This window comes from Apium graveolens, chromosome 2 (assembly GCF_009905375.1).
Source record: "Apium graveolens cultivar Ventura chromosome 2, ASM990537v1, whole genome shotgun sequence".
Taxonomy (NCBI): Eukaryota; Viridiplantae; Streptophyta; class Magnoliopsida; order Apiales; family Apiaceae; genus Apium; species Apium graveolens.
Window position 1 is genome coordinate 114802879 of NC_133648.1, and position 72089 is coordinate 114874967.

Genomic DNA, 72089 nt, shown 5'->3' on the forward strand with positions numbered 1-72089 from the left:
GGTTTGTCACCTTTTATATGATGAAGTGTCTGATTATGCTTCATTACATGTTGTTAGATATTGAGTACAACACGCGGGGGGGGGGGGGGGGGTGAGAATGTGCTTTCTTGATTTTTAGGCTTTTTCAAACTATTTGGATATGATAAACAAAACAATCTAACTTGTAGAAATATCATGTTTAACAGAATTAATAAAGCATGAACAATAAACACAATATTTTCAAAACTCACTTAACTTTGAATTAAAATTAAGTATGTCTTGCTACAAATTTCTGGGTTCTTTGTAAGTAAAGAACTCATCTTCTATCTTCAGAGAGTACAAGAAAATCTAGATCTGTTTGTTACTTTTTAAAACAAAGGACCAGTGTGTACTTTATAGATTAGTAAACACAGGTTTACACATCATGCAATAAGATGTACTAAATCCTACTTTCAGTTATCTCTAAAGCTTTTCATTTCTGGCTTAGTGAATCTTTGCAAATCCTGTAGATATGTGATCTTCCTTTATCAATTAATCTTGGCCCTTGATCTTTCACTCTTCAAGCTGCTTTTGTAGACTTTTCAATCAAAGTGATTTGATCGTTTGTTGATTGATAATCTTGAATCTTTAACTTGTCTGCATTCTGTACTTGAAGTTCATATCGAGATCTTCAGTTTGTTGTATAGAGAACTGACATATCGATAAGTATAATGGCTTCTCGAGATCTCTGAGTTCTTTATAAGTGTTTTTGACTTGTCGAGATCTCCGAGTTCTCTATAAGTGAACTTGACTTGTCAAGGTCTCCAAAACTCTGCATATAGAAATGACTTGTCGATATCTCCAATCTTCATATCTTCATTTTAACTTGTCGATATCTCTGATTTCTCTATACGCATAAATGACTTGTCGATATCTCTGAGATCTCTATATGCATTTTGACTTGTCGATATCTCTAAGATCTCTAATGAGAAATTGACTTATCGATATCTCCAATCTTCATATCTTCATTTGACTTGTCGATATCTCTGGGACTTCTCTATAAGCCATATTGGACTTCTCGATAAGTCATTCTGGAGTTCTCGAATGACTTCTCTATATAACTTGATTTGTGACTTGTAGATATCTTGACTTAGAACATTTTTCCTACAACAGATTTATTCAACTCCAAGCTTCTTCACCTTTTCTCTGAGGCATGATCTTGTTGATCTTCTTCCAGAGTTTATTCTTAGGCTTGAGGCTATTCACAAAAAAATACTCTAGTTTAATCTTTAATATTTTTAGAGACTCAAGTAATATAATACAAAATATAGATTTAGACTATCATACAAATAAATCTTAGAATTGTTAATGTGACTTAGTCTTGTTATAGTACAGGCATGTCTTGCACAACGATCTCCCCCAATTTTTTGAGAAGATTTCTTATCACAAATTCATGCCTGGTAACAAGACTAACCCCAAGTTACAAAAATATGAATATATACACATAAATTGACAGATTAATAAATACAGCTTTTATACACTGAGTGATTAAATGAGTTCAATAATTTATCACACAAACTTCTCGTAGCTTGATTCTTTTCTAATGGAGTCCTTTAGATTTACAAGAACTTAAAGTTCTTCTATAATTTTTGTCCCCCTTAGAGCTTCCACAAGCTTGAGCCAATCATCCAATGAATAACTGTTCAAGTAATTTACTCTGAATTTAGAGAATCTGCCAGCTTGTATGTTTAGAAAATGTCCATCCTTAGATATCTTGCTCAACCCCTTTGCCTTGAGTTCATTAGATCTTTGCTCAAATATTTCTATCTCTTCAGCATATTTCCTTTTCCTTTCCTCTCTTTCAGCTTTGTCTTTTGCTCTTCTTTCTTCTCTTACTATTAACCACACACACATCACACCCCTCCATGCCTTTGCACTTGTATCTTTATCCTTCATTAAGCTAATCACCCTCTTGGTCTCTGTGGTTGAAAATGTGTCCATTAATCCCCTGTTAAGTAGAGTGAAGGAGCCATCTTGATAGTAGATTCTGACTTTTCTCAATGATACAACTCAAACTTTGACTAATTCTTCAGCTAATTGTTGAAAGTAGTCATCATCTGTGATGCACCAATTTAATGGTAGAAAATCAGTCTGATCAAAGCAATTCCGGATAGCACTCTCTTCAACTTGCAGCTTCTTTGTCTTTCTCCCAACAGTTTTGAAAAGAGTTTTGATAGGTGGCTTAAATGAAGGTAGGTTTAAGATTTTCTTTAGGGTGGTTTGGCTAGAGGTGATTGGTATTTTCAGTAGAGTGTTTGCAGTTTTTTTGAACAAAATTTTTGGCTTCGGAGTTAAAGGTAGTTGAGTGTTTGAGTTTGTAGGCTTAGAGGTTTGAGCTTGTTGGATTTGGATTGGTAGTACATTTTTTTTGTGCCTTCACCATCCTCCTTCTTTCATCTCCCCTTTTCTTATCATCGCTCTTCTTCTCATCATGTTTCTTATCTTCTGCTTTACTGCCAGTTGCTTTAGAAGAGTGACGTGGATTTGAGCCAGAAGGTTTTTGATCATCTTTCTTCTGCTCATCATCATCCTTGTCATCTTTTGTTTTGAACTTTGTAGTTGGAAAAATGGTCTCTGCATATGGCATGCTCGTTTAAATCATGTTTATCAATCTCATTTACATTTCTTTGTTTCAACTGAAGCCTTGGGAGAACTAAAAACTCATGATACTTCTGACTGTAACAGTTGTAAATTAGCGAAATTTGTTGCTTTACCTTTTCATAAGAGTGTTACGTATTCTCTTGCTCCGTTTGATATTGTGAATTCTGATGTGTGGGGATCTGCTCCTATGCCCACAAAAGGAGGATCTACATATTATGTTTCATTTATTGATGATTTCAGTGGTTATATGTGGATTTATCTTATGTGGTGTAGGTCTGATTTTTTGGATATTTTTAAAATTTTTAGAGCTCATATAAAAACTCGACATAAAGCTTTCATTAAATATTTTCTTTGTGATTTGGGAGGTGAATACTGCTCTAACGCTTTTTATCTCTTACTTGCTTCTGATGAGACTATACGTCAAACCTCATGTACTGACATTCCTCAACAAAACGATGTTGCTGAAAGAAAACATCGTCATCTTGTTGAAACAACTCGCTCATTTTTGTTGTCGGCTGATGTTCCAAGTGTTTTTTGGGGTGAACCACTTCTTACTTGTGTTTATGTGATTAACTGAATTCCAACTGCTTAAAATTCTGGTTTGTCACTTTTTGAGAAATTATATGATGAAGTGCCTGATTATGCTTCATTACGTGTTGTTAGATATTGAGTACAACACGGGGGGGGGGGGTGAATGTGTTTTCTTGATTTTTAGGCTTTTTCAAACTATTTGGACATGATAAACAAAGCAATCTAACTTGTAGAAATATCGTGTTTAACAGAATTAATAAAGCATGAACAACAAACACAGTATTTTCAAAACTCACTTAACTTTGAATTAAAATTAAGTATGTCTTGTTACAAATTTATGGGTTCCTTGTAATTAAAGAACTTGTTAGGTCACACAACACTATAGAAGGGGGTTGAATATAGTGTTTATAAAATCAAATCGATTTAGAACACAAGTATGTAACAATAATCAAGTTTATTCAATATAATAAGCTCTGTTACAAAGTAGTTTAAACTACTCTCTCAGTGATGAACAATATCACTAAGAGCTGCTAGGTTACAATGAATAATGTTCTCATTTGATAACACATATAGTGTAAACCCTAAGCTGTGTTTATATAGTACACAGTTACAAGATATCTTCTAATTGATATGGAATATATGTCTGTCTCCTAAAATATATCAATCAGATATTATCTTCTACAAGTCTTCTTGCTGTCCAACTCTTCATGCAAATCTTCTATTATTTTAGTCCAGATCCTCTCCTATAAATCAGCCGCATTCCTTATCTGAAGTACCCGCACTTAAGTCCTGATATAAATCCTGACGGCCTTAAGTTCTGATATAAGTTCTGACTTTAGTAAGTTCTGATTTCCAGTAAGTCCTGATAAGTCCTGATATTAAGTTCTGAAACTAAACAAATCAGATAAGACATGACATCACAAATATATCTAACAATCTCCCCCAACTTGTAAATTATGAAAAAAAATACAAGTTAATAGATTTGATGATGTCAAAAACATTTAAGTACAAATGCAATGAAAGTTTATTTAGACAACTAACTAAAACTTACAGTCCTTGCAGCTTTTACCAATCTTACTGAGTCAATCTGAATCCAAAGTGATTCTTGACAAAGTTTGTGTAACACCCCAAATCCGGGGTCAAGATTTGGTGTCACTAAACAATCTTTACATAAAATAAAAGAATAATCAATTAATCCCTTGAATCCGGATCGTTTACAGGTTATGGTATGAAACAAGAATCTAACCCTTTACAACTTACAATAACTAAAATACAAGTATAGATACCTTTGAACTAATGCTCTTGTAACATTCTTCTAACACCTTCAACCTCTCGCAGCGGAAATTTCTCTAACTTCTGTTGTCTATCAAAGCTATTCATTTTTTTTATCCTTATCTATTTCTGGCAGAAATAAGAATTTACAAAGCAAGAGTGAGCCAAAAATGCCCAGCAAGTATATATTTTGAGTTTCAACATTAATATCAAAGAAAAACTTCCAGACAAAATCTCTGAAATATTTTGAAGGTAGAAACGCGAAATCATTTAAAGGATATACTTTAACAACTTAAAATCAATTTGATTTGCATTGCTATAAATCACATAGGGAATAACGACATTTTTATAAGAGCTTCAGAGATCGCGTATTTTCAAATTAGCTTCTGGTAACACTTCATACTTGAGCAACGAATATAATAACTAATTATAAACAACGTTCAAGAAATTCCTAACTATTCAGTATCCATCATTATCGACTAAGTTTTCATAAACTTAGCCTGCTAAACCAGCCTGATAAGGACGGGTTGAATAATTAAGAAGATCTCAATTCATTCAAGATTCTAATTATCACTGCGCAACTAATGCTGCAACAACAATCTGAACCTCGAATTTATTTAAAAACACCGTAATTTTCCGAAACTGAGTACTAAGAAAGAATAATTTAATCCATAATCACATTTTTTTCGAGAAGGAATGCCCTTAATGTCGATCAACAATAAATTAGACTGGACACTAGTTCACACTTATACCCTGCTGATCAGTCAGGATACAGTGCAGATCTATACCTACCTATATAGATCCAGTCGGGTCCCCAGGCACTACGCCCCATCTCAAGGCACCAATTATGTTTCGGTCCTTAGGATTAAGTAAAACTTAATCCCCAAAGTATCACTATCCAGCCCGTAGAGTGTTTTGATGTCAAACCATTTTGAAGTCAAAACTTCCCAATTCAGGGTTCGCAAATAACCCGAAAGTATGGGTATTTGCTCACGAGAGCAATCGAATTACAGGAACAAGAATTAACGAACATGCATAATCAGAGTAATTGCAGCGAAATATAAAACAGTTAACTATTCTGAACTTAGAATAGGATCGAAGAAATAATTGCATAAAATCAGGAATACTTGCAGTATTTTAAAAGAAAGTTCGGGAATACTTGCCTCAATAAACTTCAATCGCTATTACTAGTTGACTTCGATTCGACGTGATCGTTTGGCTTTATCGTCAAACTACTATTCCATTTTGGTTTCGATCCCGACATTCAGACCCTTTGGTTAAAACTTCGTTGATCTCGAAGTCTAATCACTAGATCGTTCCTAGTCCGATGTCACGTCTCGGGTCTTCTGTCTAAACCTACAGGGTTAAAATACCCTAATTCAGATAACCGCTTAAGCTTAACATCAATTCGTCACCCCATTCTACCCATACGATTTCATAACCAAATTCATATTTATATGTATTATCGAAATACACATAGCAATTATGGTTCACATCTTCGAAACTCGGTTCGGTATTTATTTTCAGAAAATACGTATATTTGTTTCCTCGAAATTAGGGTAATCGATTATTTATAAATTATTTTATGTCACTCGCAATTAAGTTTATACAATATAATCGTATATGGTTATTCGACGTCTCCGATAATTATAGGTTACGTTCCTGTATTTTCAGAATTATTTTCCCGAAAATCGGGCAGGGTCTCCTTTATTTATCGGCCTACCCGTCGAATCAGTTCGACGTCAATCACAATCAACAACAACAGCCAATCCAATCCACAATCCGATTTTCAATCCCAATTACCGATATAAATTCAATTATTATTTATTGTTATTCGTATCTTATTTTTCATTTTATTTCGAAATTAATTTCATGAACTAATTTTATTTCATTTATAAATGTAGGACTCAGATAAAAATCACCATCGCCCACCGTCGGCTTGCCAAGGCTCATCGCCGACGGCGGTAAAATTCGTGGGTACCTAATAAACGCAGGTGTCCGACACAAATTCTACCGATATATCGTAACAATTTCCGCACAAAATATATTTTATTTTCAAGAACCAATTAATTAATTTCCTGCAGAATTTAGGTAAATAATTAAAAGAACCCAAACCAAACACGCGCATACAACAAGCAAAAGTCGGAAAACATCACGTCGCCAAGCCTCGCCGGATTCCGGGAGGCGGCAACGACTACAACAACCCAGATAAACGAAACCCACACAAATATATATACATATCGTACATATATATAATTATACAGAGCGAACTGATGCAACAGTGGTGGCCGGAGAAAGAAAACGGCGAACAGACTTACCAAATCACAGGGGAAAAGGCCGACAAAAGAGGAACGGAGAAAGGAATGAACAGAAGAAAGAAATAAGAGAAAGAAATCAAAAGGGAGAAAGAAAACAGGGAGAGATCGAGAAAAGACGAGAGAGAGAGGATCGGGAGAGACAAGAGAGATTTGAGGAGAGAATTAGAGAGAGAGACCTGGGCCGAAGAGATAAAAGAAAACGGGTTGAACCCGATTTAACCCTGTGCCCCTTTTTCCCTCGTTTTATTTTAGTATTTTATTACGATAGTTCTGATTTCAGACACCGAAATTTCAAAATTTAATGAGCATTTAACAGGTAAAATCACTTAAAGATTCTCGGAAATAATTTTTAAAATCTCGGAATAATTAGAGGTTATCAAAAAAAAGTTTTCAGAATTTCTAGATCATTTTTGAAACGGAAATCAGACCCGCGTTTATCATTTAACGAATGCACTTGCAGTTAAATAAAAGCCAAAAAATTTCCGAAATAATTTTAAAATTCTCGAAATATTCAAAAGTTAATAAAATAAAATTTTCATGATTTTTGAAATATTTTGGAATTAAATACTGATTTTACGATTTAATAAAATCAGAAAATCATTTAAAGATAAATAATTATGAAATATTGATTTTTAAATTTTATAAACTCCTAAAACTAATAAATAAAATTATAAAATGACAAAAATAATTTTAGGAGCAATTTTAGCATTTATGAGCATCAATATTTAATTAAAATCATTTTAAACAAATTAAATTCATACAGTTCAATAATTAATTATAAAATTAATCTTCGCGTCCAACCAATCACAAACAATTTATATCACAATGACACATAGCTGACAGAACCATCACCTATTTTATTGGTTTAATAATTCAATAATTTCATTTACAGATCGGATCCGAAAATAGGTTACTTAGCCGCTAAGTAACTAAAAAGACGATACGATTTTAATATCAGAATTGGATAATTATCAAAAGAAAGCTCCCTATAAAATACTTTATACGAAATTAAGGTGATAATGTCTCGCCTTTTGAGAATATGGATTCTTATCGATATATAAAATGATTTGCGTATTAAAAATTTCACACCGGGACTCGTATAGGCCAAACCGTACCCCGGATCGAGAAAGTCAAAACACGAAAAGTGTTCAGAATTATCAGATTAGGTTAGGAAGGAGTTTTCGGAAGAGTTTCGGGTTATAAAAACGCAAAAACGATTGTCGTGGCATGATTTCTGATTCTAAAAAGTAATTTTACAATTACGTAAAAATAATCATTAACAATTCTATAAATTCTTATAAAATTATATAATAATCCAAAAATTACCAGAAAAATACCAAAATTATCTATGTTTAATTCTAGATAATTAAGAATTAAAATATCTTATTTTTATCAGAAATAACATCCAAATATTAATATCAATTATCAAACCATTCACCAAAATTCACATAAAACCACATAATAATTAATTATTGATAAAAATAAGTACATAATATTTCCCAGGCGTTACATTCTTCCCCCCTTAAAAGGATTCTGTCCTCAGAATCATGCTAAGGAACAGACCATGATGCTTATCAGTCCTCATCACATTAATCATAACTCAACGGCCTTTTACCGTCATCAACTCTATCAGTTGCTCATGCAACCCCTATCTCAATCTCTACTTCATACATTTGAAGCTAAATGAATTTTTGTAGTCATACACACATGAATATCTTATAGATTCATTATACCGGTGACAACAAGACCAACTCATTCACAATCGTTCTATCTATCTCATTGTCTCAAAGGATTAACTTAATTCACACTAATTTTTTTTTTCCAATTCTAATAGATCATGTTTATGAAATGTCTATTTTCACTGACCGTTCTACTTTACGTTTCAGGCCTCTTGCTCTTCGATTAGCCTGACCCGTGATCGTTTTCAATCGTATTCGAGAATCCTTAATCGGTCTTTTGCATTTTCTATTCGTCTGCGCCCGGTATCTTGAGTTCATGACGTCTGATGCTTCGAAATGTTCTACATTTATTCAAAAGCTAAAAAGAAAAATCTCGGCAATTGCATCTACTTACCATTTGGTAGCATACTTCTATTTCTTTTCAATCACTATCAAGTGGCTTCATCAAGCGAGAATCCCTTACTATCTGAAAGAAAGTACATTAATTGGGAATGGAATGAATTAGAACTTTATTCAAAATCCGGTCTCTTGGTACTAATACTCATTTTGTTGTCCTATCAAATTAGATATCAATACGAACTTTGATGCTCACAACGTTTCCTACTGAAGTCAACATCAATCATCTGCAGTAATACCACCTTTGATATTCAACGACAAAGTAAGTATCAGCCTAACCCAGAAGACGGATTAAAACTTATTCTTGAATTTCTAACTTTTCCAATTCTTTTAACCATTTCTCAACAATCTTAATGGTATTTACTCTTTTATTTCTATTTGAAACATTTATTCTTAAATGGACCTTTCCTGTTTGGAGTTAACCATACACTGGAGCTCATAATTCATTATACCCAGAATTCATATCTTTGAAGCTAAGAATGCAGCTACTATTTTCCAGCTGTTCGCAAGCATATCTTCAGTCGTTCGACTTAGTCTTCCTTAGTCATTGACTTGGCGAAGATGTTATCAATAAATACGATCATTCTATCTCAATAATCCTGGTACATTGTGTTCACTTAACCTTCAAACTTACAATTTCTGATAATCGACGCGTATTCTCATATATCTATTTTCTTTTCTATAACTACTTTTGTGCTTAGCGAAAAATACTTTTTATTTCTTTATTCTTACATTTCACATTTCTGAGGTTTTCCTTCACTTATTATTTCATCCCTATTGAGTTAGACGAAATGGGGCCTTTGTCACCAGCTTGACTCTGTACAGTAACCGGCGAAAAATCCTCACCTCATTCCTTGAGGTAATCTTGATAAAACATTCATTCGAACCTCCGGAACTTCACTTTAGTTCTAAAGAATTCCATTTTGAGATTCATTGCAACGCGCTTCTCCAATCGTTTACCATTAATACCTTTGTTTAATCAATCCTGTTTACACGTATTCCTTGAATGAAATTCCTATCTTCAATTATCGACATTTGACCTCATTCTTTTAATAATTCTGGCACAACCGACGTTCCCAACTTGCATATTTTCTGGATTATTTTATAAAATTTCTTTATCATCCTTTTGATTCCCCTTCTTGTCTTGATTAGTTCTTCATTCTCATTATTCATTATCTTCTTCATACATAACGAATTTCTTTTTCTTAGTATTATTACTCAGTTTATTATTGGATAGGTCATTTCTGAAGTTCACACTGGAATGAAGGCTTTTATTTGTACTATTTAAATTCTTACTAATAGAATTATCGAATTTCCTCGGTAGCTAGTTTCTTAGCCTTGCTTGGCGTATTACAAATTGCGCATTTGGCTTCTCTTCATTAACTATCATTTCTTTTCCTGAGTTCACATGCGAACTTCATCAATCTCCGACTTTCATTGGATGCTTGAATTTGCGAGTTTTCCATTATTCTACAACAACTTCTATTCAACCGCCGTTCAAAAGAAGTGTACATTCAAAAATTTTATTAATTCGTCATTCGATATGGGTACACACCCAAGTTCTTCCTGGAACGCTGTTAGGTCACACACAAACACACTATAGAGGGGGTGAATACAGTGTATAGTACAATCAAATCAAACTTTAATAACTCAAGTAACAGAAAACAAACTTTATTGAAATAATAAACTCTGTTACAGTATGGAACTGTTCTCTCTCAGTGATGAACAAATATCACGAGAGCTGCTAGAGTTACAATAATTAATCTTCTCGATTGTGATAACACTTATAGTGTAAACCCTATGTCTGTGTTTATATACTACACAGTTACAAGATAATCTCTAATTGATATGGAATATAATTCTGCTTCCTAAAATATATCAATCAGATATCTTTTCTTCCAAGTATTCTATTCTTCATAGAATTCCTTCTTCATGCATATCTCTTCTTATGTTTGTCTCGATCTTCTTTCCTTTAACCAGCTGACTTCCTTATCTGAACGTCCTTCAGTACTTAAGTTCTGATATCCATCTTCTGATGATTATCTCCTGATAATATAAGTACTGATATCCTTAAGTCCTGACTTCCAGTAAGTACTGATTTATCCTATTTAAGTAAGATATGAAAACTAAACATAAATCACATTAGCCATGACATTATCAAATATATATAACAATCTCCCCCAACTCTTAAATTAGCATAATATACAAGTTTAACAGATATTTGATGATGTCAAAAACATTAAGTACAAATGCATGAGAATTTGACTAGATAACTACAACTTACAGTCCTTAAAGCTTTACCAATCTTTAACTTCTGATAACAACTTTAGTCTGTATTCATATCAGAATTTAAGCAGTTATAGATCTTGACTTGGCTTCATCTTCTGATCTCTCTGATGTCAGGAGTTGTTCTGAGATAGTTCTTCAACAAACATCTCTCAGCATATCTGAGTTCATCAATCATCCTCCTTTTAGCATCTTTAAGTTCTGCAGAATCTTCACCAGTTTGAAAGATTGCAGCCCTGAGATCATTAATTTTAGCTTTCCTTATGTCCTGATCCAGTCTGATCAAATATGCCTTATCAGACTCAAGATTGAATTTCACAGCCCTGTAACCCAGAAAGGTAGTTATAATCTTGGCAGTGTTGGGCTTCATCTCAACTATATCACCCTTGTGATCTCTGTATTTTGGAAGATATGTGCTATCAGACTTAACAGAATAAAGCATTTTCTGTCTCTGAATCTGATTCTTCAAATAGTTTGCAGCACTTTCTGTTATTCTGTCATTCACTTGAAGTAAGAATAATACATACTCCAGTTCTTCAAAATACTTCAGTGAAATGGCATTTTCCCTTATATGATAAACCCTACCATCTATCATGAAGTACAACAAAATGTGTTCTTTCAAGTAGGTATGGTAAACCATTTGTACAGATTCCAGTTGATTCAATCTCTCAGGAGTTGCTCCAATACCTGGTTCACTTAAGGAAGTTGGATCATTGGTAGTGTTTTGTATTCTTCTTTCATCAGCACTTCCCAATCCAGTTTTATCTCTTGCTTCCTTTCCAGTAACCACTCTTGCTTCAAAACCACTTGCAGCAGTCTTCAAAGACTGAGTCTGTTTGGCTTTAGTGAATCCTGGTAGGAGTGTCTTTGATTTATCAGAACTAACTATCTCTTGACTCTGAACAACTTGAGCCATGTCAGAGGTTGTCTTAAAAACTTTTCTTGAAGTCAGAGCAAGATCAGCATCTTCATCAGTAATTTCTTCATTCACAGGAGGCACATAAACCTTGATAGGTTCACCAACTTTCTCTTTGCCCTTGGACCTTGGATCTATCTGCAGTTGTGATTTAGCCATGATTGCTTCAGGATTTGTCTTTTCTTTTATCACAATGCCTTTGAGTTTTGGAAGTTTCTTTTTACCAGAAGCTTCAGATTTAGATTTAACCTTTTCTGATTTAAGTCTAGCTTCTTCTTCCATTAGACTCTCCAAGTCCATTCCTGGATTTTCCTTAAGAAATAACTGTCTTGACATTTCATCATCAAGATCTAAAAGTTCATCAGAATTTATTCTTTTACCAGTAGCAAAAGTAATTCTTTTTCCAGCATCAGAATTTGTTCTGTGACTTGTGATTTCAGCTTTTCTTGATGAGAAACCTCTACCTTGACTATGACCTCCACCCATTTCAGAGGTTCCTTGGTCATCTTTTTCATCATCCTTCCCCTTCAGTGTCTTATCAGTTTTGCATTTGGACTTAATTACTTTCTCCCCCTTTTTGGCATCATCAGGTTACATAAGAGAGACAAGCAATTCCACTGAGGATTGGATTTCATCAAGTTGAGATTGCCGAGAAGCTTGATTTTTCAAAATATCATCAATCTGAGATTGTTGTTTCTCTTGAGTCTTCTCAATATAAGTAACTCTGTCAAAGGTAGGTTGGACGAATTTTTTCTTGTCAATTTTCTGAACTTGTTCTTGCTTGAGTAATTCTTCCTGAATTTTATGTAATTCTGCATGAGTAGTTGAATGAAGACCTTGCAGATGTTTAGTACTCAATGCAGTGACTCGAAGCTCTGTTTTGAAATCATCAATAATTAACATCTCATCAGCTTTTGTCAAGTGCTCAACAAGATTCTTTGCAGATGGAACACAGGTAACTGAGTTCCATTCCCTAGTCTACTCCTGTCCTGCAGGAGTTTCACTCCAAGGCACTGGTGCTTCTCTTGTAACAAACTTCTTAACTAATTCAGATTTAGGAACAGTTTGTTGAGGTGCATGTCCTGAAGGACTTGCTTCATCAGCATCTGCATTTGGAGCAACATCACCAGTATTATCAGCATTTGCAGCATCAGAACTTACAGAATCATCATCTTCTGATAAAACAACAGTATGAGAAGCAATTGAGGCTTCAGCATCATCCTCTAAGTGCTGATCTGGTTCCAAGTTCTGATCAACAACCATATTCTGATACTCACCTAGAATCTGATCATCATCATCTAGATGCAGAGAAGGTGTAGTAGATAATTCTGGAGTTTGAGTAGCATTAGAGACAGGTATTGTTGATGGATGAATTGCTGTTGGAGCTTCTAAGTAAAGTACCTCAGGCACAACCAGGTTCTGAATATCAATTTTAGCACTTGTGCCTGGATCAACAGGAGATACAGTCTTTTGAACAGGAGACACAGATGGTGTGTTTGCCATTTCAGTAGCAGCTTTCTGAGGTGGAGTTAATGGAGAAGCAGTGGCTTCAGCAGATTCTGGTTCTTATGAGATCAGAGATTCCTGATCCCCTTCCTTAGCTGCTGCTTCCTCATCATCTGAAACTGGCCTTTTAGCTCTCTATTTCTTGTATCTCTTAGAAGGTGGGGATTCCTTGGGAGTTTCAGCAAAAGTCATTCTTCTAAGCCGTTTGAGAAGTTTAGATCCCCCAATTCCAGAATTCTTCTGAGAAGGAACTTTCTCAGCTTCTTTGACAACAGGTTCTAATGTAGAAACCTGTTCCTCACTATCAGACGCATCTCTCAAAACAATCATCCTTCTCTTCTGAGGTGTTTGAGGAATAGTCTTTGTCCTCTTTGGCTTGGAAGATGAAGGCTTCATAGTAGGTGTTGAGGATGAAGGTTGAGCTGTCTGTGAAGTTGAGAGATATGATTTGAGATATGTTCTGAGGGATGGTTGAGGTATAGATGGATGAGTGGTGAGTTCTGATGGTTGCTGTGGTGTTTGGGAGGTGGTGGTAGGTTGGACATCAGGATAAACAGATCTATAGGTTTGAGGATCAAAATTTACTAAGATCTGTTTTACAGACTGAGGAATCTGTAAAGGTCTAACCACCTTTTTCTTAAGGTCAACATTTACCAGGTCATTAAAGGCTCGTTTTGCAATTTTGAATGGTGGAATTAAGGTACTGGCTAGTTGAGGGGGATTATTACAGCAAAAGTTATATATAAGCTGACATAATCTAGCAAAATAAACTACATTTCTATCTTCTATCATCCTATCCCCTATGAAACCTATCACAACACTTGCAAAATCAAAATGAGTTTGGTTAATGATATCATACCCGATGTGCTGACTCATTATAGGAATGACATCAAAGTTGGAACACTTATTCCCAAAAGCTTTAGTGATGCATTCGAAAAAGAAGTTCCATTCCTTTCTGATATGAGCCCGTTTCAACTGCCCAAGCTTAGCCAAACTCTGCTCATACCCCAAACTGGCCATTAACTCCTGAAGAGCTGATTCCTCCGGGGTTGAAAAAGTACATCCTTCTGGTAAATGGAGGGCCTTGCGAATTGTAACAGGAGTTACCACATGTGTAGAATCATCCACTTCAAAAATAATACTGGGAGTACCATGTGTACCACCATTATCAAAGTGCCCAGTCCGCCAAAACGTCAGAACTTGTTGGCTTGAAAAGACTAAAGGCTGGGTCAATGCATACCCAATTTCACTGTGTGCAAGAAGATCTTGCATAAAATGCAACTCAGACGGAGCTTCAGCATGATCGAGAATTGCAGCATAGTTATTTGGAACAAACTTAGCTCCATCAATGATCAAATCCTTAGGTGCCATGAGAAAAATCAAAAATTAAGAGTTGCCTGTTAGGTGTTTGAGAAAATGTCTGTATGAAAAACCAACGTCAGGAGATGAAAGAGAGTAAAAGCAAAGAAAGAGAGATAAAGTGTAAAAGTAAATAAAAGATTGGAAAATCTTCTCTCTGTCTTACTTATACTTGAAAAAAAAAATATAACCGTTGGACACCTGTCAGACATGCAGAAATAATGAATAGTTAATGGGCACGAGAAAACAGTAATCATTACTTACCCACTTGCAGTTTTTCAAGGAAAAACTGTTCCACCTACCCAGTAATTCCATTAATCGAGGTAAATCAGTTTTAATTCAAAATTGAAAGTATTCCCACTTATTCAATTATTTTTCACTGCAACACCAATATTCTGAGAAGAAATTTAAGTAAGAGAATGACCAAAATTAAATCAAGTAAATAAGTACTGATATTGTAAGATCAGAACTTAATTTAAATTAAAATGAAATGGTCATCAGAATATGGATTTATCAGGATTTATCAGTGCATTTAAATTACAAACATCTCAGAGACAAAAACTTGCAAAAAGTAGAAATTCCATTAATATATTAAGAGAATACATTCATGAAATTTAAATTACATCAGAACTTTACAAGATTGTCCTAAGCTTCTAAACCTAACATCAACAGCCTTTGTCCTAGCTCAAGAAGCAGGGCAAGGCTAACGATGAAGAAAAACAGGAAGAAGAAAATAAATTATTTCTTCTTCCTACTCTCTACAAAAAGAATAGCGAGTCTGATGATTCGCTCTTGCTGGCGGAGAGCTTCCAGCCTTTCTTCCTCCAATCGCTCCAGATGGCGATGGTAGTCCATGTAAAAGAATAGGAGGTGGGTGAGAACCTCCTGGGGAACCGAGTCCTAAATCTCATCAGGAATGGCAGTGACGTGCCATTCCTGCTGTCAGGCTTCACAGCTCAGCTCCATGTTGAATGTTTCATAGTTCAAAAACATGTTGTAGTTGACCATGGTTTTGTTGGTATGAAGAAAATGAAGGTGAGTGTGTGAGAGAAGAATTGATGTGTAGGCTGTTACGTAGTGTTTGTTTATATAGGCAAGAGAATGCCAGGAGATGCAAGGAATTTTAATGCTGACAGGTAGAATTAATTCTACCTCGTCTCCCTAGACTTGGAAGACGAAAAACAGTCATTGGAAAGGTAAAACTAGGTTTAATGCGCACAAGAAACAAGTAAAAATTACTGTGCAAGTATGTGTACCACTATCCCTAAGTATATTGTCTGTTAATATTCTGCCCCAACATATTCTGATTTAAAATGAGACTATTTTTAGATTTTATCCACAAATAAGTCAAGTAAAGGATCAGAATTTAATATCAGAACTTAGACTGATATCAGAACTTAATAGTTATCAGAACATGATTTCTTGACTCGAAAAATGAATGCATATCTTTGTAATTCTTCACACAAATTTTGATATAGATTCTTCAGAATTTAATCAGCAGAACGTTCAACAGAAATTGTCCTCAGAGATTATGTAATGTGACACATAAACTGTTCATCTAAAATAACATAGATCACCACAGTAATTTTCATCATTCATATGGAGTGTTTAGTGTATGCATTAAGCTAAATATCAGACAAAGAGTAAAGTCTGATTCACTTCAGTACATCTTAGAAATAAGGCATAACTAAAACTTTACTAAAAATCTGTCATTATTCTGAAGCCTACTATTGAATGAGTTCATGCTTGAGTCCACCTCTACTGTTTTGTGCTAATTTTGTGCATCCTTTTAAATTCCATTTGACAGTGGCTTCTCAGTGTAAGTGAGTCATGACTGCTTATCAGAATTTATGCTATTATCAGAGTATTTCTCCAGTAATCATAGAGTGTGAAAAGTCACCAAGAAAATATGTATTTGCTTTTCTAATGCATATTACTTAATACCAGCAATGCACTTAGGTCTTCCCTTCCACATTTTTACTCTAGATCTCAAAGGAGTACCTGATTTGAATTCCTTGATTCTTTTTTTTTGATAAGTGAGGTCTATCAGCACTTAGTGCATTCACCAGATTTACTAGCATCAAAACTTAACTGATGAGAAGAATTATTCTAGTTTGTGACTTAGTAATAAGATAGACAAAGTAAACTCAACTAAGCTCAATATCAGAATTTGCTTGAGTCAGTAGATTTCCACATAAATAATTACTTAAAACATGGGATCTCTAGTTTATTGAAGACTACTAGGTCAGCATCTAACACATGTATCTTCATAGGATAGAATAGTTACTTAAACAAACATATCACTATCAGAGTTTAGAAAGTCACATCAGACACCAGTCAGTACCTAAGCAATTTTCAATTAATCACAGAATACACAAAGAGAGTAATTTCTGTAAATACTGATCATAAAGTCTGATGCATCAGAACAAAACTAAGCAGATTTAGAGAAAGAACCTGAAACCATTCCAAGTTCATTTACCAATCTTGTAAAAGTAGCTTTACACAGTGGTTTTGTGAAGATATCTGCTAGTTGTTGATCTGTTGGAACAAAGTGCAATTCCACTGTACCTTCATCCACATGTTCCCTTATGAAGTGGTACCTGATGCTGATGTGCTTTGTCATTGAGTGTTGAACTGGATTACCTGTCATAGCAATAGCACTTTGATTATCACAGTAAATAGGGATTTTGAAATATGTTAACCCATAATCCAGTAACTGATTCTTCATCCAAAGAATCTGTGCATAACAGCTTCCTGCAACAATATACTCTGCTTCTGCAGTTGATGTGGAAATTGACTTTTGTTTCTTGCTAAACCAAGAAACCAATCTGCCTCCAAGAAATTGGCAGCTTCCACTTGTGCTTTTCCTGTCAATTTTGCAACCTTCAAAATCTGTATCTGAGTAACCTATTAGTTTAAAATCTGATTCTCTGGGATACCATAATCCCAGATCAGCTGTTCCCTTGAGATACTTAAAAATTCTTTTCACAGCTGTTAAGTGAGGTTCTCTTGGATCTGCTTGAAATCTTGCACAAAGACAGGTAGCATACATGATATCAGGTCTACTAGCAGTTAGATAGAGTAGAGAACCAATCATACCTCTGTAATCAGTAATATCTACTGATTTATCAGTATCCTTGTCCAGTTTTGTTCCAGTGGCCATGGGAGTGGATGCACTTGAACAATCTTGCATTCCAAATTTCTTCAGCAAATTTCTGGTGTACTTAGTTTGACAAATAAAAGTGCCTTCTTCATTCTGCTTGACTTGAAGGCCCAGAAAATAGCTAAGTTCCCCCATCATACTCATTTGATACCTTGACTGCATCAGTTTAGCAAACTTCTTGCAAAGTCTGTCATTTGTAGAACCAAAGATAATATCATCAACATAAATCTGGACCAAAAGTAAGTCCTTTCCATGGTTGAGGTAGAACAGTGTTTTGTCTATAGTTCCTCTGTTAAATCCACTTTTCAGAAGAAACTGAGCTAAAGTCTCATACCATGCTCTTGGAGCTTGTTTAAGTCCATAAAGTGCTTTATCAAGCCTGTAGACATTATCTGAATATTTGGAATCTACAAAGCCTGGAGGTTGTTCAACATATACTTTTTCCTCCAATTCTTCATTGAAAAAAGCACTTTTCACATCCATTTGAAAGACAGTAAACTTTTTGTGAGCAGCATACGCCAAAAATATCCTTATGGCTTCCAATCAGGCAACCGGTGTAAATGTTTCATCATAATCGATTCCCTCCTATTGAGAATATACTTTTGCAACCAGCCTTGCCTTATTTCTATCAGTTTTGTTTCTGAATACCCATTTGTACCAACAACAAATCTGTTCTTTGGTCTTGGCACTAGGGTCCAGACTTTGTTTCTTTTAAATTTATTTAACTCTTCCTGCATTGCTTGCACCCAATCAGCATCTTGAAGAGCTTCTTCCACTTTCTTTGGCTCAGTCTGAGAAAGAAAAGAATTGTAGAGACATTCACTTGAAGTAGCTATTCTAGTTCTGACACCTGCATCAGGATTTCCAATTATCAAATCAGGTGTATGTGATTTAGTCCACTTCCTTGCAGATGGAAGATTTTCTCTAGAACTGGATGCTCCCCCATGATCCATGATGTCTTCATTAACATTTTCTGATGCTCCGCCTGAAACTATGCTCTCTGAGTTGGATTCTTCAGAATTTAGATTTTCAGAAATATCAGAACTTGGCGAATCAGAACTTGAAGAGCCAGATGTATATTCTGATGCTTCTTGAGATGTGGTAAGATCTTGAGTATGCTCCACCTGCATAGGTGCATCTTCCTTTGGCGTAGTCACCACAGTTTCAATAACATCAGAGTTTGCAGTATCAGGATTTAGATTGCCAGGATTTTCAGTATCAGAATTTAAGTCTTCATTTTCAAATCTCAGCTGCTCATGATCAATAAAATCTTCAAGTCCAGTAATCTTCTTATCATCAAAAGAGACATTGATAGATTCCATGACCACTCTTGTTCTCAAGTTATAGACTCTGAAGGCTTTTGTGGAAAGTGGATATCCAACAAAGATTCTTTCATCAGCTTTTAGATCAAATTTAGATAGCTGTTCAGGGTGAGTCTTAAGAACAAAACACTTACATCCAAATACATGAAAATACTTCAGATTTGGCTTCTTTTTCTTCACCATTTCATATGGTGTTTTTCCATGCTTGTTAATTAGTGTTGCATTCTGAGTAAAACAAGAAGTCTGCACAGCTTCAGCCCAGAAATAGGTTGGAAGCTTTGTTTCATCAAGCATTGTACGTGCAGCTTCAATGAGAGTTATATTCTTCCTTTCAACAACTCCATTTTGCTGTGAAGTTCCAGGAGCAGAAAATTCCTGCTTGATTCCATGGTTTTTGCAGAACTCTTCCATTATTAAATTCTTGAACTCAATACCATTATCACTCCTTATTATTTTCACTGAGTCCTTGACCAATTTATCCAGTTGCTTGACATGATCAATCAAGACAGATGCAGTTTCACTTTTTGTGTGCAAGAAATACACCCATGTGTATCTGGTGAACTCATCCACTATGACCATAGCATATTTCTTCTTTGAAATAAAAATGACATTTACTGGACCAAATAGATCAACATGTAGTAGGTGATAAGGCTCAAGAATTGATGACCAAGTCTTGCTCTTGAATGAAGATTTCCTTTGTTTGGCCTTCTGAAAAGAATCACAAAGACCATCAGGAGCAAATACTGACTTTGGCAGTCCTCTCACAAGATCTTTCTTGACCAACTCATTTATATTATTGAAATTTAAATGAGAGAGTTTCTTGTGCCAATTCCAGCTTTCTTCAATTGATGCTCTACTCATCAGACAGATTGCAGAACCATCAGTACTTGTTGAAAGCTTGGCTTCATAGATGTTACCACGCCTGTATCCTTTCAGAACAACTTTGCCTGTAGATTTACTTACAACTTCACAGTGTTCTTCAAAGAAATCCACATGATAACCTCTGTCACAGATTTGACTAACACTCAGCAGATTGTGTTTAAGTCCTGAGACCATAGCTACTTCTTTAATGATGACATTCCCAAGATTGATATTGCCATATCCCAATATTTTTCCAATGTTGCCATCTACATAAGAAACACTTGGGCCATCCTTCTCCATAAAGTCTGATAGCAGGGCTTTATTTCCATTCATATGTCCTGAACATCCACTATCCAGAACTAGGATGTTTTTCCTATTTCCCTGCAATCACAAAGACCACTAATGATTAGTTTTAAGGACCCAGACATGCTTGGATCCTTTGGCCTTATTAAGTCTGTTAACATTTGCAGTGGATTTAGCATCAGAGTTTATGTTAACATTTTTCTTATCAGAATTTACACTATCACACTTTGAATCAGAAATTACACTAGAAGGAACAATGGTAACTTTCTTTAAAGAAGGTTTTATTTGATAATAATCATAGTACAGACTATGATATTCCTTACAAGTATAAATGGAATGCCATAAACTACCACAATGAAAACAAGGATTTTGTGGCTTATATCTAATAGACTGACTCTTAACTCCTGACTTTGAAGGTAAGGAGTTTATGTTCTTATTCTTCCTGCAAAAAGAAGCCAGATGGTTAGAAATTCCACATTTATGACACATTTTCCTAGGAGCTTCAGGAACAGGCTTATAATCATTGCTTTTATTCACACCTTCCTTTCCATTCCTATTTTTCCTAGGTGATTTTACCTTGTTTGCATTCTTAACATCTTTCAGCTTATGCTTAAGCTGCTTCTTAGTCATTAAGCCTATGTTTACTTCAGTTATCTTTTCCTATTTTAGTTTGTCAGAAATTAATTCATTTTTTAACTTCTGATTTCTCATTATCAGACTTTACAGCTACAAACTTAACATGATTTAGCTTAGATTTTTGTTTAACAGCTATAGGCTTAACATCTACAGTTCCTTTATCATTCTTATCCTCTCCATAACCTAAGCCCTCTTTCCAGTTTTCACTACTTAACAAATTCTGAGTTGTTCTGCCAGAGTTAGTCCAAGTCCTGATAATCTCTCTTTCTTTTTCTAACTCAGCTTTTAGAGATTCATTCATTTTAAGCACTTCATCCCTAACAAAGAAAGCATCATCTCTATCTTTCTGAGTTTGATGGAACATAACTAACTCTTTTTCTAAATAATCATTCCTCTTTTTGTAAGCAAGATTTTCAGAAGTTAGTCTTTCACGTGTTAAAGTTTGATCTCTATAACTGATGAACATGGTTTTAAGATATCTTCTCAACTCATTAATATCATCAGTATGAAAATCATAAGTAGTTTGAGGTACCTTTAATTCAGCAGATTCAGAACTGCTTTCAGCACTTGCCTTATCAGCATTTGCCATCAAGGCATAATTCTCCTCACTTTCAGAATTTGAGGTGTCTGTCCAGCTTTTCTTCTTTGTGACAAGAGCCTTGCCTTTGTCACTCTTCACTTTCTTGCAATCAGGAGACATGTGGCCTTTCTCACCACAGTTGTAGCATTTGACATTTGTATAATCTCCTCTGTCAGACTTTCCTCCTCTTCCTTCAGATTTTCTGAAATTCTTCTTATCAGAACTTGTGCCTTTCCTGGAAAACTTCTTTCCCTTCCTGAACTTCCTGTATGCAATCTTTGTGATCCCTTTCACCATAAGAGCACACAGCTTCATCATCTCTTCATCAGCATCTGTCTCAGGCAAGCTTTCAGATTCTGAGTCATCATCACTTTCAGAACTTGATGACTCAGTATCAGACTTTGTGAAGAGAGCTTTACCCATGTCTTTCCTTGAGATAGCTGTCTTGAGGATTCTTCTTCAGCCTTAAGAGCAACTGTCCTTGACTTTCCTCCTTTCCTCTTGCTTCTTTGTTCCATCTCAAGTTCATGAGTCTTGAGCATTCCATAGATTTCATCAAGAGTTGTTTCATCAAGATTATAGTTGTCTCTTATTGTTGTTGCCTTCAAATCCCAGCATTCAGGAAGAGCTAACAGGAATTTAAGGTTTGAATCTTCAAGATCATACTCCTTATTAACCAGTGACAAATCATTCAAGAGTTTGACAAATCTATCATATAAGTCAGTCAATGACTCATTAGCCTTTGAGTCAAAGTGTTCATACTCTTGAGTGAGTATTGTCTTCCTGTTTTTCTTGATCGTATCCGTTCCTTGACATCTTGTTTCTAAAGCATCCCATATCTCCTTTGCAGTCTTGCAGTTTATTACCCTGTTTGACATTACATTATCAATAGCACTATGCAGTAAGTGTCGTACCTTAGCATCCTTAGCAATTGATGCGATATCTTCAGCAGTGTAATCACTCTTCTCCTTTGGTACAGACTTTGCTGCTTCACCTGCAACTGCAACAGCGAGCTTGGTTGGTTTGTGAGGCCCTTCCTTGATTCTATCAAGATATTTTGGATCTGTAGCTTCCAGAAACATGGTCATCCTCACCTTCCATATGGCATATTCAGATGGTCTCAATATGGGAACTCTAATAGTCTCATATCGACTTTGAATTTGTGTCTTTGGAGGTTCTTCAGTTTTGGTGGACTTAGTTCGAGTTTCTGTTTCAGATATGATTGTGTTTGGATCTTAAACTGTTTGTGCGTTAACAAATAGGCTCTGATACCACTTGTTAAGTCACACACACACTGTAGAGGGGGTGAATACAGTGTATAGTACAATCAAATCAAACTTTAATAACTCAAGTAACATAAAACAAACTTTATTGAAATAATAAACTCTGTTATAGTATGGAACTGTTCTCTCTCAGTGATGAACAAATATCACGAGAGCTGCTAGAGTTACAATAATTAATCTTCTCGATTGTGATAACACTTATAGTGTAAACCCTATGTCTGTGTTTATATACTACACAGTTACAAGATAATCGCTAATTGATATGAAATATAATTCTGCTTCCTAAAATATATCAATCAGATATCTTTTCTTCCAAGTGTTCTATTCTTCATAGAATTCCTTCTTCATGTATATCTCTTCTTATGTTTGTCTCGATCTTCTTTCCTTTAACCAGCTGACTTCCTTATCTGAACGTCCTACAGTACTTAAGTTATGATATCCATCTTCTGATGATTATCTCCTGATAATATAAGTACCGATATCCTTAAGCCCTGACTTTCAGTAAGTACTGATTTATCCTGTTTAAGTAAGATCTGAAAACTAAACATAAATCACATTAGCCAAGACATTATCAAATATATCTAACAAACGCTATTGCAGATGATATATTCTTTTGGCTTTATCTTATACCTTCAGGTCTTGAAATATTCTTCTTACTAGCATGAACCAATAACTTCCTATTCCTTTTATTCATCGAAAAGAGCATATTCTTCTGGATCACACCTTGCACCTGATTATAATATAATCACGCTAATTGAACTAGGCCTTTTAATTTATGTTAACGCCATAACTTTCTCCAAATTTCTTATCACTTTAATTTCGGATCTGGAAATCATGTTAGAGTTTGACTCAATCTAATTGGAATCGATTTCCATTTAACTAACCATTAGTTGGCAAAGTGGATCAATCAACTCCTTTAAATGATCACTTAAACCAAGTGCTGACTAGATAACTGGAATCAAAGGCCAATTACATAAAGTCAGTTTGGTCATAACAACTTTCTCAAGAACCGAGATTGTAATTATTTGGAGTACGGACGAGAACGATAATATATTTCTTTGTTCTTAACTATAGGGTAATTTCTGAAAATTTGGGCAGCATTTCCCCTTACACCATTGACTACCAGTCAGACTCAAGCCGACACCATCAATCAACCAAGTCATCCACAATCATATCCGTCCACTTCCATCAACCAAATCATCAATTCCCACAATTCACCTTTGATCAACATCTGACTAGCATAGCATATCTCTTTTTAATTGGATTGGGTCTGAAACCCACAATGATTAATATAACCATACATTTCTCAATTCTTTTTAGAATATTACAAATTGTCCTTAATGAATTTAAGGTTTGATTTCATGATTCTATTAATTGATTTCTGACCATTATTAATCGGTTTATCTTTTAATAACTGCGCATGATCTTCATTATTACCATCACAATCTGGTAGAAACTCAATCGTTAGATCATTATTTCTTGAAAAGTTTCACAATCGAGTCACCATTGCTTCTTCTCCACTTATGGCTTCGTATCGAACTCTCATCACTGAATCGGGTATGAGCATTGAATTCACAATCACTTATTTACGCAAGTTAGAGAACTTCATAATTTCTTGAATAACACGTTCGAAGTTCAATTACATTTAAGATTTCTTCCATCTTGAATTTTCACGATAAATATCTTTTCATGACGAAGGGATGCCTCGTGTATTAACCGCATGTCTGAGTCATTATTCAGAATTTCCTTGATCTTTGATCGTCATCCCGATACTCGTTTGCTCTGTTTGAGCACACAACATCACTTCCTTATTTCGTAATTAATGTACGATTCGCTAACCATTCGTTTCACTTCGAAATCCTCTGGTTTGAAGGGCATTACATTAACGCAATATGCCATGCTAATGAGATCCTCGCAACATAAACAACTGTCTGACTTAATATCTTCGCCATGTCCACATTTGTCGGTGCATCCATTTTTCCTCGCTCGTAGATGTCCACCATTTATCGATTTGCAGTCGTCTCTATGTTCGTTGTACGGTTCCACAGAGATATCAAGTCTCTATGTTGATGTGCCAAAAATAAACATTTTAATTACAAGCGCACAATTTTCGTTTTAATATTTGAGATTCGTTCCGCAGAGACTAAATATTTTTCGCAAAACCTTAATTTCTAATTTAGGCGAACTAGACCAATTAAATTATGAGAGAAGATTTAATTATTACTTAAAAGAAACCTATGCAATTAATTAACTAAAACACTAAAATCAAAGCAAGAAAAAGAAAAAAAATAGAACCTATTAGATCAGAGAAAAAAAAAACTAAATATTTGATAACTACTGTTGTTGGATGCTGTTAATAGAAACTATTAACAGAAACTAGAAACTAGTACGTGTTTTGTTATTTAAATGAATACTAAAAAGAACAAAGGGAGAAAGCATGCATTGGGCCACCAAGAGGAAATTAAGGAAAATGGGCCAGAAGAGGGAACATGGGCTAGAAGCTCTAATTCAAACCAACTACGTAATTAACTCTTGCAAGTGGATAATTTAATTAACATTAATTATCATTACTAACTACAAATTAATGAGAGCATAAGATGTGAATTAGAAACTAAAATATGTACGGGAGAACTAAAAGCATGCATTTAAAGATGTACTAATGATTAATGTAGTGATTGACTTAAAATGGAAGTAAAGACGATGTTAATTACTATTAACATAGCTATCTAAACAACAAGTTACGTAGCATAACTAGTTTGACCATTTGGGTTTAACATAGACATAACAAAAGGGCTAGTAATTCATGGGCCTGCTAAGGGATTTAAACAGAAAGCAATTATGGATCACAATTAAATAGGTAAGAAGATTCAACGAAAGTAGTAGAAGTATTATAGTACTACTAAATGTAAACACACAATTAAACCAAAATCAATTGATGCTACTATACTAACTACTATAGAGTATGGAGAAATAAAGGCAGGTTTGATTAACACTAATTAATAACTAATACTAATGAAGATAATAAAGGAAGCAAATGAGATGGGCCAAAATTTAAGACAAAAGAAAGTTGAGCTGAAGGATAATAATGAGCATGAATAAATGAACTGGTAAAATGAAACATGGAAAGATAAAAATTCAAAAAAAAGAGAAAAATAAATAAAAAAGAAAATGACTGGTAATAAGCTAAAACCGGTAAACTGAGTTGAGTAAACAAAGCAACAACCTCGGATCCAAAACTGGTTTGGACCGAAATTAACATAAAATAGAACTATAAAAATAACAGAAAGCACCACCCAACACAAACTGAGGTTGTATCAAGTATGTTAATCGCCAGAAAAATGTTAAGTGCCGGAAATGAAATAAAGAAACAAAAATAAAGTAGATCTAAAATTTAAGACAATTATTATTCAAAAGGGCTCCTTTCATCTCCCAAAGTATATACCTTGTGGGACTTTAAAAGATATCATAACCCAATTAACAACAAGACATGAAAGTAGAGGAGAAGATTTAGTAAAAAGACTTGAATGATATTAATTAAAGAGGGTGTGTTTACAAGAAATTGAAAGCTACTACAATGGAAATGAAAACTAGATCTAGAAATTGAAAAGAGAGACTACTACTAAATTTAGGGGTAAACTAAGATATAACTAAGGTTGAGGAATACAAGGGAGAAGGGGGGTATTTATAGCTAAAAAGTAGGGTTTAGGGTATAGTTGGGTGAATCTTGGCCATCCAAGTGAGAGGTGGGTTGTGTTGATCTTGACCATTGATTTCCACCAACTATCTCTTTTGGCTTTTTCTCCAAGTTGCTTGGTGACATTATATTTCTTCCATTTTTGCCCTTTTCTCCCTTTTACTTCAAATTTCTCATTTTTCCAAATATCTACAAAATGATGAGAATGCAACAAATTAATTTATTTAAAATATGAAAGCAAGCAATAAATAGGTATGAAATTATGCAAAAATATGTGATTATCAAATGCCCTCATACCTATCTTTTGCTCGTCCTCGAGTAAAATGAAACATAAAAAATGCTAACTAAGAGAGATCCTATTGCTCCTTTTCGTAGGCGTGACGGGAAATTTTAGGTTTACCAACCCGTTAAACCCACAGACGATCTCCATAGGAGGAGTGTTGTCTCCTAAGGGTTTACAGAAGATATACCCATAAAATCTTGTGAGACAATTTAACAAGCATCTATCTCAATTTTACTCTAATGTTCATTGGTGTTAACAAGAAGATTTTATAAATAAAATACATGCCTTAAAGACTCTTCTAATAATAGCCAAGATGTAGGTCCCTCAAATCTGCTTATGTTGACTTAGAATTTTTACAAAAGATCCCAAGGTGTGTAGTGAATTTAAGGCCTTTGATGGATTTAACTGTCTAAGAACATTTCCTCTTTTTCAACTAATATTGAACTGACCCATTCTCTATCAAAACAAGTATCTAGCCAAACTTCACAAAATTGTTCTTTTTTTTTAATTGACTTTATGATGTCTATTTTCTTAGGCTTTCTATGTTACCCATGTAGCGAGTTTTAGGTCAGTGACTCCCAAACCAGATGGTTTTAGGGCACTAGGTTTTGAAATCCCCCGACGAACTTAATAACTCGAGTAACAAAGACCACAAAACAAGACTAATCAATTCTACTTGTGCCCATTATCTAAAGATTTTTGTTTATAAGAACAATGGGTATTGAAGTAGTTTATTCATCTTTTCTTTTCTTTTCTTTTTTTGCTTTTTTTTTCTACCCTTTTTTTTCTTTTTCTTTTTTTTTTCTTTTCGCAAAGGCTTGATTCGACATTGTTTCAACATGTGGGTTCTCTCTCAAGTATCGAATAACATCCCTAAACAATCTCTCCAAAAAAAGGTCTTGTGCAAAAGTGCCGTCTTGGAATCTAGAGTGAAAATCAATCGACATAAGATTCAAAAAGACACCTTACTCAACTACGTTTAAATAATCTAAAAGACACTATATGTATAAGTTTTTGAAAACATGATAACACCAAATGCTACTAAAGTTCAAGAGAGAGTAAGACAACTTAGCTAAAAATGTTTCTATTTTTTTGAATTTTTTGATTTTTTTAATTTTTTTTTTTTTGGATTTTTTTTTGAATTACACTAAAACCCTCCCCCATACCTAAATCATGCATTGTCCTCAATGTATGCAAAAGAGAGAAATAAGCAAGGAAAATGATGAGAATATACCTGATAAGGGATGGAGAGAGTTAAAACTACCTACTGAAAGAGACTTACTTGATCATGGGTCAATGAGGTTGATGACCTCTTCCTCGGAATCGACTGGCAACTCTAAAAATGGTTTGAGACGTTGTCCATTAACTTTGAATATTTCACCATTTTTAAGATTTTCAATTTCAATAGCACCATGAGGAAAAACTACTTTAACAATGTAAGGTCCCTCCCATCTAGATCTCAATTTTCCGGGAAATAAATGAAGCCTAGAATTGTACAAAAGAACCTTTTGACCGGGAGAAAAGGATTTTCTCAAAATTGATTTATCATGAAAAACTTTGGTTCTTTCTTTATAGATTTTAGCATTTTCATAAGCATCATTTCTTATTTCCTCTAACTCAGATAACTGCAACTTCCTATGACTACCAGCAGTGGGTAAATCAAAATTCAACTCCCTAATGGCCCACAAGGCTCGATGTTCAAGTTCAACCGGCAAATGACAAGCTTTACCAAACACAAGCCGATAAGGGGACATACCCAAGATAGTCTTATACGCGGTCCTATAGGCCCATAAAGCATCTATCAACTTAGTTGACCAATCCTTCCTATTCGAGTTGACAGTCTTTTCTAAAATCTGTTTGATTTGCCTATTTGAGACTTCAACTTGACCACTAGTTTGAGGATGATAAGGGGTGGCCAATTTATGAGTGATCGAGTACTTCTTTAAGAGAGACTCAAATTGATGGTTCTTGAAATGTTTGCCTTGATCACTAATGATAGCTCTAGGCGTACCAAATCGAGAAAAGATATTCTCTTTTAAGAATTTAAGAACGACCTTATTGTCATTAGACTTAGTTGGAATGGCTTCGACCCACTTAGGTACATAATCGACCGCTAAGAGAATGTAGAGGTTGCCAAATGAACAAGGAAATGGGCCCATAAAATCTATCCCCCAAACATCAAAAATTTCGATAATTAGGATCGGATTCATTGGCATCATATTACGTCTTGTGATCTTTCCTAAATGTTGACACCTACTACAAGCGGCACAGAATTCCGCGGAATCTTTAAATAAACTAGGCCAATAAAAACCACTTTGGAGTATCTTAGCCGCCGTCTTTTTGGCACTAAAATGTCCTCCATAAGCTTGATCATGACAAAAAGAAAGGACACTTCTAAACTCGTGATTTGGGACACACCTTCTAATGATTTGATCCGGGCAATACTTGAAGAGATAAGGGTCATCCCAAAAGAAGTATTTGACTTGTGAAAAGAATTTGGATTTATCTTGCTTGGACCAATGAGTCGGAATGTTGCCGGTGACAAGGTAATTAACAATGTCGGCAAACCAAGGGAGGGTAGAGATAGAAAGAAGGTGTTCATCCGGAAAAAATTCATTCAAAGGCAAGTCAACGGTTGACTCTACTACCAATCGAGAAAGATGATCGGCAACGACATTTTCAGACCCCTTCTTATCCCTAATTTCTAGGTCAAATTCTTGGAGCAACAAGATCCACCTAATCAAACGAGCTTTTGAGTCCTTTTTCAAGAAAAGATATCGAAGGGCGGCATGATCAGTGTAAACAATGATTTTCGAACCAATAAGATAAGACCCGAACTTCTCGAGGGCAAATACTACGGCTAGAAGCTCTTTTTCGGTGGTTGAGTAATTAAGTTGGGCATCATTTAAGGTCTTGCTAGCGTAGTATATGACATGAGGTATCTTATTGATTCGTTGCCCTAAAACTGCCCCAACTGCATAGTCGGAGGCATCACACATCAACTCAAAAGGCTCATTCCAATCGGGAGATTTAATCATCGGGGATGAAATCAGTTCTTTCTTAAGGTGTTCAAAAGATTGTAAACAATCACTATTAAACTCAAATTTGACATCTTTTGAAAGAAGATTGGTCAAAGGTCTTACCTTTTTACTAAAATCCTTAATGAAACGCCTATAAAACCCCGCATGTCCTAAAAAAGAGCGAATTGCTTTCACCGATTTTGGTGGAGGGAGACTAGCAATGAGATCAATTTTAGCTTTATCAACTTCAATTCCCTTTTCCGAGATTTTATGACCAAGGACAATTCCTTCTTTAACCATGAAATGACATTTTTCCCAATTAAGAACGAGGTTCGTTTTTTTACACCTTTTTGAAACTAAGTCAAGATGGTTTAGACATTGATGAAAAGAAGAACCAAAGATGGAAAAGTCATCAATGAAAATTTCTAGGAATTCACCTACCATATCGGAAAAAATGCTCATCATGCATCGTTGAAATGTAGCAGGGGCCGTGGTCAAACCGAAAGCTAGACGACGATAAGCGAATGTTCCGAAAGGACATGTGAACGTGGTCTTTTCTTGATCTTCGGGAGCAATGGGGATTTGAAAATAGCCGGAAAAACCATCTAGGAAGCAATAGTAGGAATGACCCGCTAACCTTTCTAGCATTTGATCGATGAATGGTAAAGGAAAGTGATCTTTTCTAGTGACAAAATTGAGTTTCCTATAATCTATACACACTCTCCAACCAGATTGAACACGAGTGGGAACTTGCTCGTCATTCTCGTTGGTCACTACAGTAATACCCGATTTCTTAGGTACTACTTGAATCGGACTCACCCATGAGCTATCAGAAATGGGAAAGATGATCCCATTATCGAGGCACTTAAGAATTTCCTTCCTAACAACTTCCATCAAAGTTGGGTTCAACCTCCTTTGTGGCTCCCTAACTGGTTTAGCATCATCAACTAAGTGAATCCTATGTTGGACAATTGCCGGACTAATTCCTTTAATATCAGAAATACTCCAACCTATGGCTTCCTTATTCTCTTTAAGCACACTTAAAAGTTCCTCTTCTTGAGATGGGGTCAAATTAGAAGAAATTATAACGGGAAAAGATTTATTAGGACCAAGAAACTTGTACTTAAGAGTGTTAGGAAGAGGTTTGAGTTCTAATTCTGGTGGACTTGGCTCAACTGGTTGACTAGCTTGATAAAGGGACAAATGAAGTGGTTCAAGCTCTTGGTTAGTTGTAGGAATGGTGGACTCTAACATATCATTGACCTCATTAGTGTAATCGGAATCAACACAATTTTTACCAAAATGATTTAAGCAAAAGTCAAGAGCATCATCGACACTCATGGTTTCATGATCAAGCATTTTATCAATTAAATTAATTTCCATGTGTTGGTCAAAATAGTCATTGGGTTGGTTTCCGACATGAAAAATATTGAGATCAATGGTCATATTTCCAAATGTTAGTTTCATTAAACCGTTCCTACAATTAATCAAGGCATTGGATGTGGCTAGAAAAGGTCTTCCTAGAATGATCGGAATTTGATTTTTAGGATTTTTGACCGGTTCAGTTTCTAGGACCACAAAATCAACAGGAAAAACAAAATCACCAACCTTAATTAACACGTCTTCAATTATTCCCTTAGGAATTTTGATAGAACGGTCAGCTAATTGAAGTGTGACATTGGTCTTTTGAAGTTCACCTAGACCTAATTCTTGGTAGACAGAATACGGAAGAAGATTCACACTAGCACCTAAGTCAAGTAAAGCTTTGTCAACAAAAGTGTTGCCTATGACACAAGAAATAGTAGGACAACCGGGGTCCTTATATTTCACCAGAATTTCATTCGAGAGAATCGAACTAACTTGAGAGGTCAAAAAGGCTTTTTTAGGAACATGAGTGGTTCGTTTATGAGTTCACAACTCTTTTAGAAACTTAGCATACAAAGGAATTTGTTGAATGGCATCTAAAAGAGGAATGTTGACCTTAACTTGCTTGAAAACTTCTAAGATCTTGTCTACTTGATCCGATTGTTTGTTCGAAATAAATCGTTGAGGATACGGAGCTTTCGGCGTAAAGACTCTTTCAGTAGACAAATTGGGGCTAGGTTTTGAAGGTGGTGCAATCGAATGAGGTGTTTCGCTAGACTCGAAATTCTTGGGTTGCTTTGAGTGATCTAGACTCGGACTCAAAAGTGAGGGATTAGGTTCCAGACTCGAATTCTCTTCTTCGTTAGCATCAACACCAACTCGATTTCTCACTTTATTTCCCGACCGTAGAGAGATGATGGCGTTCACATCATGAGGTCTTTGATTAAGCGGAAATTTAGGATTCACCTCGGGCTGACTTGGAAACTTATTCTTCTCGTGCTCACAAATCGTGTTAGCTAATTGACTCATTTGAACCTCTAACTTAGATATGGCTTGGGCATTGGAATTCAATAATTGCCTATCTTGGGTCATGGTTTGCATGAAGGCTTGTTGAGATTGAGTCAAATTAGTTTGAGATTTTAGCAAAGCCTCAATACTCTTTTCTAAGGAATTAAGTCTCTTATCTGAATCATTAAACCCGGGAAGATTCAAGGGTGCTTGAATTGGGTTTGGATAAGGATTTTGACTAGAAGTGGGGTAAGAGTTTGGATTAGGATTTTGAAATGTGGGTTGAGAAGATTGGTAGTTTTGGCCTTGGGTCCATGAAAAATTTGGGTGGTTCTTCCACCCGGGATTGTATGTGGGTGCAAAAGGGTCATTCCTAGGTCTAGGTTGAAACATAGCATTCACTTGCTCAAACTCTTGAAAGTTTTGAGGTCCATGACTATGAGAGTTATAGTTCGTACACATAGATGCCTGGGAAGGGGCATTAGTGGTTTCTAAAGCTTCTAATCTTCTAGTGAGAGTAGCTAACTTCGCTTCGGTTGCTATAGAATTACCAACTAAATGCAAGCCTTTGTTAGCTAATGAACCGAGTGTTTCATTGTGCTTACTAGGCTCCCTATTCGGCTCCCTAGTAGACTCCCACAACATGGTCTTTTCTGCTAGTTCCTCGAAAAATTCCCAACCCTGATCCTCGTCTTTTTCCATGAATTTGCCTTGGCACATAGACTCTAACAACGCGGTTGTAGAACTATCTAAGGCCTCGTAAACAATTTTACAAAGTCTCCACTTTTCTATTCCGTGGTGGGGACATTGGGACAAAAGATTTTTAAATCTATCAAAATATTTCCAAAAAGACTCATTTTCCTTTTGATGAAATTGATTAATCTCATTTGTAAGTCTCGTAGTCTTATGATTTGGAAAATATTTGTTTAGAAAAATGAGTACGAATCCCTCCCAAGTTGAAATAGAATTAACCGGTAGGCTATATAACCATTTTTTAGCATTTTCTTTAAGAGCGAAATTGATTAGTCTAAGCCTAATGGAATCCTCGGTTAATTGTTGGAGTTTTTGTAAGGAACAAACCTCCTCGAATTCATGAATAAAAAGATACGGATCCTCACCTTCATTCCCGGTAAATTTAGGTAACATGCTAATGTGATGACCTTTAATTTCAAAATTATTACCATTAACCGGTGGGAGAGTAATACAAGAAGGTTGGGCCGAACGGGCGGGGTAACAACGATCCTTAAGAGAAACTGCCATGTTTACTACGGGTTCAAGAATTTCTACGGGTTCGGATTCCGATGAGGAAGTACGCTCAATTGGTCTCACTAACCTAGATGAATTATCTCTAATCCACGTAGTACGCATAAACAGGATAGGAATCAAGTAGCAAATAAGTGCATAAATTTAAAACACGCAAAAGAAGGGGTGAAAAATCGAAAGAAAAATTCTAAATCTATGGTTCCCTAAAAAAAAACTCTAGACTTGCTCCTAACAAAAAGATATTACTAAAATTCACAAAACTAAAAGTATTCTTTCTGATTTGGCCAGGTAGGTGCAAGCATTGCCAAGAGGCTAAACACCAGCCTAGTCACCAAATCTAAATGGCCAGGTAAGCTTTCGCTAGCCTAGACAGCAAAGAATGAATACTTAGAGATTTGATCGTTTCAGGTTTTCTTCCTAGTTGAGCGCGAAGTCTTAGGGGCTAATGTCTACTTAATTTTATTAAAAAGGCTATGGTATGCAAAATGATGGATTTAATGGTTGTGGGCCAAGGAAAGAGTGATGAAATCCCTCCCCTTATCTTGTGATATGGTTTTGCCCTTAAAGTTTATTTAAATGATGCAACACACAACGAGATATAAAAGCGATAAACAATTATGGATGCTTTAAACTACGTGTCTTAACTAAAGGAAAGAAGAAATTTAACGTACCTTGGGTCCTCCAGCAATCACCACAATTTATAAGGTACGAAAAATTAAAAATAAGAAAATAAAATCTAAGATGATGTGCTCCTAGGTGAACAAATGCATGATGCAACAATTATGTATTTAACTAACTAATTTTTTTTTTGAATTTTCATTTTTTTTGTGATTTTTTTAACTAGTGAAAAATACGAAAAGAGAGAGATACGGGTTAACCAAGCAAGCTTCCAAAAATTCCTTCGAGCCTCGGCAATTTTCGGAGTCCCAACGAGCTTTCCAAATCTTCAATTTTCTAAAAAAGAAAAAATTAAACAAAGAGAGCAAGTAAAACTAATTCAAAAAATTAAAAATTAAGGCGCGAAAAATAATTATAGTCCCCGGCAGCGGCGCCAAAAACTTGATGTGCCAAAAATAAACATTTTAATTGCAAGCGCACAATTTTCGTTTTAATATTTGAGATTCGTTCCGCAGAGACTAAATATTTTTCGCAAAACCTTAATTTCTAATTTAGGCGAACTAGACCAATTAAATTATGAGAGAAGATTTAATTATTACTTAAAAGAAACCTATGCAATTAATTAACTAAAACACTAAAATCAAAGCAAGAAAAAGAAAAAAAATAGAACCTATTAGATCAGAGAAAAAAAAAACTAAATATTTGATAACTACTGTTGTTGGATGCTGCTAATAGAAACTATTAACAGAAACTAGAAACTAGTACGTGTTTTGTTATTTAAATGAATACTAAAAAGAACAAAGGGAGAAAGCATGCATTGGGCCACCAAGAGGAAATTAAGGAAAATGGGCCAGAAGAGGGAACATGGGCTAGAAGCTCTAATTCAAACCAACTACGTAATTAACTCTTGCAAGTGGATAATTTAATTAACATTAATTATCATTACTAACTACAAATTAATGAGAGCATAAGATGTGAATTAGAAACTAAAATATGTACGGGAGAACTAAAAGCATGCATTTAAAGATGTACTAATGATTAATGTAGTGATTGACTTAAAATGGAAGTAAAGACGATGTTAATTACTATTAACATAGCTATCTAAACAACAAGTTACGTAGCATAACTAGTTTGACCATTTGGGTTTAACATAGACATAACAAAAGGGCTAGTAATTCATGGGCCTGCTAAGGGATTTAAACAGAAAGCAATTATGGATCACAATTAAATAGGTAAGAAGATTCAACGAAAGTAGTAGAAGTATTATAGTACTACTAAATGTAAACACACAATTAAACCAAAATCAATTGATGCTACTATACTAACTACTATAGAGTATGGAGAAATAAAGGCAAGTTTGATTAACACTAATTAATAACTAATACTAATGAAGATAATAAAGGAAGCAAATGAGATGGGCCAAAATTTAAGACAAAAGAAAGTTGAGCTGAAGGATAATAATGAGCATGAATAAATGAACTGGTAAAATGAAACATGGAAAGATAAAAATTCAAAAAAAAGAGAAAAATAAATAAAAAATAAAATGACTAGTAGAGGAGAAGATTTAGTAAAAAGACTTGAATGATATTAATTAAAGAGGGTGTGTTTACAAGAAATTGAAAGCTACTACAATGGAAATGAAAACTAGATCTAGAAATTGAAAAGAGAGACTACTACTAAATTTAGGGGTAAACTAAGATATAACTAAGGTTGAGGAATACAAGGGAGAAGGGGGTATTTATAGCTAAAAAGTAGGGTTTAGGGTATAGTTGGGTGAATCTTGGCCATCCAAGTGAGAGGTGGGTTGTGTTGATCTTGACCATTGATTTCCACCAACTATCTCTTTTGGCTTTTTCTCCAAGTTGCTTGGTGACATTATATTTCTTCCATTTTTGCCCTTTTCTCCCTTTTACTTCAAATTTCTCATTTTTCCAAATATCTACAAAATGATGAGAATGCAACAAATTAATTTATTTAAAATATGAAAGCAAGCAATAAATAGGTATGAAATTATGCAAAAATATGTGATTATCACATCCATTTTTCCTCGCTCGTAGATGTCCACCATTTATCGATTTGCAGTCGTCTCTATGTTCGTTGTACGGTTCCACGTATCACACTATTTCATTTCTTATGAAATCGTCAGAGAACAGACTTTACGCAAAAAGGAGAGTTTGGGAATATGATTTTGATTAAACCCGGAATAAGGAATAACCATGCAACATCCGATTGAAAGAATTTGTAAATCAGAAAATTGAAGGAAGAAAAATGAGTGAAGAATGAGACAACCATATTCGTACTCAAGATGGCCAGTCTTTCATACTATATGGCATACAACACATGATTAGGTGGCGTCCCACCCGACTTTTCGTCATTTCGACAAAACGTCATATCACAACACTGTTGTCTTAATCAGAAATCAATAGTTTGAGAAAGGAAACAATTCAGAAGGAATATATAAGAAATTTTCTTTCATTTCCGCCTCATATAATTTATCAACAAAAGAAGCTCCTATGTATTCAAAAATCAAGAAAAACATATACTGTCGTATTAGAAGAAAGAATATCAATGCCGATCACCTCCACGCTTCACTTACGTATGCCTTCAGGATTGTGCGGATACAGGTTCACGATTCAAGTCACATCATTGCTTCAGATCTCCTCTATGTCGCGTAGAATAGCTATCGATCATGCAACGCCTCAATTTCGTTGATAAGGACACGATTCTTTTCCAATTATCTGGAAGATTCTTTCTTTTTCTTTAATCATCTCCCGTTCATTCGAATCACGAATCTTGTTAAATTTTAATAATTTTATAAATTGAGTAAATAATATGTTGATTCAATTATTGATTTTATTAAACAACGTTTACTTTCATTTTTCACAGAAAACTTTAAACCTTCTCCCTGCTGGTGGTTCTACTTGGCTCTTCGAATAACAACACTGAGTCTAATTCCATTCTTCTTTTTAGATCATTTTCTGGTTATAATAACAAGAACATAAATAGTAATTTGGCAACCAATTTGTAAAACTCATTTCATGCAAAAAATCTGCCGAAAGTTGATTATGAAAAAAATCTTTTTCCACAATCTCATTTTAAAATTTTGAAAATCAATTATTTTGGTCGTCATTACTATATACATTACTTGCTATTTTTATAGTTTACCAATGAAATGTCTAATTAAAAGAATGTCCATATAAAGGTCCTTCTACTTCGGTACGCCTTCCATGCTTTTCCTTGGAATCTGTTCGCATTTCTAAGTCGATGAAACTTCATTTACCGTTGTATATCATTTTATTCGCAGCTCGAACCCAATGCTAACGCCTTCCATGGTCTTTCATATTCTTGTCGTCGTCCTTGACGTTATGCTTACAACCACGCACGCGATTCGATGTTCTGTGTATAGATAGGGTCGTACCTTCTTCCTAGTCTTACCTATATCTAGGAAGGTAGATATCATTCCTCGCGCAGCTTCCAATAAGTGATAGGAATCTTCTCGCAACGGTGGTGCCTTCAAAACGTGCAATGTTGGTTCTTCATCCGCTTCCATCAACTGGTTGCTCCCGACGTGGTACGCGTCCTAATACCTAATTCTAAGTTAAATCGTAACTTTTCTTACACAAATTCTCACAAGAATCGATCGCATATTCTTCAAAACCACATGAAAAATAGAGTAACATACCCCGTCTTCGTCGATTCGTCGATTCCTCATTATTGTATAATCTGAGAACTCAATATACCTAAAATGTTATGATATTCGCCTTACACTTTCTCAACGATCCTATCTTAGCAACTCTAGATCGGATCTGCTAACCCTAATTCGCACTCAACTCAACTTAACCTGAGTATGCCCAGGGTCTTTCCTATCCTGTACGACCTATCATTCCTATATTACTCTCACCTATTCTTATTTCAGTGACCGATAACCTGCATCTCTGATACCAAACTGTAACACCCCAAATCCGGGGTCAAGATTTGGTGTCACTAAATAATCTTTACATAAAATAAAAGAATAATCAATTAACCCCTTGAATCTGGATCGTTTACAGGTTATGGTATGAAACAAGAATCTAACCCTTTACAACTTACAATAACTAAAATACAAGTATAGATACCTTTGAACTAATGCTCTTGTCACATTCTTCTAACACCTTCAACCTCTCGCATCGGAAATTTCTCTAACTTCTGTTGTCTATCAAAGCTATTCATTTTTTTATCCTTATCTGTTTCTGGCAGAAATAAGAATTTTTTTTTATCCTTATACCCTGCTGATCAGTCAGGATACAGTGCAGATCTATACCTACCTGTATAGACCCAGTCGGGTCCCCAGGCACTACAGCCCATCTCAAGGCACCGATTATGTTTCGGTCCTTAGGATTAAGTAAAACTTAATCCCCAAAGTATCACTATCCAGCCCGTAGAGTGTTTTGATGTCAAACCATTTTGAAGTCAAAACTTCCCAATTCAGGGTTCACAAATAACCCGAAAGAATGGGTATTTGCTCACGAGAGCAATCGAATTACAGGAACAAGAATAAACGAACATGCATAATCAGAGTAATTGCAGCGAAATGTAAAACAGTTAACTATTCTGAACTTAGAATAGGATCGAAGAAATAATTGTATAAAATCAGGAATACTTGTAGTATTTTAAAAGAAAGTTCGGGAATACTTGCCTCAATAAACTTCGCTATTACTAATTGACTTCGATTCGACGTGATCGTTTGGCTTTATCGTCAAACTACTATTTCATTCTGGATCCAATCCCGACATTCTGACCCTTTGGTTGGAACTTCGTTGATCTTGACGTCTAATCACTAAATCGTTCCTAGTCCGATGTCACGTCTCGGGTCTTCTGTCTAAACCTACAGGGTTAAAATACCCTAATTCAGATAACCGCTTAAGCTTAACATCAATTCGTCACCCCATTCTACCCATACGATTTCATAACCAAATTCATATTTATATGTATTATCGAAATACACATAGCAATTACGGTTCACATCTTCGAAACTCGGTTCGGTATTTATTTTCAGAAAATACGTATATTTGTTTCCTCGAAATTAGGGTAATCGATTATTTATAAATTATTTTGTGTCACTCGCAATTAAGTTTATACAATATAATCGTATATGGTTATTCGACGTCTCCGATAATTATAGGTTACGTTTCTGTATTTTCGGAATTATTTTCCCGAAAATCGGGCAGCGTCTCCTTTATTTATCGGCTACCCGTCGAATTAGTTCGACGTCAATCACAATCAACAACAACAACCAATCCAATCCACAATCCGATTTTCAATCCCAATTACCGATATAAATTCAATTATTATTTACTATTATTCGTATCTTATTTTTCATTTTATTTCAAAATTAATTTTACGAACTAATTTTATTTCATTTATAGATGTAGGACTCAGATAAAAATCATCATCGCCCACCGTCGGCTCGCCAAGGCTCATCGCCGATGGCGGTAAAATTCGTGGGTACCTAATTAACTCAGGTGTCCGACATAAATTCTACCGATATATCGTAACAATTTTCGCACAAAATATATTTTATTTTCACGAACCAATCAATTAATTTCCTGCAGAATTTAGGTAAATAATTAAAAGAACCCAAACCAAACACGCACATACAACATGCAACAGTCGGAAAACATCACGCCGCCAAGCCTCGCCGGATTCCGGGAGGCGGCAACGACCACAACAACCCAGATAAACGAAGCCCACACAAATATATATACACATCGTACATATATATAATTATACAGAGCGGACTGATGCAACAGTGGTGGCCGGAGAAAGAAAACGGCGAACAGACTTACCAAATCACAGGGGAAAACGCCGACAAAAGAGGAACGAAGAAAGGAATGAACAAAAGAAAGAAATAAGAGAAAAAAATCAAAAGGGAGAAAGAAAACAGGGAGAGATCGAGAAAAGACGAGAGAGAGAGGATCGGGAGAGACAAGAGAGATTTAAGGAGAGAATTAGAGAGAGAGACCTGGGCCGAAGAGATAAAAGAAAACAGGTTGAACCCGATTTAAACCTGTGCCCCTTTTTCCCTCGTTTTATTTTAGTATTTTATTACGATAGTTCTGATTTCAGACACCGAAATTTCAAAATTTAATGAGCGTTTAACAGGTACAATCACTTAAAGATTCTCAGAAATAATTTTTAAAATCTCGGAATAATTAGAGGTTATCAAAATAAAGTTTTCAGAATTCCTAGATCATTTTTGAAACGCCAATCAGACCCGCATTTATCATTTAACGAATGCACTTGCAGTTAAATAAAAGCCAGAAAATTTCCGAAATAATTTTAAAATTCTCGAAATATTCAAAAGTTAATAAAATAAAATTTTCATGATTTTTGAAATATTTTAGAATTAAATACTGATTTTACGATTTAATAAAATCAGAAAATCATTTAAAGATAAATAATTAATGAAATATTGATTTCTAAATTTTATAAACTCCTAAAAATAATAAATAAAATTATAAAACGACAAAAATAATTTTAGGAGCAATTTTAGCATATATGAGCATCAATATTTAATTAAAATCATTTTAAACAAATTAAATTCATACATTTCAATAATTAATTATAAAATTAATCTTCGCATCCAACCAATCACAAACAATTTATATCACAATGACACATAGCTAACAGAACCATAACCTATTTTATTGGTTTAATAATTCAATAATTACATTTACAGATCAGATCCGAAAATAGGTTACTTAGCCGCTAAGTAACTAAAAAGACGATACAATTTTAATATCAGAATTGGATTATTATCAAAACAAAGCTCCCTATAAAATACTTTATACGAAATTAAGGTGATAATGTCTCGCCTTTTGAGAATATGGATTCTTATCGATATATAAAATGATTTGGTATTGAAAATTTCACCCCGGAACTCGTACAGGCCAAACCGTACCCCGGATCGAGAAAGTCAAAACACGAAAAGTGTTCAGAATTATTAGATTAGGTTAGGAAGGAGTTTTCGGAAGAGTTTCGGGTTATAAAAATGCAAAAACGATTGGAATGGCATCATTTCTGATTCTAAAAAGTAATTTTACAATTACGTAAATATAATCATTAACAATTCTATAAATTCTTATAAAATCATATAATAATCCAAAAATTACCAGAAAAATACCAAAATTATCTATGTTTAATTCTAGATAATTAAGAATTAAAATATCTTATTTTTATCAGAAATAACATCCAAATATTAATATCAATTATCAAACCATTCACCAAAATTCACATAAAACCACATAATAATTATTTATTAATAAAAATAAGTACATAATATTTCCCAGGCGTTACAGTTTGATATCAGCTTCTCTTCTGCATTTCTCAGGACTTGAGCTAATGTAGCCTTGACTTGCTTCATTTCTTCATCTTGACTTCCAATCTGGTAGATTGCAGTCATAAGTGCTGAAATGTGATTTCTTTCCAAACCATCTCCAAGTCTGATTACCCTTGGGTGAGATGAGTCTTCATTATAGCACAGACATTTCTCTTTCAGAATAACTTCAAGTTTAGCAGAATTCTTCTTCATTGGAATTTTACTTCCATCATCTTCAACTATCTTTGGAACAAATTCTGCAACCCTTGATCCAGAGATTCTGGCTTTATCCCTTATAGTCTTCATGATGAAATTTGACCATCTTTTAGTAATCTCAGACTTTATCTTCAAAAGAAAATGAAAGAATTGAAGTTCTTTCAGAGATTTGTTCAGCTCATCTGATTCTGACATTCTGTATGTTTTTCCATCTTCAAGAAACAGAATCAGCTTTTCTTTGACATTACTCTTATCATGAGCATCCAGTACCACTTGAACAGATATAACCTTGTCAAGGTGTTTCCATGTAACTTCCTTAAGTGGTTTGTCAGTTAATAAAAATGGATCTCTGGTAATTACTTCAACTCCTGTTTTGATCTTGGCTTCTTCAGAATCTAATCCAGCTCCGTCTCTTGCTTCTTTGGCTTTTAATCCAACATTCATGAAATCAGATAGAAGTTGAGTTTTCTTAGGATCTGATGGTTTAACATTTTTCCATAGGAGTTTCTTCTTAACAGTAACTATCATCTTGTTCAAATCAACTTGAGCTCTGTCAGAGGTTGATGTCTTGATGACTTGATCAGGATTTGCTGATTCTTCTGTAGCTTGCTTTTCTTCACTCTGAACAACTTAAGCTATGTCAGAGATTGTCTTAGATTCTTCTATTATCTTCTTTCTTTTCAGAGTTTCAACAGTTTCATCTTCTTCAACGTATCATCAAAAACCAGAACCATTTTGCACACAGGATTCACCAGGATTTGAGGAATCTTCATCTCCTGTTTCTTTGTTGGTTCATCAATATTTCCTTTCCCTTTTGCCTTGGGATCAATTTCAACTTGTGATCTTGTCTTGGGCTTTGAAGCCTCAGAAGTTGACCTTTCCTTGATCACAATGCCTTTTGCCTTAGGCCTTGGAGGTTTCTTTGCATTAGAAGCTTTAGATTTAAGATTTGTCTTCTCAACTGCAAATCTAGCTTCCTCCTCCTTTAGAGTCTTTAAATCCATTCCAGGATTATACTTGAGAAACGATCTTCTAGCAATCTCTTCATCAAGTGTCTGAATCTTGGGATCCTTATAGTAGATAGTAGTCTCCCTTCCCTTAAGCTTCAGAGTTTGTAAACACTTCTGAGAGTCTTGACTTCCTTCTTGAATGAGAATATCAGAACTTGATATCAGACTTTGATTATCAGAACTTGCTTTCAGAACTTGAGCATTCACAGCTTTAGAACTTGTATTCTTTTGTGTAGAAGATTTTCTAGAATCAGAATTTAGTTTCCGTGAAGAAACTTTGCTGCTTTTCCCTTGACCTTGACCTTGCTAGGGTTTCCCTGGTCATCTCATTTATCATCCTTCTTCTTCAGTACTTGACTAGTAGAGCATTTGGACTTAACTACCTTCTCCCCCTTTTTGACATCATCTGATAGGAGTAGAGAGAGAAGAAGTTCCACTGAAGATTGGATTTCATTCAGTTGAGTCTGTTGAGCAGCTTGATTTTGTAGGACCTCAGCCAGTTAGGCCTGCTGCTCTTCTTGAACTTCTCAATAGCTTCAACTTTCTCTTGAATAGGTCTGATAAATCTCTTCTTGTCTAGTTTGATTTCCATGTCTAGCTTATCAGCTTTTTCAAGAAGTTTATCAACATTTTCATGAGTCTGTGAGTGTAGACCTTGAAGACTTTTAGTACTGAGAGCTGTGACTTTAAGTTGAGCTTTGAAGTCAGAATTTGTCAAGAACTCATCAGCTTTTGCAATATGATCTGACAGAACTTTTGAGCTGGGAATGAAGTCAGATTCATTCCACTTCATGGTCCATTCAACTCCTCTATGAGTTTCCTCCCATGGAACAAGAGCATCTTCTTCAACAAACTTTTTAAGCAGTGCCTCCTTTCCAAGAATTTGAGCTGGAGCGTTTACTAGAGCTGACTCTCCAGAACTTGCTAGAAGCTCATCATCTTCTGATAACATAAGAGTGTGTGTGGCTGTAGGAGATTCTGGTACAACTTCATCTGTTTCCACATCCAGAATTGGAGTATTTGGTATTTCAGCATTTAAAGGAGAAACAGGTGGAGTTGTCACTTGTCCTTGTGGTGCTTCCAGAAACAAGATAGATGGAATGTTCAGCCTATGAATGTCAATTTCAGGACTTAATTCTGAATCTTCAACTGTAGCTGTATCTTGAACAGTTTTTTCAGCTTGAGGTGGAGGTGGCAAAGCTTCAATTACTATTGGTTCTGATGAGATCAGAGATTCCTTATCCACTTCCTCAGCTTCTTTAGCAGCCTCAGATTGAGGTTGTGCCATATGCCTACCTGCTCTCATCTTCCTTGATCTTCTAGATGGAGGAGTTGCTTGAGCAGCATCAGAACTTGAAGTTCTTTTCCTTTTTAAAATTCCAGAACCCTCAGCTTCAGTCTTTTTCTGAGGAGTTACCTCTTTCTGAAAAATTTCCTTTTCAGCTTCCTCCTTCTGAAAAATTACATTTTCAGCTTCTATTGTCACAGGTTCCGATGCATGAACCTGGACTTGCTCATCTTCATCTGATTCATCCCTCAGAATTATCCTTCTTCTCCTTGGTGGACATTTAGGAACAGATTTTTCTCTTGAAGATTCTACAACTGGCACCTTTTGGGAAGTACCAAAGGTTGGTTTGGTAGTAGGTGTTGATGGTTGTGGTTGAGAAGATTGTGCTGGTTGGAAATAGGTTCTAATGGTAGGCTGTGGTTAAGAGTTGGAAGGTTGTGTTGGTGGAGGGTGCAACTTCAGGAAATTTGGGTGTGTATGTGTTGGGGTCAGAGTTTACTAAGAACTATTTTACAGAATCAGGAATTTGAAGGGGTCTTAGTATCTCTTTCTTATTATCAGTACATAACAAGTCTGTGAAGGCCCTTTTAGTAAGTTTAAAAGGTTTAATTGACTCACTAAAGTTTTGGGGCTTATTAGGACAACAAAAACTGTAAATAAGTTGACAAAATCTAGCAAAGTAAACAGTATTTGGGTCCTCATTCATCCTATCCCCAATAAAACCCAAAATAGCAGTAGCATAATCGAAATGAGTTTGATTTAGAATTGTATACCGTATTTGCTGACTCAGAATGGGAATGGCATCAAAGTTGGAGCATTTGTTGGAAAAAGCTCTGGTGATGCAGTCAAAGAGAAAAACTCCACTCCCTTCTAATGTACGGCCTTTTCAGTTGTCCCAGCTTGGACAAATTTTTCTCATAGCCAAGATTGGCCATCATACTTTGTAGAAGTGGCTCCTCAATCTGAGCATTGAAAATGTAATTTTCTGGCAAGTGTAGAGCTTGTCGAACAGTTGACAAGTTAACTAGATGCTCATCTTCCCCTGTTGTGAAAATAATACCTGGGGACCCAGCTTCACCACCATCATCATAAACTGCAGCCCCCCAAAACTCCAGTATATGTGTTCTTGAGAGTGATTGTGGTTGGGTCAAAGCATACCCAATCTCACTGCGAGCAAGAAAGTCTTGGATGAAATGAAGATCTAATGGAGCATCATCCTTGCTGAGAATAGCCATGTAGTTATTGGGGACGAACTTGGCTCCATTAAAGATGATGTCATTGGGTGCCATTTCTGTAAGAAATTAAGTGAAAAGTTGTGTGTACGAAAGGTGTTTGATAAAATGCCTGTAAGAGATAGCTTCAGAGAATATTAGAGAGTGAGAGAGAATAAGAGATGTTAGAAAATAAGAATAGTAGGTAAAAGATTGTAAAATATTTTAACTCTCTTATTTATACACTCCATGTGACAACGGTTATTTTTGTGAAGCAGAACAGACTTTTTACACCTGGCAGCATGGAAACAGTCAAAACAGTAATGAGTGGACATGGTAAACGTGCAGTAATTATTTCTCACATGCTGTTACCAAAACAAACATGCAACTCATTAACCAAATGATTATCACTATTTTTATCTCACTTAATTATTTTCGGAAAAAATATAACCGTTACAGTAAATACTAAAAATAAGTCAAGTAATTAAATAATTCCACGTAAGCATAAGAGTTTCCATCATGATTTGCTTCAGAACTTGACTATTATTAGAATTTAACGGTTATCAGAACATGGATTCTGTACTCAAAAAGTGAATGACTGTTTCTGTGATTCTTCACACAAATACTGACTGGTTTCTTCAGAGTTTAATCATTTTCATCAGAACTTGTCCTCAAAATTTAAGCAAATAATACTTAACTGTTTGTCAGAAACAACTTAATCACCACAGTAATTTTCATCATTCCTACGGAGTGAGAGTGTGTGCATTTGCAAATGATCAGATAAAGATTAAAGTCTAAGAAACTTCAGATATCTTAGAAATAAGGCATAACTAAGAAAAATGCTTAAAATCTGTCTTGAATTGTGAAGTCTACTATAGAAAAAAGTTATGCAAGAGTCCACCTCAACTGTTTGTGCTCATTTTATGCATATTTTGAAATTCTCTTAACAGTGGCTTCTTAGTCTAAATGAGTTACAACTGCTATCAGAATTTATGCTGTTATCAAAATATTTCTCCAGTAATCAGAGAATGTGAAAAGTCACAAAGAAAAATTTGCTTTTCTAATGCATATAACTTAATACCAGCAATGCACTTGGGTCTTCCCTTTCACATATTTACTCTAGATCTCAAAGGAGTACCTAATTTCAATTTTTCTTTTCTTTTGTTTTCTTCAGATAAGTGAGGATTATCAAGCATGTAGTTCATCCTTAAGATTTAATGACATCAGAATTTGACAGAAAAGAAACAATAATCTAGTTTGTGACTTAGTAATAAGATACAAGAAATTTGACTAAAATCAAAATCAGAGTTTGCTTGTGTTATGGATTTCCACATAAACAACTAATTCAAACATGGGATACATAGTTTGTTAAAGACTATTAAGTCAGCATCTAGCAAAGTAATCCTCATTGGATTGAATAGTCACAGAACATTCAAAACACTATCAGAGTATATAGAATCACATCAGACAACAATCAGTATTTAATATGATACAATTTAAGCACAGATTACATGGAGATAAGATAACCTATAAACACTGATCATAAAGTCTGATGCATGAAAACAAAAACTAAACAGATTTTGAGAAAAAACCTGAAACCATTCCAAGTTCATTTACTAGTCTTGTAAAAGTAGCTTCACATAGTGGTTTTGTGAAGATATCTGCTAGTTGTTGATCTGTTGGAACAAAATACAATTCTACTGTACCTTCCATCACATGTTCCCTTATAAAATGGTACCTAATGCTGATGTGCTTTGTCATTGAGTGTTGAACTGGATTACCTGTCATAGTAATAACACTTTGATTATCACAGTAAATGGGTATTTTAGAAAATTCTAACCCATAGTCCAGTAACTGATTCTTCATCCAAAGAATCTGTGCACAACAGCTTCCTGCAGCAATATATTCTGCTTCTACAGTTGATATGGAAATTGATTTCTGTTTCTTGCTAAACCAAGAAACCAATCTGCCTCCAAGAATTTGGTAACTTCCAATAGTGCTTTTCCTGTCTATTTTGCATCCTGTAAAATCTGCATCTGAGTAACCTATTAGCTTAAAATCTGATTTCCTAGGATACCACAATCTTAGATCAGCTGTACCCTTGAGGTACTTGAAAATTCTTTTCCTAGCTATTAGATGAGGTTCTCTTGGATCAGCCTGAAATCTTGCACAAAGACAGGTAGCATACATGATATCAGGTCTACTTGTAGTTAAATAGAGTAAAGAGCCAATCATACCTCTGTAGTTAGTAATATCTACTGACGCTCCAGTATCTTTATCTAACTTGGTGGCAGTGGCCATGAGAGTGGATGCAGTTGAACTGTCTTGCATTCCAAATTTCTTGAGTAAATTTCCGGTGTACTTGGATTGATTTATGAAAGCACCTTCTTCAGTTTGCTTGACTTGAAGTCCCAGAAAATAGCTAAGTTCTTCCATCATACTCATTTGATATCTTGACTGTAGCTTCTTTGGCTTTCTCCCAACAGTTTTGAAATGAGTTTTGATAGGTGGCTTAAATGAAGGTAGGTTTAAGATTTTCTTTATGGTGGTTTGGCTATAGGTGATTGGTATTTTAAGTAGAGTGTTTACAGTTTATTTAAACAAAAGTTTTGGCTTAGGAGTTAAAGGTAGGTGAGTGTTTAAGTTTGTAGGCTTAGAGGTTTGAGCTTGTTGGATTTGGATTGGTTGTACATTTTTTTGTGCCTTCATCATCTTCCTTCTTCCTTGTTCTTTCATCTCCCCTTTTCTTATCATCCCTCTTCTTCTCATCATGCTTCTTATCTTCTACTTTGTTGCCAATTGCTTTAGAAGAGTGACTTGGATTTGAGCTAGAAGGTTTTTTATCATCTTTCTTCTTCTCATCATCATCCTTGTCATCTTTTGTGTTGAACTTTGTAGTTGGCAACATGGTCTCTGCATTTTGTAGATATCTCCCTAGCATCCTAATCATCTCCTCATCTTCGGTTATTTTGAAGTTCTTTCTTTTTAGATCAGTCTCCAATGACATTATTAATCTTGTATTTCCCCTTACACAGTTTTTGGGTACTGTGAAGTATCTGCACTGTTTAGTTTGTGGACAAATGTAGGCACCCCTTTCTTGGATGTTGATAGGCTTCAGGAAAAGCAGCTATCTGAGCTTGCTTGAGTTCTTTGAGCAATTGGGTGTCCTCTTGAATTACCGGATTAACTCATTCAATTATCACATCCAGCTCGGATGCTCTCATTCTTTGTAGATTTGAGAGAGACACCTGCATACATCTATCCAAACCACAGTCATTGAACATTGGCTACTATCCTTTTCTCCAAAAAGTTTTCAACCTTCACCATTACCACTCTTAAGAAATTTATGTTGTTGGCCAAAGCTCTCTTGTAAGTAATGTAGTTATTATCCAGAGAGACTCTTAGAACTTCCAGTAGCTCATTGAACTCCTTATCTTGACAGAGTCCTTCTACAGCTTTCTGGAGCCTATCTTTACTTACACTTTGAGAGAGATTTAATTGCCTAGAGCTTTGACCAGAGTGAGTAGTAGATTTTTCAGCCTCTTGAGATTGTGAAGATTTACCAGCTTCCTTGTACTGTTTAATCCTAGCTTCTATCTCCCCCTTAGTCTTATTGGCAGGCATGAGCAGTGGATTTGGAATTTCTGACCTCACAGCTTCAGGAAGAGCAGGTAAAGGAACATTCAAGGCACCCATGATAGCTCCCAAAGAAACTGAATTCTGTATTTGGAGATGTTCATTCTGTTGACTCTGCACTAGAGAAATGAGAGTATTAACTTGAGCTGTGAGTGAGTCATTTGAGGCTTGGAGAGTTGAAACTTGTTGTAGAGATTGAATTTGGAGATTTTTTTTATGTAGAAGGAGGTTGTTGAGAACTTGAAGAGATAGGAGCACCAAAAGTAGCTTGAATTGACTCCTTGATCCCTTGCATTGACAGAGCAGATGGTTCATATCTAGCTTGATGAAGTTGATCCAGTTTGACCCTTGTGTCATTATTACTGCTAATGTGATTCTGGACAACTTCATGCAAAGCTATAAATGATTGTTTGAGATTCTTGATGCTCTGCTCCATGCTAGTCATGTCAAACATTGCCATTTGGTCAGCAAATATCTGAAACTTGTTCTTGATCTGAACTTGAGTAGGTACAAATTCATCCAGTTTCTCCATTACCATCCTTCTTATTCTATCTTGATGGCTGTCCAGAGTCTGTTGTAGAGCTTTAGTCATGAGATGAAAAGCTTAAAGTTGAGCTTTGTAGACTCCTGTCGTAGCATCATAGACTTCCTGTGGAGTGAGTGCCTTGGCATTGCTTCCCAATATTGTGATATATTCTTCTCTAAATATAGCTAAGACCTCATCCATGCTTAAGCTGAAGTCCTTATCCAACCAAGCATCACTATTTCCATCCTGCTCAGCTTCATTCACAATCTTTTGTTGCAAATTTCAACATCTATTTTATAAGACAGCAAGATTGCTTGATATTCCTGATTGGATATGTCTGTGGTAAGAAGCTGTTGTGTGATGTTAGCAAGGCCAGAAAGTTGATCAACCAATAGATCATTTATGATAATGGGTTGAGCTTGTGCATCTTGAAGCCACTGAGAGATAAGGTGTGATGGTTGTTGAAAAGGGTTTGGTGTAGAAGGTATGTCTTTTTGGGTTGAGGTTGGTGGTTGATGTTCAGTAACATTACCTATGACGGATGCCACAGTTTGACTCACAGTTGGATCTGTGTTTATGACAATGTGTTGTTCATCACTCTTGGGAACCTCCAATTGAATTGGAGGGGATTTGACCAGGTTACTATCATGTACCATGGCCTCAAACCCTTGATCTTCTTGCAAAGAGCTGTCACTTGAATGTGCTAGAATTGCCTCCCATATAACAGGCTCATTGGCAATTGGACTCCTAGCTTCGATTGTTAAGGCAATTTCAGCTAGGATTTTGAAGGGAGTTGTTCCTTCATGAAGAACCTCCATTTAAATTAGAGAGGATTTAGATAGTTCCCCCTCAGGAAACTACCCTCAAACCTATCAATCTGTGAAGATTGTTTAGCACATGAAAGTGCTTGAGTAGATACCACAGGGTCTTCAGTAAAAACTGATGAAACCCCTTTGTTTGTGTTGGCGTCATTAAGGTCTACCCCAGAGTGTAGCCTCTCACTAACTAAATGTGGTTCCTGGGTGGTAAGCATAGTTTCTTGAACCATGTCACTTGATTTTAGCAATACTTCAGAATTAGATTCAAGTGTCTCATTGTATGAAGAAGAAATTTTAGAAATGAGATTTGAGATTTCAGAACTGAGTATTGGCAGCTCCCCTGAATAGATGAGGGAGATTCAAAAGATGTGCTCTCTCTGTGTGTGCCATTCTTATTCCTTCTTTCATACAATTGAATGTGTTCAAGTGTTGGTGCAGACTTTTTACAGGGTGCACTAAGGAGAATGCTCTTTTCAATAGAGACACCCTATTAAGTGGATACCCCTAGAGTCTGTTTTATGCCCTCTTTTATAACTACATCCTTTTGGGAGGATGCAAAGGTAGCTTGAGTGATCAACTCAGTTTTCTTGGCCTTCTTTGGTTTCTTGACCAGGGTGGACTCTATTTGAGATTGATCCTCACTACTATCATTGATAATAGTCAGGGTTGCTCGCTTTCTCTTCTTTTTACTCACTTCACCCTTTTGAGAGGATGAAGAGGTTGGTTTCCTAGCTTCTACAGGTAAAGAAAGAGGTGTTTCAGTTTGGCATTGTGAGCCTGGTACTAAGCTCTTCCATTATCAAGTGTCCTACATTGAGGTGTCTGTTGTGAGCCATGGAGAACACCAGCTTCTGAATGACACTTGAAATGTTGTCATATCCTATCTTTCTATAGGTGAGTGCCCTCACAATTGAGTCAAACAAGAAAGACCATTCCCTCCTCAAGTACTTCTTGTTCAGGCTTGCTAAGTTGATCATCTCACTGTAGTTTATGAAGTCCATGAACTCAACTAGCTCATCTTGTGTTGGAACCTCCACCAAATTGTCAGTAGGGATGCCCAAAGCCACATTGACATCATCTTATGAAAACTCCACATGTTGGCCTTGAATGGAGCAGTTAACCACCATGAACATAGCTTGGTTCTCATACACCAATGTCCTTATCACAGCTATATTCCAGAAATCCCTAAGAACATCCAAGTATAGTACTGGATTTGCAGTTAGAGCACCTGTAAAGTAAGTTTTAGAAAGAAACTTCACAAAGCTCTTGAAGCTATTAGGAGCTTGGTTTGCATCCGTAAATGCAAGATAGTTGGTGCTCTTTTTTTGGATAAAAGGTGTAACTGTGTTTGATGCCATTTTAAGTGTTTGAATTTAAGTGGGTAAGAAAAATTAGAGAGAAAGAGCTCAAAATGAGAGAAAACGGTTTGGATTTGGAGAAATTAGGCCACTTAGAGATTTCTAAGGCGTAAAGAGGTGTATATCGAGATGTCTATGTATTTATAGTAAAAGGAAAATGACTTGTCAAGAACTCAAAATAAACGTTTGGAATTTACTTATCGAGAAGTCATATTGAGAGAATATATACATATCGATAAGTCATTTTCCTGACTCTTATCGAGAACTAGAAAATGACTTATTGAGATGTCCAATAAATAACCAGTTTGTCCTGAATGGACTGAATTTTTCCAATTTTTATTTGAATAAAATAAAATCAGAATGATTTTATCAATTTTACCAAAATAATTTATTAAATTAAATTATCTCAGTTCTAAGTTGTTGATAGGTCTAAAATTTATACTTGTAGAGAACTCTGTGAATTATCATTTATCGAGATATCTATAATGACTTATCGAGAAGTCATAATAATGCTTGTCGAGAAGTTCTTCGAGAAGTCATAAAAATGACTTATCGAGAACTCACTTGAGAAGTCTCAAAATGACTTGTGTAGAAGTCAATTAGACTTATCGAGAACTCAGTTTTCTATATACTTTTGTCCTTTTTCAATCTGTCTTATACTAATTTCACATATTGAAAATGTAAATTAGCATTTAGACAGCTTTCTTAGAATTGAAAAATTCCAAGCTAAATTTTGAATTTTGAAAAATAAATATACAGAGATTTCTGAAATTTTGATTTATTAGAAATCAATCTACTGCAAAATATTAGCTGAGTTCTTGCTTTAAGATGAAGAATTTAGCATTCTAACTTCACCTACAAGTCTAGTGAAAGTGTCTTCATCCAAAGGTTTAGTAAAAATGTCGGCTAATTGTTTTTCTAATGGAACAAAAATGAGCTCAATGGTATCATTTGTAACACGTTCTCTGATAAAATGGTACCTTACATCAATGTGCTTTGTTCTAGAATGATTAACTGGATTAGCCATAATAGATATAGCACTAGTATTGTCACACATAATTGGGATTTTGTGTAACACTAGGCCATGATTCATTAGCTGATTTCTAATCCAAAGCACTTGAGCACAACAACTTCCAGCAGCTATGTATTCAACCTCATCCATGGAAGTTGACACAGATTTTTGTTTCTTGCTATATCGGGATACAAGTCTTCGTCCAAGAAATTGACAGATTCCACTAGTGCTCTTTCTGTCAACCCTGCATCCAGCAAAATCTGCATTTGTATATCCAATAGCTTCAAACCATGTTCCCTTATGATACCATAATCCCAAGTTTGGAGTCCCCTTTAAGTATTTGAAAATTCTCTTCACAACCATCAAGTGTGATTCTTTTGGATTGGCTTGAAATCTTGCACACAGACATGTTGCAAATATAATGTCTGGTCTACTAGTAGTTAAATACAGCAAAGATCCAATCATTTCTCAATAACCTGAAATGTCTATACTTTTTTCCTTTCTTATCTTCATCCAACTTTGTAGCTGTAGACATAGGTGTTGATGCAGGTGAACAATCAACCATACCAAACTTCTTCACTAGATCCTTAACATACTTGGTTTGGCTGATGAAGATTCCATCACTTCTTTGACTGACTTGAAGTCCAAGAAAGTAACTTAACTCTCCCATCATACTCATTTCATATTCACTCTGCATGAGTTTTGAGAATCTTTGACATAACTTTTCATTAGTAGAGCTAAAAATGATATCATCCACATAAATTTGAACTAGGATCATATCACTGCCATGTTGCTTGTAAAAGAGAGTCTTATCAATAGTCCTATTGTGAATCCATGTTTAATTAGAAATTCTGACAGTATGTGCTCTAGGTGCTTGCTTTAATCCATAGAGAGCCTTTAGAAGTTGGTAGACAAAATCTGGAAATTCAGGATCTTCAAAGCCAGGTGGCTGTGCACATAAACTTCTTCTTCTAGCTCATCATTTAGGAATGCACTCTTTACATCCATTTGATACATCTTAAAGTTTGAGTGTGCATCAAATGTAAGAAAGATTCTTATTGCTTAAAGTCTTGCAACTGGAGCAAAAGTTTCATCATAATCAATTCATTCTTCCTGTGAGTAGCATTTTGCAACCAACTTTGCTTTGTTTCTTGTTACAATCCCATTTTCATCCATTTTGTTTTTGAACACCCACTTTGTTCCAATTACACTTATGTTCTTTGCTGCAGGAACCAACTGCCAAACTTTGTTTCTTACAAACTGATTTAGCTCTTCTTGCATAACAGATATCCAATCGGGGTCAAGTAGAGCTTTCTCGGTTTTCTTAGGCTCAACTTATGAAAGAAAGCCTGTATATAGACATTCATTAGCAGTTGCACTTCTAGTCCTCACTCCAGCATTTGGATCACCAATAATTGCTTCTCTTGTGTGACTTTTATCCCATTTCCTGGTGTGAGTGTAACATCCGGGAAATATCGTGTAATTATTTTATCAATAAATAATTGTTAAGTGTTTATTGTGTGATTATTGTGTGATTATTATATGATTGTTATGTGAATTTTTGGTGAATTAGCTGATGATTGATAATAATATTTGGATGTTTGTATATAATAAAATGTGAGTATGTTAATTTTAATATGTCCATAATAAAATATAGATAATTAAGGTATTTTTCTGATAATTTTTGAAGTGTTATATGATTTTATAATGATTTATGAATTAATTAATTATTTTCTGAATAATTACGAAACTATTTTATGAAGCCGGGAATTGTCCAACTTCAACCGTTTTTATATTTTTACAACTCGAAACTCTTCCGAAAACTCCTTCCTAACCTAATCTGGTAATTTCGGACATTTTCCGTGTTTTAACTTTTTTGATCCGGAATACAGTTTGACCCGTGTGCGGCCCGACGCAAAATTTTCGATACAATGATCATTTCGATAAATCAACAAAACCCGTATTCTCAAAAGACGGGATAATATTACATTATTTTTGTATAAAGTATTTTATAAAAAGCCCGGTTTGGATAATTACCCGATACGGGTACCAAATCAGATTGTTTTTGCAGTTACTTAGCGGCTAAGTAACTAATTTATCGATCCAATACGATCCAAAACGAACCAATATTCCATAAATATAACTAGCCTTTTTATTATTTCATTTTATTCGTATAATCATAATCGATTAGTAAAAATATCGAATTCACAGAGAAAAACCCTAATTATTCGTTACGTTCTTGAAAATCAAACCCTCAAACGGAGGCGTTATCGAACTCCGATTCAAGCGTGTAATATATCAAATCGAAGCTCTCAAAAGTTCTTTCTGATCAATCAACCATTTATGTGCAGAAATCAAGGTAATTTTTCTTATTTAACTGTTTTAATTCGAATTTATGTGATTTAAAATATGAATTTTTGTAAACGTGATTATCTGATTGTTTTGATAATTCCATGTTGTAGAGCATGTTTTTCTGGTCAATTTCATATATTATACTTCAAAAATAGAGTACAATAACATGTAAAAATTAAGGTTTGATTCTGGACAACTTCGAAATTAGGGTTCTCAAATGTTCTTGAGCTCAAATTTGGGCGTTTTTTATTCCAGAGTTATTGTTGGATTTTTATACTTGAATAAGCTTCCCCACGTGTTTTAGAATCGATTCATATATTTGGTTGTATCACACGATTTCCAGATTGTTATGTCGAGTTCAAAGATTGTTCTTAATTTTAATTTGATTTTTTTCGATTTGTTGTTGATTGTTTGATATTAGGGATGATTGTGTCAGATTGTATATTGTACAAGCTTCGTTTTCATGAATAGATTATCGAGTTTGGCCATGGTTTCTGTGGTTGCGTTTTTCCGATCTATATTACCGGATTTTTCCTTGTTTTGGCCGAAATCAGAGTTTTACGGATTGATTGCTGTTATGAAGCTTGTTTCTGAGTCTGGGTAATGAATTGGAGTGAATTTGGATTAAAACCCGAGAGAATCGGTGCCGTTTTCAGCTCGGGAGAAGCCGTCGGAGTACGACCAGGCGGTGGTCGGAAAAGTCTCCGGCCATCTTCCTCGTTTTGTCCGGTGAGCTTCAAAACCAACCCGTCCCGCGTGGTTGACCCGACTGTGACCCGTTGGGTTGCAATCCTGACCCGGTTTTGATCCATATTGTGCCGATATTGTACTGCAAAAACTGTTTCTGGATTTTTGTTATTAAAATAATTCAAAAATCCTATCTTTAATTTCCAAAAATGTTGTTTAATTCAAAATTAATATGATTAATTATTTTAAATAAATAACTGAATTATTTTTAGTTCCAAAATAAATATAAATTATTTAATTAATTAAATTTAGTTGATAATTAATTATTTGATTAGTCAATTAATTTAAATATTAATTGATTAATTAATTAAATTAGTTATTAATTAATTTTAATTGATTATTTAATTAGATTTAACTATTTATTTTTGATTTAAAAATTCTGAAAAATAGTTTCGAGCCTTAAAATATTATTTTAAATTATTTTCAAGGCTCGATAATTATTATTAAATTATCTTAAATTCAGATTCTGGTGTTCGAACCCTATTATTTAATTATAAAATGATTCGGAGACCCATTTTAATTCTGAAAAATGTTTAAAAATTCGTATTAAATAGACCATTCATTCGTTTAATATGAAACGAACGCCTCTAGACTCAGAAAAATATTTTGCTTCTATTAAAAATATTTTCAAGATCTAAATTCTTTTGTATCAAATGGACGCTTGTTTTATGAATCATTCTGAGTCGGTTATTGATCGATAAAATACTCTTTACCCGATTTCAATTCTAAACGTATCGAGACCTATCTTTTGACGATTCAACTTATGTGCTAATGAATTATGTGACTATGTGTTATATGAAATATGTGATACGTGCCATATGTGTTTATGTGTTATGTGAATTATGAGCCCACGTGTCGATTAAACTTTATCTGATTAAAGATGGTCCTTATCTGTTATTATCGAAAGGGTAGATGATAAGGATAAACGTATAGACTAGACAATTATATATTATCAGTTAATTAAATGGTATATTTTATGATAGATCTACATAGTTCGAGGCATTCAAGGCCAGACAAAGATAGTAAAAGTAAAGCCTGTTTACGTGTAGTAATGAAACAAGTGGATTCAGAATAGATATAAACCTGAAATGGTGAATGACAAGAAAGGTCAAGTAGCCTGTCAATGAAAATACAGATACATCAGGACTGAGTGATATGGCAGATAGTTAAAGATTAGAGGTTTATCAATTGAGGCAAGTATTCCTTACCTTTCTCGTAAAATACTGTAAATACTTCATTCCTATTCTAAGTTCAGAATAATTAACTGTTTTATATTACGATGCAATTTACTCTTAATTATGGAAGTTCCTTTAATTATTGTTCCTATATTATCGATTGCTCTCTTGAGCAAATACCCATTCTTTCGGGTTATTTACGAACTCTGAATTGGGATGTTTTGAAATCAAAATGATTTGACATCAAAATACTCCACGGACTGGATGGTTACGATTCGGGTCGGGTATGAACCGGACCCTTGATTATTAGGCCATAGTTGTCTGGGTACCCCATATGTTGGTTGGGTCTATGCAGTTGGTTATGGATCCGCACTGTATCCTGACTGATCAACAGGTTATAGTGCATATGTTGGTTTCTAGTATCCAGTCTAATTTATTGTTGATTGCCATTAATGACATTCCTCCTTGAATAGTTTATAATTACAAAATCAAACAAAGATTTGATTCAAAGAGATGAATCAGTGAAATGTTCACTGTTCTTTTACTAAAAAATGTGATTTATGATTAATGGCCAATGAGGGCCGATGTTTTATTCCCTCAACTGTTTTAAATAAACAAAGATGTTTTGAAATCATTCAAAAATTATTTCCAGAAGTTTCTTTGATCTAATACCTGAAAACCCATTATGATACTTGCTGGGCATTTTTGGCTCACTCTTGCTTTGTGAAATTCTATTTCTTTCAGTATCAAATGAGGGCAAAAGTGAATAGCTTTCAATAAACATCAAATTGAAGAGATTCTAGCTGAAGGAATTTGGAGGTGTCAGAGTGATCAATACGAGGAATATAGTAGATAGGTAATGAAATTGTATTTAGATATTGTAATTTTAGAAGGTTAGATTCTTGTTTCATACCATAACCTGTAATCGATCCAGATTATTGAGGGGTTATCTGTATATGTATTTTAATATACATGTTTATATTATTTAAAGTTGTTTCGTGACACCCAATCCTGACCCCGGATTTGGGGATGTTACTGTTAGGTCACACACACTGTAGAAGGGGGTTGAATATAGTGTTTACTACAATCAAATCGAATATAAGAACTCAAGTAACAAAACACAGATTTTATTCAACACAATAAACTCTGTTACAAAGAACTGTTCTCTCTCAGTGATGAACAAATTATCACGAGAGCTGTTAGGGTTACAATGAATAATAAACTCGATTAAGATAACACATATAGTGTAAACCTTATGTCTGTATTTATATACTACACAGTTACAAGAGAATCTTCTAATTGATATCGAATAAAATTCTGCTTCCTAATATATATCAATCAGTTATCTTTTTTCCAAGTATTCTATTCTTCATAGAATTCTTCTCCATGCATATCGCTTCTTATGTTTGTCTTCATCTTCTTTCCTTTCAATCAGCCGCCTTCCTTATCTGAACGTCTCCTTAAGTCCTGATATTATCTCCTGATAAAAATCTCCTGATAACTTAAGTTTTGACAACTTAAGTTCTGATATCTTAAGTCCTAACTTCAGTATAAGTACTGATTTCCAGTTAAGTACTGATTTGTCCTATTAAGTAAGATATGAAAACTAAACACAAATCATATTAGACATGAAATCACAAATATATCTAACAATCTCCCCCAACTTGTAAATTAGCATAATATACAAGTTTAACAGATATTTCATGATGTCAAAAATATTAAGTACAAATGCATGAGAATTTGACTAGATAACTACAACTTACAGTCCTTATAGCTTTACCATCCTCAAAGTCTGATATCAGCTTCAGTCTGTATATCCTTCAGAATTTAAGCAGTTGTAGATCTTTGACTTGGCTTTAATTTCTGATCTCTTTGATATCAGGAGTTGTTCTGAGATAGTTCTTCAACAGACATATCAGCATATTCAAGTTCATTGACCATCCTCCTTTTAGCATTTTTTCAATTCAACTGCATCTTCACCAGTTTGAAAGATAGCAGCCCTGAGATAATTTATTTTAGCTGTCCTTATATCCTGATCTAGTATGATGATATAGGCTTTATCAGACTATAGATTGAATTCAAGTCCCTTAATACCAGAAAATGTAGTGATGGGTTTAGCAGTATTAGGCTTCATTTCAATAATTTCTCCACTGTGAGATCTGTACTTAGGACAGTATGGGCTGTCAGACTTTACAGAGTAAAGCTTCTTCTCTCTTTGAATATTTGATTTTAAACTCCCTGCAGCACCATCTGTTGATCTATTTTTCACTTGAAGTAGAAATATAACATGTTCCAGTTCTTCAAAATACTTCAATGAAATAGCATTCTCCCTGATCTGGAATACCCTCCCATCTGTCATAAAGTATAACATGATATCTTCTTTCAAAACAGAGTGGTAAACCATTTGTATAGATTCATGTTGATTCAATCTCTCAGGAGTTGCTCCTACACCTGGTTCACTTAAGGAAGTTGGATCATTGGTAGTGTTGTGTATTCTCTTCTCTTTATAACTACCTAATCCTGATTTGTCTCTTGCTTCCTTTCCTGTAACAACTCTTACTTCAAAACCACTTGATATAGTCTTCAAAGGTTGAGTCTGTTGAGCTTTGGTGAATCATCATAATAGAATCTTTGAAGGTTTAACATGTGCAATGTTAGAGGTTTCCTTTTCCTTATCTTCTGATATCAAGCCAACTTGAGCTATGTCAGAGGTTCCTTGCTTCACTGTCATATCAGAACTTACTACATCTTGACTCTGAACAACTTGAGCCATGTCAGAGGTTGGTTGAGAAATTTTCTTTTTCATCAGAGTAAGACTAGCATCTTCTTCATCAATTATTTCTTCATCCATGATTGGCACATATACCTTTACAGGTTCATTAATTTTTCTTTGCCCTCGGATCTTGGATCTACCTCCACTTGTGATTTGGCTTTGGTTGCCTCATAATTTGTCTTTTCTTTTATCACAATGCCCTTAGGCTTAGATGGCTTCTTTTCAACAACAGAAGCTTTAGACTTGGAGTTGACATTTTCTGCTTTAAGTCTAGCTTCTTCTTCCTTTAGACTTTCAAAGTCCATTCCTGGATTTTCTTTGAGAAATAATCTCTTTGAAATTTCTTCATCAAGCTCCAAATGTCCAGTAAAACTTATCCTTGTACCAGTATCAGAACTTATTCTTCTCCCAGTATCAGAACTTGTTCTTTGTGAAGAAATTTCAGTTGTCCTTGATGAAGAACCTTTACCTTGACCATGACCTCTACCCATTCTAGAGTTTCCCTAGTCATCATTTCCATCATCCTTACCCTTCAGTGGTTGAATAAATTTGCATTTGGACTTAATTACTTTCTCCCCTTTTTGGCATCAGCAGGTAAAAGAAGAGAGACAAGCGATTCCACTGAGGATTGGATCTCATTGAGTTGAGTTTGCTGAGAAGCTTGATTCTTTAGAATTTCAGAAATTTGATCTTGTTGCTTCTCCTGAGTCTTTTCAATATACCCAATTCGGTCAAAGGCTGGCTTGAAAAATATGTTCTTTTCCAATTTTATATTCATATCTTGCTGGATCAGAGATTCTTGAATTGTATTCACCTTGTCATGAGTTATAGAGTATTGACCTTGAAGGCGCCTAGTACTCATTGCAGTAACTCTAAGCTGTGCCTTGAAATCATCATTTATCAGCTTTGGCAAGGTGCTCAGCAAGAATTTTTTTAGTAGGAACAAAACTAACTGTGTTCCATTCCTTAGTCCACTCCTTTCCTATAGAAGTTTCACTCCAAGGTACTGGGGCATCCTCTCTAACAAACTTCTTGATTAAATCAGTTTTGTTAAATGTTTGTTGAGGTGCATGTCCTGAAGGACCAACTGCATCAACATCTAGAATAGTAGCAGCTTCACCATTAGATTCAGCATTATCAGCATCAGAACTTACAGAGCCTACAGTATCAGCATCCTCTGATAAAATAACAGTATGTGAGGCTATAGAGGCTTCAACATCATCCTCTAAATTCTGATCTGCAACTAAGTTCTGATCAACATCCAAATTTTGATGCCCACCTAAAATCTGATCTTCATCATCCAGATTCAGAATTGGTGTTGTTGGAATATCTTCATAGAAATCAACATCTAAAATTGGTGGTGTTGGTGGAGTGAGTTGAATTGGTGGAGCTTCCAAGTACAGAACCTCAGGCACAATCAAGTTATGAATATCAATTTCAGCACTTGTACCTGGGTCTTCAACATTAACTGGATTAATGATAGGAGACACATGAGGTGTAGACACTTGCTCTAGAATATCCTCTTGCTCTTGAATAAAAGACTTTGGAGCTTAAGTAAAGTCTGATTTAGCCGTGGGAAGTAATTCAATGACTATAGGTTCAGTTGGGATCAGAGATTCCTGACCCCCTTCCTTTGCTGCTGCTTCCAGAATTTCTTCAGAGTGTGATGATACACTTACAGCCCTCCTGGCTCTTTGCTTTTTAAGTCTCTTTGCAGAATTAGAGACTTTGGAAGCTTCATCATCAGAATTTAGCTTTCTAAGCCTTTTGAGGGGCCTAGAACTCCCAGTTTCGGTATCTTTCTGAGAAGAGATCTTCTCAGCTTTTACAACAACAAGTTCTGATATGGGAACATGTTCCTCATTATCTGACTCATCTCTCAGAACTATTCTCTTTCTCTTCTGTTGAGTCTGAGGTACTATCTTAGTCCTCTTGGGTTTTGAAGATGAAGGCTTCACAGGATGTGCTAAAGGTTGAGGTTGAGATGACTGTGTTGGTTTGTAATATGTCCTAATGAAGGGTTGAGTTGTTTGAGGTTGAGAAGTTTGTGGTGTTTGTGTAGTTCTGGTATGTTCTGCTGGCTGTTGTGTTGGTTGTGATGAGTTGGTGGGTTGGACATCAGGGTAAACAGATGTATATATTTGTGGATCAGCATTTACCAAGATCTGTTTTACTGACTGAGGAATTTGTAAGGGTCTCTGTACTTGTTTCTTAATGTCAGCATTTAACAAATCATTAAAAGCCCTTTTTGCAAGCTTAAAGGGTGGAATCAAATCACTGGTAGGTTGGGGTTCATCAGCATAACAAAAGCTGACAAAATCTAGCAAAGTATACTACATTCCTATCCTCTGTCATCGTATCCCCTATGAAACCTAGCACATCACTTGCAAAATCAAATTGAGTTTGATGAATAAGGGCATACCCGATTTGCTGACTCGTGATGGGAATAGCATCAAAGTTGGAGCATTTATTGGTAAATGCCTTAGTGATACAATCAAAGAAAAAGCTCCATTCCTTTCTGATATTTGCTCTTTTCAGTTGACCCAGCTTTCCCAAACTTTTCTCATAGCCCAAACTGGCCATAAGTTGCTGTAAGACAGGATCCTCCACTGTTGAGAATGTGCAACCTTCAGGTAAGTGGAGAGCTTTACGAACTGCTCCAGGAGTAACCACATGCTCGACATCTCCTGATGTGAAAACAAGGCTCGGAGTACCAGTAGCACCACCATCATCAAAAATCCCAGTTCGCCAAAATGTCAGCACTTGTTGGCTGAAAATAGTTTGATGTTGGGTCAAAGCATACCCAATCTCACTATTGGCTAATAAATCTTGCACAAAGTGCAGATCTGATGGAGCTTCAGCCTTATTCAAGATTGCAGCATAGTTATTTGGTACAATCTTGGCTCCTTCAACAATTAAATCCTTGGGCGCCATCAGAAATAAGTGAGAAATAAAATTGCCTGAAAGGTGTTTGATGAAATGTCTGTATAGAAACCGTTAGAAAATGTGAGAGAGAATAAGAAAAGAGAGAGAGAGTGAGTAGAATAAAAATGAAAATAAAAGATTTAAAAATCTTTTTATCTCTTTTACTTAGACACCCCACGTGACAACAGTTAATGAGAAGTGGAACAGACCTTTACACCTGTAAGTCATGCAGCAATTAAGGAAAAAGTTAATGGGCACAGTAAATAAGTAATAATTATATTGCACGTTCAGTTTTTTTTTTAAAAAAGTGTTCCCACTAAATAAATGATTATTACTGCTTTATCTCACATAAACCAATATCCTGTAAAAATATGACCGTTCAAGTAAAGACCAAAAAATAAAACAAGTAAATAAATACTGCCACGTCAGCATCAGAACTTGATTATTATCAGGATTTAAAAGTCATCAGAATATGGCTCCTTAACTCGGAAAGTGAATGTGTATTTCTGTAATTCTTCACACAAATACTGATATGATTTCATCAGAACTTAATCATCAGAACTTCCATCAGAACTTGTCCTCAGAATTTATGCAACTGACACTTAAACTGTTCATCTAAAACAACATTTATCACCACAGTAATTTTCATCATTCATATGGAGTGTAAGTGTGTGCAATAAGCTAAATATCAGACAAAGAGTAAAGTCTGATTCACTTCAGTACATCTTAGAAATAAGGCATAACTAAGAACTTTGCTTAAAAACTGTCATTAGTCTGAAGCCTACTATAGAATGAGTTCATGCATGAGTCCACCTCAACTGTTTTGTGCTCATTTTATGCATCTTTTGAAATTCCTTTTTACAGTGGCTTCTCAGTGTAAGTGAGTCACAACTGCTTATCAGAATTTATGCTATTATCAGAGTATTTCTCCAGTAATCAGAGAATGTGAAAAGTCACCAAGAAAATTTTAGTTTGCTTTTCTAATGTATATTACTTAATACCGGCAATGCACTTGGGTCTTCCCTTCCATATATATTTTTCTCTAGATCTCAAAGGAGTACCTGATATTTGTTTCTTTTCTTTTCTTTTTCTTTTGATAAGTGAGGCTTATCAGCACTTAGTACATCCATCAGATTTACTAACATCAGAACTTAACAGATAAGAAGCACTATTCTAGTTTTTGACTTAGTAATAAGATACACAAAGTAAACTTTAACCAAGCTCAATATCAGAATTTGCTTGTGTTAAAAGATTTCCACATAAACAATTACTTCAAACATGGGATTATTAGTATGTTAAAGACTACTAGGTCAGCATCTAGCACAGTTATCCTCATTGGTTTGAATAGTCACAGAAACATTCATATCACTATCAGAGTTTAGAAATTCACATTAGACAATAATCAGCACTTAAAAAATTTCAATTTTAAGCACATAATACACAAATATAGTAATATCTATAAATACTGATCATAAAGTCTGATGTATCAGATCATAAAGTAAATAGATTTAGAGGAATAACTTGAAACCATTCCAAGTTCATTTACCAATCTTGTAAAAGTAGCTTCACACAGTGGTTTTGTGAAGATATCTGCTAGTTATTGATCTATTGGAACAAAATGCAATTCCACTGTACCTTCATCCACATGTTTCCTTATGAAGTGGTACCTAATGCTTATGTGCTTTGTCATTGAGTGTTGAACTGGATTACCTGTCATAGCAATAGCACTTTGATTATCACAGTAAATAAGGATTTTAGAATATGTTAACCCATAATCCAGTAACTGATTCTTCATCCAAAGAATCTGTGCACAACAGCTTCCTGCAGCAATATATTCTGCTTCTGCAGTTGATCTGGAAATTGACTTCTGTTTCTTGCTAAACCAAGAAACCAATCTGCCTCCAAGAAATTGGCAGCTTCCACTTGTGCTTTTCCTGTCTATTTTACATCGTGCAAAATCTGCATCTGAGTAACCTATTAGCTTAAAGTCTGATTCCCTAGGATACCACAATCCTAGATCAACTGTACCCTTAAGGTACTTGAAAATTCTTTTTACAGCTGTTAAGTGAGGTTCTCTTGGATCTGCTTAAAATCTTGCACAAAGACAGGTAGCATACATGATATCAGGTCTACTTGTAGTTAGATAGAGTAGTGAGCCAATCATACCTCTATAATCAGTAATATCTATTGATGTACCAGTATTCTTATCCAATTTTGTTGCAGTGGCCATAAGAGTGGATGCACTTGAACAATCTTGTATTCCAAACTTCTTCAATAAATTTCTGGTGTACTTAGATTGACAAATAAAAGTTCCTTCTTCATTCTGCTTGACTTGAAGGCCCAGAAAATAGCTAAGTTCTCCCATCATACTCTTTGATATCTTGACTGCATTAGCTTGGCAAACCTTTTACAAAGTCTGTCATTTATAGAACCAAAAATGATATCATCAACATATATCTGCACCGAAAGTAAGTCCTTTCCATGGTTGAGATAAAACAATGTTTTATCAATAGTCCCTCTGTTAAATCCACTTTCCAGAAGAAACTGAGCTAATATCTCATGCCATGCTCTTGGAGCTTGCTTAAGGCCATAAAGTGCTTTATCAAGTCTGTAGTCATGATGAGGAAATTTTGAATCTACAAAACCTGGAGGTTGTTCAACATACACTTCTTCTTCCAATTCTCCATTAAGAAAGGCACTTTTTACATCCATTTGAAAGACTGTAAACTTTTTGTGAGAAGCATAAGCCAAAAATGTCCTTATGGCTTCCAATCTAGCAACTGGTGCAAATGTTTCATCATAATCAATTCCCTCCTGTTAAGAATATCCTTTTGCAATCAGCCTTGCTTTATTCCTTGTAATTATGCCATCACTATCAGTTTTGTTTCTGAACACCCACTTTGTACCAACAACATATCTGTTCTTTGGTCTTGGCTTTATTTCTTTCAAATTCATTTAATTCTTCCTGCATTGCTTGCACCCAATCAACATCTTGAAGAGCTTCTTCCACTTTCTTTGGTTCAGTCTGAGAAAGAAAAGAGTGATAGAGACATTCATTTAATGTTGTTGTTCTAGTTCTTATACCTTCTTCAGGATCTCCAATAATCAAGTCAGGTGTAAGTGCTTTAGTCCACTTCCTTGCAGATGGAAGATTATCTCTAGAACTGGATGCTTCCCCATGATTCATGATGTCTCAATCAACATTTTCTGATGCTCCCCCTGAAATTATGCTCTCTGAGTTGGATCCTTCAGAATTTGAGTTTCCAGAATTATCAGAATTTGAGTTTCCAGAATTATCAGAACTTGCCCCATCAGAACTTGATGAATCAGAACTTGACGAGCCTGTTCTTGGTTCTGATGCTCCCCCTGCACATGTGTATTTTCCTTTGGCATAGTCACCACAATTTCAATAACATCAGAGTTTAACCCATCAGAGTTTGCAGTATCAGGATTTAGACTGTCAGAATTTACAGAATCAGAATTTAAAACTTCATTCTCAAATCTCAGCTGATCATGATCATTGAAATCTTCAAGTCCTATAATCTTCTTATCATCAAAAGAGACATTGATAGATTCCATGACAACCCTTGTTCTTAAATTGTAGACTCTGAAAGCTTTTGTGGAAAGTGGATATCCAACAAAATATTCCTTCATCAGCTTTTAGATCAAATTTGGATAGCTGTTCAGGATGAGTCTTAAGAACAAAACACTTGCATCCAAATACATGAAAATACTTCAGATTTGGCTCCTTTTTCTTCACCATCTCATATGGTGTCTTTCCATGCTTGTTGATAAGTGTTGCATTCTGAGTAAAACAAGAAGTCTGCACAGCTTCAGCCCAAAAGTAGGTTGGTAACTTTGCTTCATCAAGCATAGTTCGTGCAACTTCAATAAGAGTTATATTCTTTCTTTCAATAACTCCATTTTGCTGTGGAGTTCCAGGAGCAGAAAATTCCTGCTTAATTCCTTGGTCTTTGCAGAACTCTTCCATGATCAAATTCTTGAACTCAGTGCCATTATCACTTCTTATGATTTTCACAGAGTCTTTAACCAATTTATCCAGTTGTTTGACATGATCAATCAAGACAGATGCAGTTTCAATTTTTGTGTGCAAGAAATACACCCATGTGTATCTGGTGAACTCATCCACTATGACCATAACATATTTCTTCTTTGCAATAGACATGACATTTACTGGACCAAATAGATCAACATGTAGTAGGTGATAAGGCTGAAGAATTGATGACTCAGTCTTGCTCTTGAATGAAGATTTCCTTTGTTTGGCCTTCTGACAAGAATCACAAAGACCATCAGGAGCAAATACTGACTTTGGCAGTCCTCTCACAAGATCTTTCTTGACCAACTCATTTATATTGTTGAAATTTAAATGAGAGAGTTTCTTGTTCCAATTCCAGCTTTCTTCAATTGATGCTCTACTCATCAGACAGATTGCAGAACCATCAGTACTTATTGAAAGCTTGGATTCATAGATGTTACCACGCCTGTATCCTTTCAGAACAACTTTGCCTGTAGATTTACTTACAACTTCACAGTGTTCTTCAAAGAAATCCACATAATAACCTCTGTCACAGATTTGACTAACACTCAGCAGATTGTGTTTAAGTCCTGAGACCAGAGCTACTTCTTTAATGATGACATTCCCAAGATTGATATTGCCATATCCCAATATTTTTCCAATATTGCCATCTCCATAAGAAACACTTGGGCCAGCCTTCTCCTCAAAGTCTGATAGCAGGGCTTTATTTCCAGTCATATGTCCTGAACATCCACTGTCCAGAACTATGATGTTTTTCCCTTCACCCTGCAATCACAAAGACCACTAATGATTAGTTTTAAGGACCCATACTTGCTTGGATCCTTTGGCCTTATTAAGTTTGTTAACATTTGTAGCGGATTTAGCATCAGAGTTTATGTTAACAGTTTTCTTATCAGAATTTATAATATCAGACTTTGCATCAGAACTTACACTATAAGGAATAATGCTAATTTTCTTTAAAGAAGGTTTTATTTGATAATAATCATAGTACAAACTATGATATTCCTTACAAGTATAAATGGAATGCCATAAACTACCACAATGAAAACAAGGATTTTGTGGCCTATATCTAACAGACTGACTTATTATGTTCTTATTTTTCCTGCAAAAAGAAGCGAGATGGTTTGAATTTCCACAATTATAACATTTCTTTCTAGGAGCATTAGGAACAGGCTTATAATCATTGCTTTTATTCACACCTACCTTTTCATTCCTATTTTTCCTAGGTGGCTTTACCTTGTTTAGATTTTTAACATCTTTCAGCATATGCTTAAGCTGCTTATTTGTCATTAATCATATGTTAACTTCAGTTGGCTTATCCTGTTTTGGTTTGTCAGAAGTTAATTTCTCTTTAACTTCTGATTTATCAATATCAGACTTTATAGCTACAAACTTAAAAGGATTTACCTTTGGCATTTGTTTAACAACTATAGGCTCAATTTCTACAGTTCCTTTATTATTCTTATCATCTCCATAACCTAAGCCCTCTTTTCTAGTTTCCACTACTTAACAAATTCTGAGTTGTTCTGCCAGAGTTAGTACAACTCCTGATAATCTCTCTTTCCTTTTCTAACTCAGTTTTTAGAGATTCATTCATTTTAAGCACTTCATCTCTAACATAGAAAACATCATCTCTATCTTTCTGAGTTTGATGGAACATAACTAACTCTTTTTCTAAATAACCATTCCTCTTTTTATAAGCAAGATTTTCAGAAGTTGATCTTTCACATGTTAAAGTTCGATCTCTATAACTAATGAACATGGTTTTAAGATATCTTCTCAACTCAGTAATATCATCAGTATGAAAAGCATAAGTTGTTTGAGGTACCTTTAACTCAGCAGCTTCAGAATTGCTATCAGCATTTGCCATCAAGGCATAGTTCACCTCACTTTCAGAATCTGAAGTGTCTGTCCAGCTTTTCTTCTTTGTGACAAGTGCCTTGCCTTTGTCACTCTTCACTTTCTTGCAATCAGGAGATATGTGGCCTTTCTCACCACAGTTGTAGCATTTGACATTTGAGTAATCTCCTCTGTCGGACTTTCCTCCTTTGCCTTCAGATTTTCTGAAACCTTTCTTATCAGAACTTGCACCTTTCCTGAAAAATTTCTTTCCCCTTCTGAATTTCCTGTATGTTATCTTTGTGATACCTTTCACCATAAGAGCATACAGCTTCATCATCTCTTTATCAGGGTCCATCTCAGATAGACTTTCAGTTTCTGAATCCTTATCACTATCAGGACTTGATGACTCAGTATCAGACTTTGTGATGAGAGCCTTTCCTTTGCCTTTCTTTGAGACAACCACTTTAGGGGATTCCTCCTCAGCCTTAAGAGCAATTGTTCTTGACTTTCTCCCATGCCTCTTGCTTCTTTGATCCATCTCAAGTTCATGAGTCTTGAGCATACCATAAATTTCATCAAGGGTAGTTTTATCAAGAGCATAGTTGTCTCTTATAGTTGTGGCCTTCAAATCCCAACTTTCAGGAAGAGCTAAAAGGAATTTAAGATTAGTATCTTCAAGATCATATTCCTTATCCACCAGTGACAGATCATTCAAGAGTTTGACAAATCTGTCATATAAGTCAGTTAATGACTCATCAGGTTTTGAGTCAAAGTGTTCATACTCTTGAGTGAGTATAGTCCTCATGTTCTTCCTAATTGAATCAGTTCCCTGGCATCTTGTCTCCAAGGCATCCCATATCTCCTTTGCAATCTTGCAGTTAATTACCCTGTTTGACATGACATTATCAATGGCACTGTGCAGCAAATGTCTTACCTTTGCATCCTTTGCAATAGATGAGATATCTTCAGCTATATATTCACTTTTCTCCTTTGGTACAGTCTATGATGGCTGATCTGCAACTATAACAGAGAGCTTGGTTGGCTTATGTGGTCCTTCATTAATTCTGTCAAGGTATTCTGGATCTGTAGCTTCCAGAAACATAGACATCCTCACCTTCCATATGGGATACTCAGAAGGTTTCAGTATGGGAACCCTAATAGTCTCATGTCGATTATGGATTTGAGTCTTTGGAGTTTCTTCAGTTTTGGTGGGCTTGGTTGGAGTTTGTGCTTTTTCAGACATGATTGTTTTTGGATCTTTACTGTATGTATGTTAACAGATTGCTCTGATACCACTTGTTAGGTCACACACACTGTAGAAGGGGGTTGAATACAGTGTTTACTACAATCAAATTAGTGTAAACCCTATGTCTGTGTTTATATACTACACAGTTACAAGATAATCTTCTAATTGATATCGAATATAATTCTGCTTCCTAATATATATCAATCAATTATCTTTTCTTCCAAATATTCTATTCTTCATAGAATTCTTCTCCATGCATATCTCTTCTTATATTTGTCTTGATCTTATTTCCTTTCAATCAGCCGCCTTCCTTATCTGAACATCTCCTTAAGTCCTGATATTATCTCCTGATAACTTAAGTTATGACAACTTAAGTTCTGTTATCTTAAGTCCTGACTTCAGTATAAGTACTGATTTCCAGTTAAGTACTGATTTGTCCTGTTAAGTAAGATCTGAAAACTAAACACAAATCATATTAGACATGACATCACAAATATATCTAACAGTTACAGTTGGTATCAGAGCTACAGGTTATTGGTCCCTGAAATAAGAATAGGTGGAAGTAAGATAGGATTGACTAGTCATATAAGATAAGGAAGATCCTAAGTATACTCATTTTGAGTTCGAGTTGAGTGTGAATTAAGATTAGCAGATCTGATATGGATTAGTAAGATAGGATATTGTTAAGATAAGTGGAAGGCGAGTATGTTGACGATATAGATATATTGAGTTCCCAGATCCTATGGTTGCAAAGAATCGACAGCTCGACGGAGAATGGGTAAATCACCCTGCTTTTATGTGGTTTTAAAGAAGGAGATTGATTCACGTGAGAACTTCGTATAAGAAAAGATAGATGAATTTTAGGATGATCCAACTTAGAATTATGTAGTAGGACAAGTTTTGATACTGGAGGTAACGAGTTGATTGAAGCTGACAAAGAGCCAACGTCGCAAATTTAAAGGCACCACTGTGGCGAAAAGCTTCTTATCATTTTCGGGTGCCGCGCAAGTAATGATATCTACTTTATTAGAGATACTGAAGATTAACAAGAAGATACGCTTTTATTTACAGATAAAATGTTGAATTGCGTTAACTGGATGTAAATATGACATCAAGGATAACGATAAAAATATCCAAGATAGTACCAGATGTCAGTATTGGAGTTAGAGTTACGAATGAAGTTTTTGGTGACTAGTGAAGGAGAAATGGATTCAAAAAAAAAGCAGAAGAGATATTGGAGTGGATGAACCCTTAGGTGGTCGTTTCCTCAATTAGATTCCTTGTTCTGATTGAGGAGAACAACAACCAACTCATATAATAAGGACGACCAAATGTTTGATTTTTAAAAATCTAAAACAAGTTTTCGAAAAAGGCTTTCTTAACAGAATTTCTAAAAGATCTTTACACAAAATAAATTTTAAAATTTTGGTTTTCAATTTACTACTTGAGATCTTGTTGCTATAAGTATTAGATTACCCGGAAGAATATTTGATCAACTCAGTATTGTTAATTCGGAGGGCCAAGTAGTGCCGCTAATACGGAGAGGTTTAGAATTTCCTCGGAAATGTTAATAATATCAAAAATCAAATCAACGTACGGAAATGTTATTTACTCCAATTTATGAAATTGTTAAAGTTTAAAATGGGTTCGTTGACCCAAAAGAAGCTCGAGGATGATTGATGAAAATGGAGGAATCTTCCAGACGATTGAAAAAGAATAATATTTCTATCCACGGAGTCGAGGCGTTGCAGGATTAATGATTACGCTACGTGGCATAGAAGAAATTAGAAATTAGAAATTATGATTATAAATTTCGTAAAAACGCGATTATGGTCAAATTATTAAAGTATCAAAGATGGAAGCATGATGCTAAAAATACCAGACTTACATGGCAGGTATGAAGCAAGAAATGATGACAGAAAATCCAACGAGAAGTCGGTTATGCTCAGATTGTTAAAATGTTAAAGGTATTTCTAGAAGACGTTCTGAATCTATCATCTGACGTGGATCTGAGATCTGTTACTCGAACGAGCCCTGAAAGAATGCATAAACGAAATGTAGATGGCAACCAACGGTGTCATTCTTTTCCACGACTGCGTATACTCTTCTTGATTCTTGAATATGTGTGAGCTTCTCTCAGTGATATATGAGACAAGAAAGAAAGAAAATTTTATTGTATCCCTTCCAAATTATTTCTCTTCTCAAAATATTTCTTTTTGATCGAGACAAGCAGTGTTATGATGTGACGCTTTGTCGAAA

General features: G+C 35.1%; 1 non-coding gene and 1 pseudogene across 1 annotated transcript; one reads left to right on the forward strand and one right to left on the reverse strand.

Moving 5' to 3' along the window:
• Positions 1-28293: 28293 nt before the first annotated feature.
• On the reverse strand, positions 28294-33660 carry LOC141692323 (uncharacterized; annotated as a pseudogene).
• On the forward strand, positions 33191-33297 carry LOC141709798 (small nucleolar RNA R71). The gene has a single exon (XR_012570357.1). It is a non-coding gene; the product is annotated as a small nucleolar RNA R71 (small nucleolar RNA).
• Positions 33661-72089: the final 38429 nt, after the last annotated feature.